The sequence below is a fragment of the Equus quagga genome, chromosome 12 (assembly GCF_021613505.1).
Source record: "Equus quagga isolate Etosha38 chromosome 12, UCLA_HA_Equagga_1.0, whole genome shotgun sequence".
Taxonomy (NCBI): domain Eukaryota; kingdom Metazoa; phylum Chordata; class Mammalia; order Perissodactyla; family Equidae; genus Equus; species Equus quagga.
Window position 1 is genome coordinate 52,935,089 of NC_060278.1, and position 72,089 is coordinate 53,007,177.

At 36.1% G+C, this 72,089-nt stretch overlaps 1 protein-coding gene across 1 annotated transcript; it reads left to right on the forward strand.

Annotated features, from left to right (window-relative positions):
* The first annotated feature begins 17,376 nt into the window (after positions 1-17,376).
* RGS18 (regulator of G protein signaling 18) lies at positions 17,377-39,264 on the forward strand. Its single transcript, XM_046678175.1, has 5 exons — positions 17,377-17,671; positions 18,160-18,261; positions 19,310-19,371; positions 37,198-37,364; positions 38,882-39,264. The coding sequence occupies exons 1-5, from the start codon at positions 17,553-17,555 to the stop codon at positions 39,137-39,139; spliced, it is 708 nt and encodes a 235-aa protein (XP_046534131.1). The 5' UTR covers positions 17,377-17,552; the 3' UTR covers positions 39,140-39,264.
* The last annotated feature ends 32,825 nt before the right edge of the window (positions 39,265-72,089 follow it).

Sequence of the window (72,089 nt, forward strand, 5' to 3'; positions counted from 1 at the left end):
CCAAAGCCCCCCAGTACATAGTTGTATATTCTTTGTTGTGGGTCCTTCTAGTTGTGGCATGTGGGATGCTGCCTCAGCGTGGTTTGATGAGCAGTGTCATGTCCGCGCCCAGGATTCGAACCAACGAAACACTGGGCCGCCTGCAGCAGAGCGCGCGAACTTAACCACTCGGCCACGGGGCCAGCCCCTGTTCTAAGTCATTCTTAACAAGCAAACAGGGAATTTTTTTTTTTTTTTTTTTAGGACGATTAGCCCTGAGCTAACATCTGCTGCCAATCCTCCTCCTTTTGCTGAGGAAGACTGGCCCTGAGCTAACATCCATGCCCATCTTCCTCTACTTTATATGTGGGATGCCTGCCACAGCATGGCTTGACAAGCGGTGCCATGTCGGCACTCGGGATCCAAACTGGCAAACCCCGGGCCGCCAAAGTGGAACATGCACACTTAACCGCTATGCCACCAGGCCTGCCCTGGGAATTTTTTTTTTTAACGTGATGATTGTTTAAAATTTTAACTTCTCTTATTTTTTCTAGTATTCTAGTAAGTAGTAGCTGGACTGAAAAATGCAAAGCAGAAGAAAAAGGAAAATTAAAGGAAAGGCTGTGACAATACTTGAAGTACAATTGTCGCCCATTATAATTTTTATATATCTCATTAATGTATTTATTTATCTCATTAAGCATTCTAGAAGTTATTTTTTTATTATGTTTCTATAAAATGCATCCATTTCCCCAGCAGAGAGAATCGCTAAATGAAACAATGCACTTCAGATTTCGGTTAGAGAATTTAATATTATTATAAATGCCTACGAAATATTCTTCACTTGCATGGAACTGGGGTTTATCATAAGTGAGCATCCTAGTTCTTGAAGGCTTAAATCAGGAGTAAACTTTGAATATACATTTGGCCCCGACAATTTTTCAGAAACTTCTGAAAGACTGTGGGTCAAATTAACAAGTAATATTTAATGAGCATATCTTAATTCTGTAAGTTAAACAAATTTTAAATTACATCTTTATACTAGACACTACTAGAGATGGGGATAAAAAATTTATTGATTCGCACATTTCTGTTTCAGAATTTTTAACACTTTTCTTGCAGATTCCTAGGTTCTTGATTCTTTCTCAGTGTCAAAAATGATGCAATCATAATTTGCAGTGCTCTGAAATATTTGAACGGAAACTCCTGTTGTTGATGGAGATTGTGAAGATAGATTTGAGAGGTGTTTGACTTTCAGGAAGCAGTTTACAATCTGGGTTTACATGGATTTCTGGAATGCACTTACTACAAGGGGCCTGTTAACCTGAATACTTACGTGTACAAAGCCGTGTATATAAAATGAAGACAGAGAATAACATCATCCATGTATATGTTCCATTGTCTGAAATATATGCATGTGCCACGAAGAATAATGCACATGTTTATTTATAACCATTAGTAAAATCAAGGTAGTTTTTCCTATGGTATATTTCTCAATCAAGAGAAGTTGAAAGTATCAACTAATTTGGTGTAAAATTATATCAATATCATAAAAATATCTTTGTGTTCAAAATACCTGGGAAATACTGTTTGGGACTGGAGAGAAAAAAATCCTCTTCTTTCCACATGTACATTTTTATTAGAGATCTGAACTCTAAAATCTAGGCATCAGTCAGAGAGACCATTGAAGAAAACTATTTGCACAATGAAATATATGTGGACTCGAAGTCACTCATCTTCAAAATCAGACATTGTCATTGAACCAAACTCTCAACTGTCAGGATGATTTTATTCTACCCCCACCCTCTTTTCTGGAATTTTTAAAGATCGTATGTGTGGTAGGCAGAATAATGGCCTTCCAAAGATGTTCAGGCGCCATTCTCCAGAACTTGTGGATATGTTATGTTACATGGCAAAGGAGAATTAAGATAACAGATGAAATTAAGATCACTAGTCAACTGAGCTTAAAGTAGGGAGATTAGCATGGATAATCCAAGAGGGACCTATGTAATTAGAAAGGTCCTTAAACGTGGAAGAGAGAAGCAGAAAATCAGGGTCAAAGTGATTGCCATGGGGGAGAGACTGGACCAGACATTGCAGGCTTTGGAAGGGGGCCATGAGCAGCCTCTAGAAGCTGAAAAAAGTCAAGAAAATAGCCCCTAGAGCCCTCCAGAAAGGAACACAATCCTGCTGACACTTTGATTTTAATCCAGTGAATCACATCTTGGACTTCTGACCTTCAGAACTGTGAGAGAATAAATTTGTTTTGTTTAAAGCTACTAAGTTTGTGGTAATTTGCTAGAGCATCCGTAGGAAACTGATAGAGGATGCTAAGGCATAGGCGTAGAATAAACATAAACGTTCATGAACACGGAAAGAATTCAAGTGAAATAACAACAAATGAGGTTTGCCTTCTCTCAACATAATGGCTGAAGCATAATGACCTTTGTTGCGGAGCTCAACATGACATAATGAGAAAAGATGTCCTGTTTCTCCTCAGAAAAGAACATTGGGGCCAGGGGGAGTGAGGCGGAAACCTGCATGCGTGCCTCAGGTTGACGGTGGTAAGCAACGCACTGGACCCGGAGGTTCAATTCAGGCCATTTCAGGACCACCTGTCTTTTGATTTCATCATCACAGCACCAACTCTGCGCAGAGGTGGGAAGAATAACTAAGATGCATGGGCAAACGTGAGTAATTCATGGGAGATTTTAGGACTCCCTAGGGGAGAAGAAATCCCTAGGTGGGTGGAGGAGTAAGTTAGAAAGGAAATTATGGATTTATTCTGTGAAAGGCTGCAGGACCTCTAAGCAACAATAAGTTTATTATGAAAAATACTCGAGGGTGGAGCTAGTCATTCCATTTACATTTGAATTTGTCTTTCTTAATGGATTAATCAAGGGAGGAAAAACACAAAAGGAACCTTTGTTTTGAATAAAGAACAAGCTGAGAGGGAAGTTAGTTAGGAACTATGACAGAGCCTCTCCAGGGGGCAGGATCACTTAGTCCCAGGTCTGAGACCCATTTTGTCAGAAGCCCAGCTTTTGTTTTTTTGTGGTTTTTTTTTTGAGGAAAATTAGTCATAATCTAGCATCTGCCGCCAATCCTCCTCTTTTTGCTGAGGAAGACTGGCCCTGCGCTAACACTGGTGCCCATCTTCCTCTACTTTATATGTGAGATGCCTGCTACAGCATGGCTTGACAAGTGGTTCGTAGGTGCACATCGGGATCCGGACCAGTGAAAACCGGGCCGCCAAAGCAGAATGTGTGAACTTAACCGCTGTGCCACAAGGCCGGTCCCATCAGGATCCCAGTTTTGACAGTACAGTCCAAGTTGGTTAAGCCCTAGAAGACAGATTTCTACAGTTAAAAGAGACTGATACTAACCAGAAATCTAATTCATGTGTTCAAAACCGGGCGCAATTCTTCTGTGCCTTCTGTCAAGGGCACATCCTTCTCAGTGTCGAGATAACTGTGGTGCTTGAAAGCCTGAGTTTGCTTGATGGGCAGAGAATAAGAACTAAAGTGTTGAAGAGCCTGAAAGGATATTTTATCCAGGTCATGAAAAAGCTTGATGAACCATCCTTGCTCAAAAATCTAACTTTCCAGTGAGCTGAACACTAATGTCACTTGAAATACTATTTCTCTCAGTTTCTTAGACTTAGACTAAGCTGGAAGGAAAATGTCAAATTTTAGTATTTAAATCATTTTTATGAACTTCATGTGAACCATGTTTAAATATGAAGTTATGAAAAATGGTTTAAAATCCAAAAAATGCAATGCATTTTTTATGTATATTATTTTTTGTTTTATTTCTGTCCTAAGGATTAAATTTGGTCATCTTGAATTTGAAGATCTCCTGCCTTCATTAGGAATCCAATTATAAGCAATATTTTAAATTGAGGCATTTCTGAAAATAGTTACGGAAGGAAGAACTATTCCTCTATCCTCTGAGTTCTTCTGGCTGATCTAAGAATTAAATTGACATGAGACAGAATCACAGCAGAAAATCAAACAAAGCTTAATAACATGTATACATGGGAGATACCCAGGAAAACTGAGCAACTCACCTAAATGGCAGAAGCCACTGCCTTAAATACCATCCTCAGCTAAGGACAAAGGAAGGTGTTGAGGGTAGTGGTTTGGGACTTCAAAGGGAAGGAAGACAATTTGAATGGAGATAGAAAAGGAAATGTTTGCTAAACAAATGTTGACCTTGACCATACCTTGCAAAGACAAGGGGAGAGGGCAAGGACTTAGATTCAAAGGCCCTTGTTAGGTTCATCTCTGATTACCACACTTAGTTTATATTATACTATGGTTATTGTATTGTATTAGCTCCTTCATGAAACAGGCCTTCCCTCTTAAATTCTTTCAGGCAGTTAAGGGGAAGGTCAAAGTTTTTTTTCTGAGTCTTTTGTTTTTAAAAATTATCAAGCCAAAGAGACACACTTTAGAGTAGCAAATTCTGATCTCATACAATAGTCTCTCTCTCTCTGTCTCTCTAGGTATACAGGTATTTTGGTTATCATTAGTTTCCTTCTCAGTTTTGAAATCAGCACTACATCCTAAACATACCTCACTCTGTATTGTAGTTATCTGTATTGTAATACTAAAAAATAAAGCAGACAAAACCTTTTTTGACTAACGCTTAGGGAATATGGGTATGAAAGTAGCCAGGTTCAAAGGGCAGAGTAAAACTATAACCAAAGAAGGTTTTCATTAAGACTGCTTCTCAAAGGACCTTTCTTTCACACGCTTCCTAAGAACCATCAGATACTCGTCACAGAAGGAAGCTTGGAATCATAGGTAATCACTGACAAAGGTCAGCCTGTTCAATCAAGACCACAAAGGAAATGTAAAAACATCACCAAACAGCAGCTATTTTTACCTTCAAAAGAAGAGTGTTGTGAGCGAATATGTGCATGTGGAGTTGGGAGGGGATTTCATTATAAAAACATTCCAGGACTCTGTGTGAAATGTTCATGAAATTAAAAATAACAAAATGATGCAGAAATTTCCAACGGAGATGCCTGCAACTACAATATATACTTAGCCATGACTGGCCTCCTCTGATTTGGCTGTTTGTCTACAGTAAATGTGAACCATGTGTACCGGAAGAAACATCAACATTTATAAATGGATATTTTTAATGAAATAATAGATATGTTAGAATCAGAACATTAAGCCTCTGAATTGTCTGTCATTCCTTTAAAAATTCTCATACTACAAAATTATGCTTGTTTTTATTTACCCATGTCTTCCCTCAAAACGGCTTTGCTGACAAGCTCTTCATTCTTAGAGGAGAACATGCCAAGATGATACAATGTGGTTTCTATCCATGAAGAGCTTTTATTATGCAGAGGAGGAAGTTATACCCAACTTGTCCATACAAAGAGACAATGTGAGATTCTAAGTTTATGCTCTTTTAGTGTCTTTGCTTTGGTCTCCTCACTTGATTTTGGGCTTCCCTAAGTATCCCTGGTCATAAAGCCTGCATTTTACAGCTCTTTCAGCTATAAGCCACTTTATTATACTAGAGACTTGCTGGTATGGTGGTAAGTGTGCAGGAAGAACATTCTATGATCTTGTAATTCAGTCTCAGTCATTTGGTGGGTTTGCATCTGGGGGCTGTGACCTTCACAAGCATTTCTCCAGTGGTACAGCTTTTTGCCTTCAGCCCCCTACTCCTTTCTCTGGCTGGGACCTTCCCAACTGATTTCCTTGAAGACCTGATCCCTGATGCCTATGTTTTTATGCCCCTTAAGTGAGATAGGATGGGTGGAGGTGGTTCCCTTCCCTCAACTGGGATAAAGTTTCAGAATTGGGCTCTGGCAAAGTCCTTTCTCCCAGAAAGTAGGTCTTTGTTGTGGAGAAGGCTCTGAGCATTCTTCATAACGGTTATTCTTCCCTTCCATCTGCCAGAGACCAGAGGGGATCTTTCTTAGACTTTCACTATAAAAACCCGGTGGAGTTCCTAGAAGGAAAGCCCACAAAACTGTGGGATCTCCCCAAGGCTGTGGTTCCCAGGAGTTTCTCGTGGGTCCAAAATGTCATCGTCTAGTTTTTTCTTGTGGTAAAGATAGGAGTTATAACTTTCAAATTCTTTATGTGTTTGGGCTGAAACTAGAAGCCACAATTCATTTTTGATGTATAATATTTATACATGCATTACCACTGTGATACAATTTCTAAACATTCCCACTTAGAGATGATTTGCAAGAAAAATACCCTAGATTCTTATTTTCCCCTCTTTGAAAATGTAACATAAAATAACAAAATTATGTAAAATGCATCTGGGGCAAAACTTTAAAATATTCCTGAAATACAAATAGAAAGTTTACTTTTAATTTAAAAATTAGACCCAATATAAATAAAATCTCAGTAAAGATATAAACAGTGCCCCTGCGCCCACCCCAGTGATAGACTAATTTAAATAAAGACACAGAAAAAAATAGCTACGAATAGCCAGGAAAACCATGTAATAAAGGGGAAAAGACTAATTCTACAAAATATGTAACATACTATATAGTGTCCATCATTTAAGAAATGTGACTACTGCATTTTTTGATAGATCATAGGACAAAATCCATGTTTAAAAATAAACTTAACATTAGAGAAATTTAATATCTAAGAAAAGTAGCATCTCAAATCAGTAGAGAAAAGATGGTATTTTAAAAAGAATTGTGTTTGGACAAATGTCTAACCATTAAAAATAAATATAAGTGTCGATTCTTACCTTGCCATTTACAAGATGATAAATTCCAAATGTCTCAAAGATTTAAACATTAAAAATGAAACTATAGGGGGCTGGCCCCGTAGCCTAGGGGTTAAGTTCACACACTCCACTTTGCCTGGCAGTCCAGGGTTTAGCTGCTTCATATCCTGGGTGCGGACCTAGCACCACTCATCAAGCCATGCTGAGGCAACATCCCACATGCACAACCAGAAGGACCTGCAACTAAAATATACAACTATGTACTGGGGGGCTTTGGGAAGAAGAAGAACAAAAAAAGAAGATTGGCAACAAATGTTAGCTCAGGCACCAATCTTAAAAAAAAAAAAAGGAAACTATACAAGTGTTAACAGGAATCATGGGTAAATTTCATTAAACCTGGGAGAGGATAGAATTCTTCTTAAATGTGACTCAAAATCCAAAAGTAAAAACTAAAATATTTGATAAATTTGACTATATTAAAATAAAAACAGAATTTTATTAAAACATAAACTGGAAAACCATAAGCAAAATTCAAAAGACAAACCGTGGAACAAACAAAATATAAAATACAGAGAAAAGGCTAACATCCCTAACATGCAAAGAGCTTCTAAAAAAATCAAAAAGAGAAAGACTAAAACCTGAGGGAAAAATGTTCAGGAGCCATAAAAAAAAGTTCACAGAATAATAAATGTAATTGGGATTTAAATATATGAAACTATACTCTGCCTCGGTCATAAGACAAAGGATAATCAAACAAACATTTAGGGACATTTATGGAAATATTGGTGAAATCTGAAAGAAGTCTATAATTTAATTATATTGTACCATGAAAGGGTCCAAAGTTTCAGGCGTGCAAAATGAATGAGTTCTGGAGATCGAATGTATAGCATAGTGACAATAGTTAAAGATACTGCACTGTATACTCTGAATTTGCTAAGAGGATAGATTTTAAATCTTCTACACACACACACACACACACACTATGGTAACTATGTCAAGGGATGGATAAGTTTTTTAGCTTGATTGTAGTGATCTTTTCACAATATATACATGTATGAAAACCTCAAATTTTATACCTTAAATATATATACAATTTTATATGTCAAAGATATCTCAATAAAGCTGTTACAAAATATGATGTTGTACCCATGTTAATTTCCTTGCACAGTAGTCCCCCTTTATCCAAGGGGGATACATTGCAAGACCCTAGTGGCTGCCTAAAATCGCAGACGATACCAAACCCTTTATATACTTTGTTTTTTCCTATACATTCATACCCCTGATAAAGCTTAATTTATAAATTAGGCACAGGAAGAGATTAACAACAATAACTAGTAATCAAATAGAACAATTATAACAATATATTGTAATAAAAGTTGTGATGATATGTCAGAACGAAGATCATGGGCTTTCGGTCTAGGGTTGACCACAGGTAACTGAAACCTCAGAAAACCAGACCTCGAATAAAAGGACATTACTGTACTAGTTACTGTATCATGGTTATGTGAGACATTAACCTTACTTGTAGCTAGGTAAAGGATATACGTAAACTCACTGTATTATGTTGCAACTTTTCTGTATGTCTATAATTATTTCAAAATAAAAAATTAATTAAAAAAATTAAGCTACACACACTAAGCAAAACAAAATAGTAAGGAGGGACCACTTCACAGTTATCACTTGGTAAAGACCCCAAAATCCAAAAGCTTGACAATGTAATTTGTCGGTGAAGCTGTGAGGTACCATGCACTCACCCTCACTGTTGGCAGAAATACAGCATGGTATGCCCTTTAGAGACAGAAATTTTCAACACAGTATTTAGGATTAAATTCAGCAAACCCATGGGCAATATTTTGACTTATAAGAAATAGTTATCTGAATGACATGGTTCCTGGTTCCTCATTCATCCATGGTTCCAGGTTCTCAGCTCCCAAAACCCTTGGAATTTCCTAAGCGATGAGACCCATAAAGGTATCTTTTGTTATGTTAATAAAGTAACCTTTGAACCTCACTTGAGGATGGAAGCTGGTTTCCTGGGGGCCAACCCCGTGATTAGAGGGTCAGAACTTTAATTCCCACCCCCGGACAGTGCTCTGCTGATATTCTCAGGGTTTTCAAGGCCAATTTTTTCAGAAGTGGGTGGCTAAGTCCTTCTTCCTAGTCCGTCTTAGTCTGGAAGCTCCCCTGAAACCTGTCCATCATGGGTGACCCTGCTGGTATTTGAAATCCTGGTGGCGTAGCTTCCAGCATCTCAGCAACAGGCAGCCACCACAGGATGACAACCGACAGACAGGTGGTATGGTTCTCTGGCCAGGAAACAAACTGAGACCACGGCAGTAAGAGTGAGCATCTTAACCACTAGACCATAAGGGCTGGCTATCAATCTATAAGTTTTTAAAAATTTTATGAAAACTAAAATCAAATTTTAAAACTTACCATAAGACTCCTGGCAAAATTAGCAATGAAGGATCAGAACAAAGCCCTGCAGGTGGGCAGGACTGCAGGTGGGGAAGAACACCATCCAACTGTGTAATGGCGGAGCAGAGAGAGTGGGAGATTTGTCAGGGGACTAGAGATTGGAAGAGAGGTAGGCCAGCAGTAGCTTTTATCCAGTTGCAGGTTAAACCACAGTGAGAGAGAAAAAGGAACCTGTAAGAATCTAGTAAAGTCACAAACAAAGAGAGAGACACTGGACATGGGCCATGAGTAGAGCCTTTTCTGAGCCTAAAGATTTTAGCCACTTTCAGATGAGCTTAGGAGAGCCCTAGGAGCTATAAAAATCATATTCCAGTTTCAGCTCTGCCAGTAAGATGCTGACAGTGAGTAAGTCATTCAATTTTTCTCATTCTTGATTCTCTCAACTGTGGGTTGAAATCCATCCATAGCTTTGATTCTATAAACTTTCAAAGGCAAGTTTTTCAATCCCTTTGGATATGCTGAATGAAGTTTCATATCTGACAATTACATAAAAAATTATAATATATTGCAATATAAAAAGAAAAGAAAAATAGTTCGGGTCAGTATACAAAGCTTTAAATTCTCATTTTGGCAAATCTTTGGATGAAGCAAGAGATAATTTATCTCACAATTACAATGTATGCAGGTTTGACCATTGATAGCTATACCTCTGATTTCTGAGGTATTCATCACACTTGATATAATATTACCTGCAAGTATCATTTAGAAGCAGAGAAACATGTTGAGCTGCACCATGAATGTGCAATCAGCAAGGTCCAGACAGTGGGGAAAACCACAGCTCAGTTTTTCAACAAACGAATTGTAAGGGAAAGAAGGGGATTGATGAGGGTCCTATTAAAATAGACTTAAAAGTCATATTAAGTTTAAAAGGGGAAGAGATAAATATAATATCAAAGGCTGCCTATCTGGGTTATAAAACCATAAAAAGGAAGTGATCCTTGTGAATTTCAGGATAATAATTACCCAGGGGGAGGTGGAGGGTTTATAATTTTGGTGGGACACATGTGTGGGGCTTCTGGGTGGCTGGCAAAGTACTATTTTTTGACCCGAGTAGTGGTTACAAGGGGGTTAGCATTTTAATAATTCTTTATGGTATACATTTGTTTTGTGTGCTTTTCAATCTTTTTGTTGTTTTGTTTTGTATTACAACGTGTAATAAACCTTCATTGTGTTGCTGGCAGAGTGGTCTGTGCTACATTTATAAAAATGAGCATGAAACTTTTCCTATAGTCAGAGGCTAGAATCAAGTAGGAAAAAAAAAACCAATAAGCAATAAAATCTTGCAATTCTTATTATGAAATTATATATTAGACACGTTGGAGCCCAATAGATGGAGTGCTCAGTTTTGCCTTGCTAAGTTATGAATGGCTTTGAAGAAGAGAGAATGCAATGCTTAAGCTCAATATTTGAAGATTAATCATTGCTTCCAAATGGACAAGAGGATGGAGCAATCTAGAAAGAAAGGGCCAATTATTTTGTTAAAGGATATTTTTAAAAAGGTAAAATCATGACTCTCATACAAGTATAAAATAAATATATATCTAAAAGATTTTTTTTTAACTCACCAGTTAATGAGGGAGTCAGTAAGATGTCATAGGTGGTTCAAAAGAGAATTGAAAACAGGCACACATACATTGGCCATCAGGAATGCTAAAACGAATTTACACATAGATAGAAAATTCATCAATATCCATAGGGCAATAATCAAATGTACCTCCACTGGGCTAATTTGCATTTATATGAACAAGAAGCATGTGCATTACCATCAGTGTTCAGCAATTTATAGAACTGTAAAATACCTCAAAGACAACGGAAAGGAAAGATAACTCCAAAGGGTGAATGAGACAGGACACTCAATCTTTTCCCCATTTCAAAGTCTTTGAATATTTTTCCTGACAATATAAAGACTAAGTGTTGCAAAACAGCATGATCCATTGTAAGAAGGGCAAAAATGCTGTTTAGCTGGGGTTAACGGGACAGAAGAGATGAGGGGAGAAGTGAGGTTGAACTGATGGGTAGGGACCACACCATGAAGCCAAGTGAAGCCTTTTATTTTTTGGCATTAAGGAATAAGCAGAGACAAATCTGGATAGACCTGGTGGTCATTTCCTCTTCTTTTTCTGTAGCCTAGGAATAATTTAGCACAGCAGTTGTAAGTTAGCTCAGCAGAAGGCTGTAACAAATTTCTCCCTTTTTAATAAGGGCATGTCCTCAACCAAGACACTCCCATTGTTAGACAGATGTTATCTGTCCTCCTTGGCTTATATTTTGAGTGATTGGGGTGAAGTCTCTCTTGGAGGCCTTCCATGAAGTGTCAAATGCAGCTCTGCCCATGGCCAGCCTGCGTCTATGTGGAATAATGCAGGTGTGGAAGACCCAATGTGGTTCACTACGTCTCTCCCTGTGAGTTTCCTCAATAAGCCACATGCAACATTTTCACTGTGGATGTTAGGAACGTTTGTGTCTTCTTCCCCTTTGCATTAGAAGTAGTCAGTGAATTTGGTTTTTGTTTAATTTTATTTTTTATTACTATTAATACTATTAGTAGTAGTAGTAATACTTTGATTTTCAAACTGGCATAATCAGAAGTTTGGAAGACTAGTGTGATCAAGTATTTGCTTGTGTTGCCGTGTTGAAAAATAACCAAATTACTATGACTGGAAGTAGTTTGGGAATAATTGTGGGAAGGGAGACGATTAGTTTGATACTATGTAAGTTCTTGTCAAGTTCTCTTATCTCATGGGTTTAGACAGTTTTCTCTCAAAGTGGCTAATAAAATATTATGTTGATTGTGACTGCTTGATTGGGAGCAGTACGTGAGTGTTCCTAAATAAAATCCAACATCAGACTTTCAGGAAGAACAAATTAGGCAATTAGTCCCTTATTTCAGAAGACCTATTTGGCTTATAGATTTATATTTTTTTGTTCAATCCACAGAGACAGTTCTATTTTCCTGCTTAATTCAGCTTCTTTCTTTTTCTTACAATTTAGCTGTTGAAGAATCGGGCTTTATTTTTTCCCCACTCTCTGCATCTCACTGATAGCACATTTGTGGTGCCATTCAACATGTTCCTCTGTCCTCTCTCTTTCCTGCTAATTGACAGCTCTGTCCAGAGACTGGATCAAACTCAGGTTTGATTTCTTTGGAAAACTATACGTAGAGTATGGCAAGGCTCTAGGAAGCACACAACGTCTCCTTGTTTCTCTTTCTGTGATTTTAGCAACCACTGGAGCTTAACGCCTATATGTAATCATTTGTTGGTGGTTAAAAAAGTTGAGACTTTAATGCTGTCATTTCATTTCTATTTGCTTGTTAGAATACTTTAATAAAGAAATCCTTCCTCTCAGCTACTGTTTGATTACCCATAGTAGAATTAGTGGGAAAGGTAGGATAACAGATTAATTCTTCTCTCCATTAACTAATTTTCATGATGAGTTAATTTTTATCAACCTCTAGGGGTAGACAATTCTTTTTAGCTATCACTATGTGCTTATACATACAAATAAGTTTGGCGTGTTCAATACATTCTAATTAAAATTATTGAAATTCACTAATTTTGCTTAATGGAACACCAGCAAAGTTGGCCCTTAAACCATTTTGAATTGACTCCATTAGTTTTTGATAGCTTACTCTCTAACTCATACGATAAAATTTGCCACACTCAGCTTGCACATTTCCTGTCTCAAATCTGGAATCAGTGTTGTCTTCAATAATCCTAGAATGCTCTTAGTCAGAAGTGACATTTCAAAACCTCAGTCTGGGTCTCATTGCTATTGCATTAGTCACTGTATCTAGGTCTTTATAGTGGAAAGAGGCAGAAAATATTTACAGGTAGGAAAAATATATATATTAGCTCTGTCCACATAAAAGACTAAAAACAAAGACCAACCCAGTAGCAGCTTCCTAAGTTTATACTGATATTTGCAATCAAATTTCAAGACTGAGGAGATTTTAATTAAACTCTTCTCTATTGTATCTATATGTCACTATTCCACACCAAGAATTATGATTCTCAGGGGTACAGGGAATGATAAATTAGAACATCCACTAATTATTCATTTTTTTTAATTCTCAGAAATAATAATACTAACACCATTGAGATTACTGAAATTAAGTAAACTAATGCTAGAAAAGCTTTCTTGAATCCTGGCTTATTCTAAAAGTACAAGAAAACTAATTTCACATGAAAGTAAACAACAAATATATCGAGTTTACATTCCATACAAAGTTATAAGAAGAAGAGAATAAGGAACATAATTATATAAATGTACACATTCACAAAAGATAAGTCTAAAACCTAGCCTCATTTTAGTAGGCCTTAATTTCTCCTAATGCCAAGGGAGAAGACAAGGATTTCAACTATCAACTTCCTATACTGAAGTTATAAACCAGTATTATTAGGCTAGGAAATTAATTAGAGTATAACAATTAGAAAAGAGTTGTTGAAACTAATAATATTTATAAAGAATCTGTTTATTGAGAAATTTAAGAAAACTAGTTGAAAACTATGAGTACTTCTATGAGCAGTAATAGCAGTAATAGGATTCAATAAGGTAACAGGATACATGAGTCTCAGGTAAAAGATGGCCATGTTCAGGATGGATTGACTGCCATAGCACATTATTTCCTGCCATAAACAACTTGAAAACTGGAAAAATATATAATACAACTCTTTTAAAGTGCTAAAAATTGGTAGCATAGACCTAGCAGAAGAATGACAGGTAAGGTGATCCATACAACTTCAACTGCTTTCTTCGAAGACTTCAAATGAGGGAAGAAATGTAAGTGTCATTAGAAACTGAGAAGTTTACAGGGGTACTCCTCAAATATAGCAAAAAATACTGTTTGAAGTTGAGGAAATTGTGATCTGAGCTCAGTAAGAGCAAGAGGGCTCAAATTTGCAAGAAGAAGTACTAGAAAGAGCTCCAGATATTTGTACAATGGTGCCTTTGAGTCTGGCTGAATATCAAGTAGCTCACATGCAGAATAAAACTCCATGAGTATTGGCAAAGGATACCTACCACTAGATAGAAGTGAACAATTTCCAGAGCTCACACAGGGCTCAGAGACATCCAAGTTCTTAGCATCCAGAATAAGAAAGCCTTAATGAATACTGAGAATTCATTAGAAACTTAAGAATCATCATACCTTAGAAATTAAGGCTACTCTTGATTCACAGTAACAAAGTTTAAATGAAAGTCTTTAAAAACAAAGCTGATCCTTAAATAACTGCTGACCAGGACTAACTCCATCATCATTAAGTGAAGACTAACAAAATCCTGATATGTAACATCAGCAAATTCAAAATGTTCAGCAGGCAATAGTTAGTAGACATCTGAAGGAGCAGGAAAATGTGCCATCATCTGAAGGAAACTTGCCATAAAAGCAGGATCACAGAGAGAATTTTCAGAAAAGAACTTCAATACAGGTATTTTAAATTGTTCAAGTACTTAAAAAAAAGAAGAGAAAAATGAGAGCTATAAAAAAATTGAATTTCTGGAGCTGAAATTAAAAATTTACTGGATACACTTGGCAACAGATTAGGCACTGCAGAAGAAAAGATCAGTGAACATTGCTACGAAGACTAGCAATGAAAATGTCTGAGGAACAGAGAGAAAAGAGGTTGAAAAAATTGAATAGTTCTTAAGTAGTCAGTGGAACAATGTCAAGGGGTCAACATACCTGTATTTGGAGTCTCTGAAGACGAGAGAAAGAGAAACAAAAAATGGAGAACCAGTGCCTGAAAGTTTCCAACTTTAATGAAAACTATAAACTCACAAGTTCAAGCAGCTCAACAAACCCCAAGTAGAATGGACATCTTTTGTATCTTAATCAAATCTTTAAAAAATCAGAGATAAAGAAAAAATCTGAAAAGTAGCCACGAAAAAAAGACATGTTAAAGCATAAGAAGTGTTCTATAAATTACCACTGACTTCTCATCAGGAATAATAGAGTCCAGAAGAGAAAAAGGCAACGTATTTAAAAATGCTGAAAAATAAACAACTGTCAGCCTAGAATTCTATCCTGTGAAAATATCTTTCAAATTGAAGATGGAAAAAAAAGGAAGATATTTTCGTAAAAATGAGCAAATTTGTTTTCAGCCTGCCTTCCCTATGGAAAATGTTAAAGGTCTTTAGGCTAGAGAAAAATGAGTCCAGATGGAAACTCAAGTCTGCACAAAAGAGTGAAGGGAGCTGGAAATGACAAACATGTGGATAAATATGAAAGCCTACTCTTTTGCATTAAAAAAAAAAAAATTAAGGGACCAGCCTGGTGGTGTAGTGGTTAAGTTCATGCACTTTGCTTCGGCGGCCCAGGGTTCACAGGTTCAGATCCCAGGCATGGACCTAGCACCACTCATCAAGCTATGCCGTGGTGGCATCCCACATAAAATAGATTAGCATAGACACTAGCTCAGCAACAATCTTCCTCAAGCAAAAAGAGGAAGATTGGCAACAGATGTTAGCTTGGGGCCAATCTACCTCACACACACCAATATATATATATATATATATTTAAAAGATAATTGTGCCGCAAAGAATGATTATTAGCTGAAGTCACCATGAAACATTCATACTTTTCTTCCTCTCCTGCTTCCGCCTGTCCGCATAGGCAAAGAGCAAATCCAGATGTCTCCCAATTGTCTCTCAGGCCTTTGTACGGGCTATTAATGTAGTTTACTTGTTTCCATATTTTCACACTCTCTCTCTCCATATTTCTATCAGCTTGTGGATAGCATATCTTGCACATAATGTTAACAGATCTTATGACAAATAGTTCAGTAAGTTTATATCTTTCACTCCTCTGGATATAGTAATTCAAATATTGTCTTAGGGACTGGATGAAATCCATCCTCCTAGGGTATTCCCTTGGTCTCATTCACTTTTACAAAATTAAACCTCATAATTATAGGGAATGCTCATAAGCACCAGAGGACATCATGGTGGAAATGTGGTCTGCATTATCAGCATCCATTTCCACCCGAACTTGCCATAAAATGCCCTCATGGATAATGTTTTTAGCAGCCAATTTTCAGCCAAGGGTAATTTAAAAGTATGTTCAAAGGAAAAGTGGCAGAATCAGGAGAGAGTATGTATAAATATACACTAAATATTCTTTAATTTCAATTCTGCAAATATTTTGAGATAGTGCCCCTGATAACTACTTTCTTGAAATCAATAATTTGAAAGGACTGAAAATAAAATATTCTTTTAGATTTGTTAACTTATTTTTTTAATACACTCAATTTTAGAAGAATTAAAGCATTCACCACGGGAGATCTAAGGCTCTTGGAAAGACTCAAGCACGCTCTGCTAGTGATCAAAGGTTCTAATAATTCTAGATCTTCTTTTCTGCTGACCTCTAGGACTTTGCAAGAATGACTCACTTGATATCTATTATCTTTACTTTCTTTTTCTATAAAATGTGAGTTATGGACTAGATCAGTATTTCTTAGATATTTAGGTTTCACGAAACAGTAAAAGAAGCAGAGTCTGAATCAACTTGGAGATACCATTTGTTTATTAATAAGGACATAAAATAAATGAACATAAAAAGTGCCATGGTTAGTTAAAATATGTCACTAAAAAGAACATTTTAACAATAAAAAGGCAGAAGGATAAATTCAAAGTAAGGAAGTCCTTCATATTAAAAAAATAAATATATAGCTTAAGAAAAAAATGCATATTGTCCTTTTTATCCTCGTTTTCATCATGGACTGGTAAAAATTTCATAAATGTCTAAAATCATTCCATGAATCTGTGCTTAAAAATTATTGAATTGAATGCTTTCTACTCTCCCTTTCAACTATAAAACTCTGTGATCTACAGTCTTAGTTTGATCCAATATGTAAAACAAATGTAATTAATATAACATAGCATTATGTCAACTAAATATAATTTGCTAATTCAAATAGTTTAAAGAAGTAAAAATGCTTTTTTAAGAATGAGGGAAAGTGTTTCCTAATGTTTGATGTAGTACTTTGCCACGATACATTTTCAAACACACTGCACACATTAAAGAACTTTCGAAAAGTTCCTGCGGGAAATGACAGTGTCATTTGGGTCTATTAAAGCATCATTCTGGTTGCACAAACTAGAAAGAGAAGTTCCACTGTGGTAATGCTAGTCTTTATCTTAAAGACCAAGAGTCATTTTGCAAATTTGTGGTATCATTTCCCTAAACAACTCAGGACCGAACGGTACTTCTGTTCCTCACTTCTACGTTTCTGCAGAGGCTGAAACGCAGCTCTTGACTTTTTTTAAGCATTGCTAACAGACTTGAGATAACTTTTTCATCTACCATGTATAACTACGGAGTAGCTTTAACATGTGAAGGATGTAATAAATTAGACGTCTCTTCATTTTAGAGAAAGAAGATGGAAACATCATTGGTTTTCTTTTCTCAATTAAATATGTGCGAATCAAAAGAAAAAACTTTTTTCAAGTTAATACATGGTTCAGGAAAAGAAGAAACAAGCAAAGAAGCCAAACTCAGGTAAAGTCATACTTTTTAAAATCAGCCTTATACTTTTAAAAACAGGATGGATGTTGAAGATTTGTTAGCATTTATTTTTAAAATATCTGGTCCAGAATATACTGATTGTACTGTTATGACTGAAAAAAAGTCTTTATTTACTAGGAGTAAACAACTGTTAAATCTAAAATATTTTCATTTAAAAAAAAGAGCAACAATTTTAACTACAGAGAAGAACTGGTAACAATCTTTGTTGAAATATAATCTCAAATACTTTACAGTTACAGAAGGAAAAAACGAATATATTTTACATACGCCTACCCAAATTCCTCCACAAACATGCTATTTAAATGAAATTCTTTAGGAATATCATTGTGAGTGTGCGGTGAGTGGGGTGTGGGTGAGAAGGGGTGTTTAGGTAATTACCAACTCCAAACTTGTCTGATATCAGAAGGAGAGGTTTAAATTGTCATTTAAATTGTCCTGAAACTCACGCCTTCTCTTTTCAGAGCTAAGGAAAAAAGAAACAGGTTAAGTCTGCTCTTGCAGAAACCTGAATTTCATGAAGAGACCCACTCCGGTAGATCCGGGCACTTAGCCAAAGAAACGAGGTGAATAACTTTTAATTATTTGGGGGATATTTTGCTGATTCTACCGTGAAAGATTTAAGAAAGAGGAAATTAGGGATTTCCATTTTATTGGAAATTATACAGTAATATAAAGAAGGTTAGAGATCTCATTTCGACAAACTAGAAATATTCCATAAAATTAAACCACTTTAATAGCTGGAATTAAATAATCTTATAAAAATGTAAAGGTGCTCTTTTAAAATTATATAGCTGTCAATTTTAATGATATATTTTACTCCTTATAAACTGATGAAATAGTCATTAATTTAAGTGTTTTCACAATGTGATATTGTCATAGAGAAGATATTCATCTCTTTCCTTAGTAGTTTTAAAAAATGCCCTACGTATATAAGCAAATAAAGCACAAAAAGGGATATTTTGCAATTTTTAGCCTTTTCTTGAATTCAACCAGAAAATGGAATAGCCTTATATACTAGTATAATAGAAACCCTTCCAAATATGAAATATGACCAATAAAATATCCAAGATAAATATATTCAACTCTCTAAATTATCAACAACTCTGAAATATTTTTTGTATTAAAAATGCTTTGTATTTCTTGCCCTTTATAACTTCATTAGTCAAACTTCCTGTATCAGTTAAAAAAAAGTTGCCACATATTGTGGTAAGAGCTTCAAGGAAATTACAGTTAAAAAAAACTTTGACTGAAAGATATTGCCAGTTTAGTTTCTTCTATTTGCTGAATTAAGAAAGATAATTGACCCGATTTCTTTTTCTTTGTTTTTAACCTAATACATGATTAATTTTTCCTTAAAAAAATCATAATTCATATACTCATGAGAAAATATTTAATGCTATTTTAACACATTGTTTGATAGGCAAAATCCCAAAGAAAGTTGACCAATGGTTTTGAAATTTTTGGCGTAAATACAACTTTCATTATGTAATGAGCAAAGGAGAAACTCTGTGAAATATGACAGAAAAGAGCAGTATCCTAGCAGATGTCAGAGCAGATTCATAAACAGACTTTCTGCACACTCCATCATAAAACATTTTGTTTCTTGAACAGAATCTCCCCTGCAGAAGCCGTGATATGGGGTGAATCATTTGACAAACTGCTCTCCCATAAAGGTTAGTGGTATTTTTCCCAAATACTTTCTGCAGTAATGGAAATTGTACAAAGTATGCATGTAACTATACAAAACAGGCTGTCATAAATATTTAGTCAGATCGGTAATTTACAGCAATCTGAGTTTCTGATCAATAGTAATAACTAAATAATAGAATAGGCAACCAGTGGAAACTGTTTTTAGAAATATTCTCATTTCATTAAGAATTGCTTATTGTGGTCAAAATATTATTTCTTTGTGCTGTGGCTAATAATTTCAAATCTTTAAATTTTTTGATTTTTGAAGGAAACTTGGTTTTACTAAATCCCAGATTATCCATGTGATTTTTATTTTTTTTATTTATTTTATTTTTTTGAGGAAGATTAGCCCTGAGCTAACATCTGCAGCCAAGCTTCCTGTTTTTGCTGAGGAAGGCTGGCCCTGAGCTAACATCCGTGCCCATCTTCCTCTGCTTTATATGTGGGACGCCTGCCACAGCATGGCTTGACAAGCAGTGCATAGATCCGCACCCGGGATCTGAACTGGCGAACCCCGGGCTATCGAAGCAGAACGTGCAAACTTAACCACTGCGCCGCCAGGCTGGCCCCAGATTTTTATTAAGCCATATAACATTTAAAGTAGTTCTTTTAATGGACATATAGGAAACTCTCATGAAAGTAGTTGGCTTTTTAAAATTTTATAAATACCTCACTTGTCACTCATCTGTTTTTAAAGCAGAATTTTATAGAAGAGTTGAGAATCAGGAGGGGAATTTGAGAGGAAGCTTTGTAGATGAGATGGAAGTGAGGACAAATATTGAGTCCCCAGTTGACTGTCCAACACTATGATCACTCTGGGTTAGAGGACAGGCTGCCTGGCTTGCTATTCTTTAGGGTCACCTTACATAAGGCAGCAGGTGAGCAAGCTTTTTTGTCTTTATTCAGTCCACGATTTCTTTCCGGTAGCGACACTGATGAGTTTAACTGGGTAGGCTGTGGGCCAAGGCAACCACAAGTCCATGATTTTCCACAGTGAACCAAGTAGAGTAAGCATAAGAAGTTCCACTTTCTCATTACCGAATATCCACACGCTTCCTCAAGCCTTCAGCTTTGATTTGTGTCTCAAATTTTCTTGTTCCTTACTTCATTCTTTGAAACAGAAACCCTCCCCCGATCCTCCCCAGACCATTCCAAGATGAGGCTGGCCAGACTACTCTAACTACTGTTATTCTAACTACTGTTTACAGCTTTGCAGGCGGGTTTCACATTCTAAGGTGCCTCCTGGAAGGAGCTCCTGTTGCTAAGACAGCTGGGAGTGTAGTACTCATAATTCAGCTTCAAACGCTCCGTTTGATGAATCACCAACTTCTCTTCTCTGTCCTCATTTTCCGTATTTTTCTCTTCAGTTGTCCTTCTCTCTATAAGGTCTTGCTGAACTGTTAATGGTCCCGTTAATTTACTGACATAAGAATTCTATTTCTGCAGACTATCTCTCAATACTTTCTTTGTTTCAATGAAAACAGATTCTACCTCTGAATTGTAGTATTGACTCTGAGAAGGGAAAATATAGGCAGAGAAATCAAGGCTTAAATTTAGGCAAGGATGTAATCACTGAAAATGGAGGGTAGTGGTAAGAAAGGAAGTTTATGCTGAAAAATGTAACTTGACTCCTTCCTCCTTATTTCACCTTAATACTGTCACTCCCTATTTTGGAGAAGAGTAATTTAAAGAGCTTTTCTCAACTATTCACTTTCTTCATTCTCAACATCCAATCATTTCTTAACTATTGTTAAAATTCTTGCCAATCATATTGTCCCATCCTCACTAACTCCACCGCCACTGTCTTGGTTGAGACAGTTATCACTTCTTGGGACTAATTACAACCGCCTGTGTAAACCTTTCCTCCATAATTCATGCCCCCTCAAAGTTGCTTCTATTTTTTAATCTCCTATTGTTTCCAAGATTTGGGCACATCCCGGCCCTTCAGTCTCTTCACCAGACAGAGCAAGGAGAAAAAGAGAAGTGGAATTCCTTTTTTTTGCTATTGACTGTTTACTATAAGGAAGCAGATGTCTTTTCATCTGCGAATCCCCAAATCCCACAAACCACCTGGTAAATATTAAGTGCTCAAATAGCATAACCACATTTGTTGCTAGAGAGAAGTTAGTGCAGGGTTCCTTTGAGATTTGAGTTCCGGTTCTCTTCTACAACATAATGGTTGTATAATCTTAGTTAAACTAATCCCTATAATTTCAGTTAATCCTCACCACTCTGGACATTTAACTTCCTCCAGTGTAATTGTAGATAATAGTGTCATGTCCTTAGCTCCGATAGAAATATATTTCTGTCAGGATTAAATGAGACGAATAAGAAACCAGTAACTGTTTGACATTACACAAATGCAAATGGTGTCTGGTACTATGAAAAATAATAATGATCAACAATAAATTTAATAATGTTTTTCTGTTTCCCAGTCTACTCCCAATAGGGTAAACATCGCTCCCAGGGTTAAATTTCAATTGAAAGAAATATATGAGCTGGATTTATTTCTTTAACTTAATAAATTGATGTGTAATAATTTCGTGGCACTCTCCCAACACATTCAGAGAGAAGCAAGATTCAGCAAGGGCAGTTAGTCCCACAGAAAATCCTGCCCTGTAATCATTCTGCTTTACAAGTAGTCAAAACCAAATGGAAAGAATTGAATTTGTTGCTCTCTCTCTTTTCCCTACTGGGGAAATATTAAAGAACTGTAAGATAGCAGCGATTTGAATCAAGAAGGGATAACACAAGTAACAAAAGTCAGCACTGATCCACTTGGAGACTGTTATCATCGCTCATGATCAAAATGCTAATTAAATTATGCTGAATTCACGAAAAATTACGTTACTAGTATTTTTTTAAATCAATCCCCCCAAATTCAATTATTTTTCATTGCAAAGCTTATTGCAACATTAAGTTACTAAGCTTAAAATAATCAGCTAAAAAAGGTTATTGGTTGCAATGGTTAAATTCAGCTCATTTCTATTGACTTGACTCTAGGCAAACAAAAAAGGAAGATCTTATATTCATACTTACACACACACACACACACACACACATGCACTTCAAGAAAGACCTTGCTCAATCAAATTTTATAGAATTTCCCTTTGGTTAAGTGTGTAAGTTTCTCAAATTCTGTATGTCATGTCTGTATAAAGGAAGTAGAAATATTATTAAATGTAGTCAAATGGAAAATGAGGTAAGTCAAACAAAGTGCCATGGAAATTTGCGTATTCAGTTTGACAAAAATGACGGATATTAAAATCACTGTAGACCGATTATCAGCATTTTTGGGAATGGAGCCACACAGAGGAGATGGTTCTTACTCTAGATTTTAGGGAATTAATCAAAATTCACTAGCTGGGCGAGGAGAGAAAGACATTGTCCAAGCAGAGAACCAACAGAGGTATGGGGCATCAACCAGTGCCATTTATTTAGGGAACCAAAAGGAAAGTAATTCTTTGTTGAGAAACATAATTTGAAAAAGGAAGGGTGGCTTACAGTCACAGACAATAGATAGATGAGACTAAAACAGAAAGCGCATGGGTTTTGCCATATTCCACAGAAATCAAGTCTCCGTGGAGCGTTTTGATAATCCCACTATTTTATTGAAATTTCATTCTTAGAATGTAGTTGAATCCTTAAAATTAAAAAAAAGAAGGTAAAAATCCAATAAAATCTAAACAAAGTATGGACTTCAATTAATAATAACGTATCAAATATTTGTTCATTAATTGTAACATATATACCTTACCAATGCAAGATGTTAATAATAGGAGGGAACTGGATGTGGGGGATATGGAAATTTGTATTTTCTTTATAACTTTTCTGTAAATCTAAATCGATTCTAAAATAAAATGTTTATTTAAGGAAAATGAACTCAAACACATTATATAGTAAATTTTAACACAATGAAGTCCCTCAACAGTTTAACTTCTGTTCCTCATTTGTTTCCAAGCAGATATTAGGATAAATAAATTTTTCTGCCATCCCTGTTTATTGACAAATTTGCCTGAAATTGCAAAATGAATTATAAAAATCTATAATTTAACAGTATATATGCAAATCAATAATTTCTAATGATGTTTAATAAAAACAAAAAGCACAAATAAGTCAAAAAATAATATCAGACTATATTGGTCAGTCATAATTATCAATTTCAAATTTAGTCATCAGTCTTTTTCACTGATTGACTTTTTAAAAGTAAACGTTTTCAGTGTGAATCTAGTGAATCAAGTAATTCCAACAAAATTTTATTTACATATATTATACTCACACATGTATGTGCGTGTTTGTATACATATATATGGTTCTGTGTAAGACATCTTTGGAAGTAAAATAATGCTGCCGAGTCATACATAATTTTGAAAACAATTGGCTAAATAGTTTAAAAAATGCTATCGAACTTTCAAAGGATCACACAGACTTTAGAAAATCATCAAAAGAGATTAGATAGATGTGTGCAAGATTTCAACAGGCAGAAGAAAAGGTGATTCTTGAGTGGAGAAAAAGACATGAAAACAGCTAGAGAAATTAGAGATTTTGCTGCCACCTGGAAAAGCAAGCAGTTCACTTTCACTGAGGCAAAGAGTAGTGAACAAACACACTGGAAAATCGAGTTGGGGAAAAACTTTGGAAGTGTGTTTGTTGGAAAGCTAACCCCGATGCATAGAAAGGTAGAGTTCTATGCATGCAGCATGGACTCCCTCCAGGACCGTCACAAATAGAAAAACTAACCTCAAGGTAAGGGCTATTTTGGAAAGAAAATGGGTGAACTTGGTGACTGAATGTGTACATATGCTGCAAAGTGAGAGGATGAAGAAATAGGAGATGGAGAAAAAAGATGAGCCAAAGATCCCTAGATTTTATTCCATATTAATAGAAGATAATTGTGCCTTTTACAAACGAGAAATAGAAGTGGAAAAACAAGGTTTGTGAGAAGATGACAGGTTAGAGTTTGAACTTATTTAGTTGCTGCTAAACTTTATCAAAAGTTTTGTAGGGTTTTAAGGCACGTATCTAGAATATGGAAGAAAGATTGACTACAGATAGAGATTTTTAAAACATTTAATATAGTTAATAATTGAAGCTCAAAAGAGAATGTTATTTCCTGTGAAAGGAGGGTCTAACAATAAGAAAAATCTTCCAACTACTACTTAATTGTTTATTTTCCTGTGCAGCCTTTGTTCAGTCATTGCAAATAATTCCAGTATTTTTAACCTTTGTATTAATTACTGTTTCCTTGGACACTTTGCATCCTGGATTCTGGCTCTACTGAGCTTAATTCTGAGAATAATTCATAATAAGATAGAAGTAAAATATGTACGTCATTGCACTCCTTTGATTTAAAAATACGAACTGATTATACTGTGGAAAATACTTATTACTGACTTTGGGTAAATGCTACTGGGAAATGCATCCTTCTCTTTGGGGAAGGAAATGAGTACTTCTCCTTATAATTTTCACCTTGTGGCTTTTCAAGTTGCCCTCCCCAATTTTCGGTTACCAATTTTCTGCAAGATAAGGGATCCCAGTGCTCTGCAAAGTTACATTTCTGAATCAAGCTGACTCATAACAAACACTCAATTTCTTAATCTAGCTAAAGAACAAAAATAAGTAAAAGCCAGTCTAAATTATAAATGGATCACATAAATAAATCATTATTGCAACAGTAACCACAACATTGTGTAGCAAGTCAAGTGCTGTAAAGCCAAATATGAAAGAAGGAAACCACTCAAGCCAGTACAAATATAAACCAGTAGAATATTATACCATACTTGGGTTTCCAACTTGAGAGTTTCTTGACTTTTTGTTTCATTTGGTTTCTTGGCATGAGAAAGATACTCCAACAGATGCCAGAGTTTCAATTTAGAAACATGCCATTACAAGCATTTCCTATGTGTATGACACATTGAGCCAGCTTCTTCCAGTGTGACTTCTAATCCCAAATTCTCTCGAGTAATTCTGACAGCTGCATTCACCACCGCAGCCTTCCGAAGGACTGTTGAGTGAGTTACTGCCTGTGTGAGAAATGGTTCCATGGTGACTTCACCTAAGGCAGCTGCCCCTGGTGAGTCAGAGAAACAGGAAGTAGCTAATGTGCTGGGATAACCGAGCAGGATATTGCATATTACTTTTTAAAAAGTAGTTTACTTGAACTTTTAAGTAAATGAACTACTTTCACATTCATTCCTAATTCATTTGTTGAATCAGTCTTATTCTTCCCTGTTATATCCATATTATGCCAACCAAATCCACTCACTTTGATTAACCCATAATGAGTCCCTTTAGTATACAGCACTCTTCCTAATATCCGTGCTGTGACTTCATTTTGAAAGGCTGTATCAAGTTCAAGACTAACCACGGTAACCAATGGGTTTTGCATGATATCCTAGGGGACAATGGCTGACACATAGTTGACACTCATGCTTTACAGATTAATGAAGAACTATATTTTAAGTAATGTTTATGTTATTGTCTGGAAGACTGCTATTTGAATTCCATGAAAGCTGATTTTCCTCTGCTGTTGCAAAGAGAATAAGTTACTTCTGCAATTGTCCTTCTTTATCCTTGGTATATACATGCCTGTCTTGCCCATTAACCTCCATGTTCCCCAACAATAGGGACTATGTTTTATGGCAGTTTATTGGTAAACGTTCTATAATTTTAAGCAAAACAAACCTTGGTTCAAACCCCTGTGCTTTTACCAGCTGTAAGATTTAGAGCAACTTAACCTTCTGAACCTCACCTTCTTCATCTGTAAACATGCGTAGAGCAGGACTTACTCCACAGGGCTGACATGAAAATTAAATGGAACTGCACCAATAGAAGGCATAGAGCAATGTGCCAAGACCTCAGCAAACACTCAAACCTTCCAACTATTGGAATTAATATTGCATTTTCAGTATGTAATACAGTCCTCAGGTTCATACTAGGCATTTCATAAACAATTAAAAGATACATGAAGGGAGTTATTTTTAATAAGTAATAACAATTTCAGTTGCCTGGCATATGGATGATTCCTTTTAGGTGTCAGTACAAAACATTTTGCTATATTTGAGACTTATTAATAGGAAAAGTCATGGCCATATCGTCCTAAAATTGTGACAATTACTTTTTAACTCACTTGAGGAATAATTTGGTATTTAAAAACTGGTTAATCCACGTTTATACGTGACATAGGAAAGAATTAATTGAAGTCAAAAAAATATTCCTTTCACTCCAGTCAAAGTAACTTCATTCATAAACCCAATAGAATATATCCTTAGTTTCCTCTTTCCAAACCAGATCTGACCTGTAACAGATCGTTCTCCCATGTAAAATAGCAGGCATTTTATTTTGCCAACTTTAGTAACAGAGAAACAAGTAAAAAGCAAGTTAAAGTGTCTCTTATTGTGGATGGAGAAGAGGCAGAACCTAGATCATAAACAGAGCAATAAGACTCAACAATATGCTTCTCAATATCAGCAGAGTGTATATATCCATGACGACTTCTTGCTTTTTTAATTAGGCTGTCCTGAAAATGTTCTCACAATCATTTTGTTGTCTTGCTTTCAATGGCTCCTACTATCTAGAAATTCTCTTCAGAAATGTACTTTATGCAGCTGCCAAGCAAATTTCAGAATTCTCTTCAAAAAATACAAAGAACCTGTCAGTTTTGAAGATAGAGTTAAATGGAGAGAGCATCATTTATTTTTCAGAATTTGATCCAGTAAAAAGTGGATGTTAATCTGGGGGGAGAAAGACAAACATTTTAGACATTTGAAAGAGGAAGGAAGCATGGGTGCTGAGCAGCAGTTTTCCATTACGCTAAAAATTCATCAAAGGGAAAGTTCTCATTTTCTTTTAGAGTTCTGGCCAGCAGCTGGGGCACGTTTACAAAACTGCCTAAAGTTTGCTTCAAGCCAATTGGTCTACAGACTGGTTTTTTTGGTTGTGGTTTTGTTCTTACAGATCTAAACGTTGCCCACATTTCGAATTCTACTTCAGTTTCAATCTGAGGGTTGAAAGGCATATTTTGCCTTAGTCTCCTTGTTTCCTTCCAGGATCATTATAGAAGAAGAAAGAGGATAAAAAAGACAAAAAGTGAAATGAGGAATGATGCAACGAAACCATCTTTCTCATCACACAAATGCAGAAGGAAGAAATTTTTAAGCTTGGTCAATCAGTAGTCAAATGATGCTTATTCAGCCTCTTTCCTAAAGTCATCAGCCTAGGGCTCCAGTTTCCCCTGAAGTCTTAATAGGAGGCTACAATAAAGTTTCCAAAAGTTAAAGGAATGTAATCTTGGACAACAGTAATGGCTCAAATTGCTTTTCCACAAGTTCAGGTTCTGAGATACACAAGGTGAAAGGAATTATGGGAAGGAAAATCAAATAGAAACATATTAAAGACCAATAATTCCCGTGAGTACTGGAGTGCTAATAGACATTGTAAAACCAGCATGTTGGACTCTCTGTTCTTCCCTTTGGCAGCTATTTTGGTTCAAAAATATTAAAAACAGAGACAGATCACTCATTTTACTCTGAAACATATACATTTTTAGGTGTTTAGGGAAAATCTTCTATCAAAATGCTTCAAAGAATCATTATCCATTTATATTTCCTATCCACATTCTGAGAAAAGTGCAGTACTCAGCATGAGAAGTACATCTTGAAAATCAACCACCAAACAAGCTAGAGAAATAAGAAGAGTGGTTAAATATCACCCACATTGATCATTCTGCTTCTTCTCAGCGATTAGAATTTGTTGACTCATTCATGACCTGCTGAGCACTAAGGCCTCCACAAGACCCTTGTGTTTGACTAGGAATCATTTTACTAGCATCTAATGACTGTAGACAACTTCTGAGTTACTTGGCAGTCTTACCACGCCTTCTCAAATTCCTGTTGAGCCTGACCTTTGCTTGTCTTCCTAGTTTCTTCACTTACTTAATTTACTAAAGAAAAGAAAAGACAGAATCTCCCCTCACCCCAGGGAAAACATCAATGGAAGGAGCAGTGGGGTGGAACAGACCCAACGTGATTCTTTCCTCATGGTACAGGTTGAAGTCATCCCATACTCTAATACTTAGAAAACGTTGGTAGGTTGTCATGTCGTTTTCTGATGACTGATTTCTTAAACATTAAGTTCCTGGATCTCTAGTATACTCAAAAGATTGCTTACAACATAAAAAACATGATGCTTCATGAGAAAAGCAACAGGTGTTCTCCGTAGGAGAAATAAATGGTGATATGTAAAGCATAATTCAAGAATTGCATTAGTTTCTTGTTACTGCTGTAACAAGTTACCACAAATACAGTGACTTAAAACCACACAAATTTATTATCCTACTGTTCTGTAGGCCAGAGGTACAGGATAGGTCTCATCAGAAAAACATCCAGATGTCAGAAGGCTATTGTCCTTTCTCAAGGACCTAGAGCAGAATCCCTTTCTTGCTCGTTCAGGTTTTTGGCAGAATTCAGTTCTTTGCAGTTTTGGTCCAAGGTCTCCATTCTCTCGCTAGCTTTAAACTGAGGGCCATTCCCACCTTCCAGAAGCCACCACATTCTTTGGCTCGTGACCATCTTCTTCCATCTTCAAGGTCAGCAACAGTGTTTCTCATATTGCATCTCTCTGACCCACTCTTCTGCTTTCCTTTTCCACTTTTAAGGATTCCTGTCATTAGACTGTCTACCTGGATAATTCAAGATAGACTCCCTGCCTCAAGGTCCTTAACCATAATCATATCTGCAAAGCTTCTTTTTTCTATATAAGGTAACATATTCTCAGGTTCTGGGGAGAGGGCATGGACGTTTTTGGACGGCTGTTTCTCTCCCACAGGAAGTATTGCCTCCCTGAGAAAGATACACTTCTACAATTTTTTTTTGTTTGAAAAGTGAGATCTTGGGTAACTGAACTTATCTGAAATTCAGTTTCCTCATCTCTGAAAACGAATATAAGACATATACCAGGCAGCTGTTGTAAAGATTAAATGGGGGTAATAATGCTTATAAACAGTATTTAGCCCTCAAAACCTCTAGACAGGTTATAAATGCAAAACCTCTGAATTATCATTATAATTCTACCCATAGAGATTTTTTCTTCTTGCTTCGTTCTATATGAAACTTTCTATATTAGAAATACTGACTGACCACAAGGAATAGTTTTAGAGAGCAGTGGATACAAAAAATTAATGTAAGTGAAAATGAGTTGAGCAGATAAAGAAAGCTATCACTTTATTTCACAAATTTTTCCAGCCATAATACTAGAATGTTTATCTTTTTTATAAAATTGCTGAATTTGTCTTTAATATTTTGTTCAGAATCTTTGCATCTGTGATCATGAGGGGTATTGGTCCTTAACCTTATTTCCCTTTTTCTTTTTTTCTTAGTCTTTATTTTATTTATTTTGGAGAGGTGGGAGGTGTTATATATTTGTCAGGTTTTGGTATTCGTTATCTGAGCCTATTAAAATGAGATGGAAAGTATTCACCCCTCCACTGTTTTCTAGAAGAAGTTGGGTAAGATTAGGATAATTTTTTTCATAAAAGTTTTATGGAGTTCACCAAATCTGGACCCAAGATTTTTTGGAGGGGCGCTACTTTAATTATAAAATCTATTTATTAATTGAATTATAGTTATCAGATTTTCCACTTCTTCAGGGTCAGTTTGAAGAGATTTATTTTTTAAAAACAATTTCTTGTTTTATTGAAATTACATTTATTGACACAAAATTGTTCATAGTATTCACTTACTATCCTAATGATATCTGTTAAGATCTGTTGAAATATCCTTAATTTTCTTCCTACTGTGAAACAGTCTTGCTGGGGGTTCTATTTTATTAATGTTTTCAAAGAACAAACTGTTAGCTTAATTTCCTGTATGGTTCATTTTCTACAGACTTCTGCTCTGTTTTACTTTTATTTTTTCCTTCTATTTACCGTGGCTTTAATTTACTCTTGCTTTCCAAGCCTCTTAGTGTGGAAACTTAGACCTTGATTTTGACTCCCTTCTTTTTTTTTTTTTTACTAGTAGAGTGTTTCATGCAGTAAATTTCCTTCTAGCTACTGTTTAAACTACATCCCACAAATTTTGATGGGCTTGTACTCTCATCATTCAATAGTAAATATTTTCTAATTTCTCTTGTAATTGGTTCTTTGACTTATGAATTATTTATAAATGTGCTGTTTTATTTCCAAATATTTGGGGCTTTTACAGCTATGTTACAAGTATTGATTTTTGATTAAAATGCTTGTGGGCCAAGGATATACTCTATAAGATAGCAATCTTTCAAAGATTCATTTTATATCCTAACATGTGGTCTATCTTGTATAATCTTCCTTGTGCACTTGAAAAGATGTGTTGGGTAGAATGTTTTATAATTGTCAATTTGGTCAATTTGGTTAATAATGATATTTAAGTTTTATATATTCTTATTGATTTTCTATCTATAAATTTATAAGTGAGCAGAATTAAAATCTACTATTATAATTGTGAATTTTTCTACTTCTTCCAGTTTTATCAGCTTGCTTCATGTATTTTAAAGCTCTGCAATTAAGTCCATATATAATTAGGACTGTTATTTACCAGTAATGATTGACCATTTTATAATTATGAAAAGGAAATATTCTTTATTTTGAAGTCACTTTGTCAGACTGCATCAGATTTTTTATACAGATTTCTTATGCTTAACTTCTGTGTTGTGTATCATTTTCATCCTTTTATTTCACTTTCCAGATACTTTATCTTTAATGTGTCTCTTGTAGCCGATATATAGTCTAGTTTTAATTTTTAATGCAATCTGATAATCTCTGACATTTAATTGAGTGTGTAGTCCTTTTAAATGTAACGTCATCATTAATATAGATGGGATTGTATCTAATTTCTTACAATTTATTTTTTTGTTTGTCTCACAATTTTGTGTTGTTTCTTTACTCTTTTCAACCTTTCCCGCCTTCCTTGGATTAAATAATTTCTATCCAACTGTCTTCTAGAATACTTAGCCCTCCCTCTGCAGTCTTTAATCCAGTTTCATGCCCATCCAATGAATTTTTTACTTCTGATATTTTGCATTTCAGTTTTAGAATTTCCATTTGATTGTTTTTTACAGTTTCACTTTCTCTGCTGGGTTTTTGCATCTATTCATTTATATGTCTTTTTTAACCTTTACATTCATCACCATATCAATAATAGTTTTTGCAAAGTCCTTGTGTGCTATTTCCAACATTTTGGATACCTCATGGTCAGTTTCTATTGATTGCCTTTGTTATTGACAGCAGTCACCTTAGACATTTCTTTGTATGCCTAATAAATTTTTATTGTACATGAGTATGGAAGAAGAAATAAAGTCTAGATTATGTTATCTTCCTTTAAAGAGTCTTAGATTCTTTTTCTGTCCATCAGTTAAATCATTAGTGCATCCTCTTGACTTTTTCTGGCCAGTTGGATCCTTTAGAACCAATCTCTTTCTGATTTGCCTTAGCACTAAGACAAAGTCTTTGCCCTTAGGCATAGTATTTATATCAAAAATACGGCCTTTGTTGGGATCTCCACTATGGCTGAGCCAGAACTCCAAAGTCTCCCAGACCAATGCAGATTCTTATATTTCCATTTACCTCTCAGCCCCACAGCAGCTATACCTTTCTAGGCTTCATAGAGTTTGCCCACCCATGTACAGGCTCGTCCTCCATCAAGGGTCTGCAGGGAACCTGCATGCAGACCTCCGGGTCCCCTCTGCTTGTTTCTCTTTTTTTCAGTACTCTGACCCACAAATTCCAAACATATCATGATCCCAGTCTCTTACCTCTGCCTCCTCAGCTTAAAGGGATTTTTAACTTTGTTTAGGCTCCATCTCCATGCATTTCAGTCTTACAGGTGCCCCCAGGTAAGAAGCCAGACCAAACCTAGGCTCGCTTCATATGCTTCTTTTCTCACACTGCTTCTAGGCCCTGTTGTCAATTGTACTCTGCTTGGAAATTACTACCTTGATATTTTGTCCAGTTTTATAGTTATTGATAGTCAAAGGGCAAGTTTGGTTCCTGTTACTCTGTCATGGCCCTCCATTTCATCATAGTTTAATAGTAATATTTCTTTGTATTTAAGGTAGGACTCTGTAGATTAAACATCAAGTCAAGGACTTTGCCTCCCTTTTACGGCTAAATCCTTAGTACCTAAAACAGTATCTGGATCAAAGTTATCACTCAGTAAATATTTTTTATAATAAATTAATGAGTTGTTCAGTGGGGAATTCAGGATGAAAACAAACTTTATTTAATAAGATAGTTGACCAAAGTTAGGAATACACTATAGAATTAGGAATATGCTTGAATAACCTACAGTGATATCCCCAAGAGAAGAGTGTGCCTCCAAGAAAGTTTGTCAGCTTGTCTGAAGCCACATAGGCTGGCATTCACCACAAACTGAAACCTTGCCAGTTCTGAATATTGATGCTGTCATCTTGTTAACGTGCCAAGAAAGACCCAACTCTCGGGAGCAGGCTCACACTGGCAAAACTCATGAGGCCGAGTTCCAACTCAATAATATACATTCAGGAATAAAACTCTCATTGGTAGGCATTTCTGTATGCTCAAAAAGAGGCCAAACATAATAAAAATTTTGCTTGATAAGCTTGAGATTAGAACGTTAATTAAATGTTTAATGGAATCAGGCTAAGATAAGGATTGACTTCTTAAATGGACTAATATATTATGAATTTCATATATTTGTGCATCCCTATTCATAATAGGACAAGATTTTTTTATTTTTTTCTTTATTGGTTTTTTGCTTTTTTATTCTTACTGACTCTGATTGACAATTTCTCTTATATTATAGAACTGATATCTCATTAAAAAGACAAAACATTTCCTAGAACTCTTGTATTTTTAATGAAATTTTGTATTTTTCTCATATGTTCGAATATTTATTTCAGTAAGTAATTATTGAGTGATTTCTTCATCCTGGGGATTTAGTGGCAAATTAGACAAGAGTTTCCATCTTATGGATCTCACAGTGTAGCATGAGAAACAAAAGTGAGCAAGCAACTACAGCACAATATTTTAAGTGGGACCCAGTATACTAGGAAGTCATGGCATGAAGACACCCAACTTACTCTTGAGAGATTGGCGAAGACTTTCCAGATGAGATGATCTCTAATTTAAACCTGAATGGATGGTACAGATTAGATTGATGAATTAGATTGATAAAATTAGAGTAGGAAGAGAAAAGTGTTTCCAAGAGAAGCTCAAGGTAAGAGATGTGGGAACACGGCACACACATGGAACTCAAGTATTTCTCTGGGCTTGGAGCTTATCGTGTGAAAAAGATAGTGGAAAGAGATGAAGGGTATTATTGGAAAATTTTAAACAGTGAAGAAACATAATGAATTTTGTACTATAGAAAGATATTACTGACTAGAATGTGGATAATAAACTAAGAGTGTTGGGCTGGGGTTGTGGTGGCGGGTGCCAGGCAGGGGGGAGCAATGGAAGCCTGGAGTCAGAGTCACCAATTAGAAAGTTGTTATAATAATCTAAGTGAAAGATAATTCTGGTCTGATTAAAAGTAATTCCAGATCGCATAAAAATAAAAAGATAGATGTATGATACATGAAACAGACAAAGTTGACAAGATTTCATTATCAGTTGGATGTGGGGTGAGAGGAAAATTGGGAATCCCTGAGGATGCCAGGGTTGTGGTTTAAGTTGTTGAGTGCATGGTGTCATTGAGTGGAAAACATTCTGGGAATGTCTTGGGTGATGATGATGAATTCAGCTCTAACATGATTATTTCGGTGTAAAATTCAATAGAGATGTTTACCAGATGTTGGTTGATAGGAGCTTGGAGCTCAGGAAAGAGATCTGGACTGGAGATGAGTTCTGAGAATCATCAGTGTATTCATTTTATCTGAGTGTTGGAGTGTTGAAGTTATTACCCAGGAAATGTAATTAACAGGAAGGATGAAGAAGGGTAAACTACAAATTATTCAGAGAAGCAGTGGTCAGAGGCCTAAGAGGAAACTCAGGAGGGTAGGTGCCATAGGAGAAAATTACAGATATTTCTCAACTGTGCCTGCTGTCGTAGAGAGATGAAGAAACATATGGACTGGAAAAAAAAAAAGCCCACTGAATATAACAGTAAGTCATTTTGGTAAAAATTATATAAGTATTGAGTAGAAAGCACATTTTAGTGTGGGAAGTAAATGAAGTGGAGGGGATTAAAAGACCAAGTGTAGAAAACTTACTCAAAAGACTATATTTGTAAAGAGAAATATGTAGATGAGTAGCTGGAGGAATATTCAAAGTCAAGAGAAAAATGTTTCTACAATGATTTCTCTTAATATGATTAAAATTATTAATGCTATCAAACGATTATTAAACATTAATGACATCAAAATTTAACTCACAGAAACTTTATTGTTTTCCAGGATTGTTTGTAATGCCTCATTTTGCCCACAGGTGCCAGCAATATGGGTTAGGTACAGCGGGACCTAAGGGAAAAAAGGAGTTTCTGGAAAAATGTGGGAAGAGAAGGTAGGAGGGTAGAGAAGAGAAAAGGGAGCTAGAAGAGGAGAGAAAAGGAGAAGAATGTAAAGAACAGAATCCCAGCAAACATCACATTCAACCAGGGAACAGAAGAAGTTAAGCCATCACAGGCGACTGCATAAAGTGGTCAGATAGTGTGAAGTAGGAGATACAGTGCCCTGGAATCCTAGGAAGAAGAGTACTTCCAAAAGGAGGGGGTCAGTATTATCAAATATTACCAAGTAAGAAGTCCAGACAAGATTCATGAAATTTCCCTGTGTAATAAGGTACCTGTGATAGCAGAAAGAGAAATAGGTCATAACTAGAGGGTGAGACCAAATCTGAAGAAAGATGGCTAGTCATTTATATCCAACTCAAATGTGAACTTCTCTGAGAAAATTTATCTGAAAAATCCAGAAGGAACAATGTTCTTTTTTCTCAGTGCTTCTACAATGCACTCTTTCCTATTACGACTACCTATGACCAAGCAATTTCACTTCTGGGGACTTATTCGAGAGGAATGAAGACTATGTTTACATTAAAAAAAGAAATCTATACATACATGTTTATAGCATCTGTATTAATAATAGCCAAAAAAACCCTATGTGTCCTTCAATTAGTAAATAGTTAAACAAATGTTGGCATGTCCATACCATGGAATACAACACAACGATGAAAAGGAACATCAATTGATACATGCATCAATCTGGATGAATCTCCAGAGAATCATGCTGAGTGAAAAAAGCCATCCCAAAGAATATTTACTGTAGATTCCATTTACATAGCATTCTTGAGTTGACAAAATTATAGCAATGGAGAACAGATTAGTGGTTCCCAGAGTTTACGGAGGGATTGGGTGTAGGAGGGAAGTAAGTGTAGCTATAAAAGAGCAAAATGAGATATCCTTGTAATCATGGGAATGTTCTGGATCTCGACTATAGCGATATTATTACCCTAGTTGTGATATTTTATTACAGTTTTGCAAGATGTTACATTAGTGGAAACGATAAAAAGTACATAGGATCTCTCTATTATTTCGTACATGTAAATCTATAGTTTTTTCAAAACAAAGAAGTTTAATTTGTAAAAATGTCTGTAAGCCAAAAAATGGTAGGATATCATAAATAGTTGAAAGAGCGCTAGTTTTAAAGTCAAAGTGTCTTAGGGTTGAATCTGAGTCTGCCGCATTTTTAGCTATGTTAACTTTACCTGACTAAGCCTTAAATGATAGTCGTCAAGATCATCATCATCATCACCCTCATCATCACTACTATCAAAACCCATATAGAGTACTTACTATGTGTCAGTCACTGTTTTAAGCCCTTGGCACATTTTAACACATTTACTTCTCCAAACAGCCCTATCAGGTAGGTATCATCATGATCTGAGGCACAGAAATGAAGCATAATTCACTCAGGGCAACACAGTAACCAGCTGAACATGCATTTGAACCCTGGTGGTTTTTTACCAGACTTGAGACCTGCCCCTAGCATTGATGGGGCTCAAATAGAACAACGTCAAAACGGAGGCTCCATACCATATGTCTAAATGCTTAAAAGTTACAGACCAAGCTGACAGACTGTTAAAATTATTCATTCTATCCTTCTATTTTGAAAAATATACGGTGTAACAACTTGGAAGATTAGGTTTGAATTAAAAATTCTCAGACTCTTCACAGTTCTACTCTGTAAATATGGCCTCCCTCACTTCACTTTCCACCCATGGTTTGGTTCCACACTGTGAGAGGCCTCTTTGCACATTTGGGTGGACACCCTCAGGCTGCAAATTCAAGGCCTGTCCACACTCAGGCCTAACGGTATGCATACCACTGAGTCAGCGTGCCCTTGTTGGATGGACTTGGAGAAGACGGCTGTGCAAACTCTGGAAACACAGAGCCTTTAGACAGGGAATTCCAGGGTCCTGAGCCCAAGAAGCATGGACTAGAAGATGAGGGATGGGCTCCAGGTGAAATGGCTTCTTGGCTCTGTAGAATAACCTCGCACACACACCCCGGGGAGAGGCACAGCAGAAGGAGACCCAAAGTGAGGTCCAGAGTCCCTCTTACTAGGTCTAAGTATGATACAGCCTCATTTCAACAAGAAGGATACTTACCTTTCATAGTTGTGAAGATTTCAGCCAATTTATATGAGGTCCTTCTGCCATATCACGCAAGACGTATGCTACCGCGCTGCATTTGAGGGAAGATGAGCTGTTCTGCTAATATTTGCAGTTATACTGTAATATCAAGGAGTACATTTTCTCAGCATTCATATTTTATTGTAAAATATATCACTTCTTTTCTTGGTAGGTGGACTGGAGACTTTTACCAGATTTCTTAAAACCGAATTCAGTGAGGAAAACATTGAATTTTGGGTAGCCTGTGAAGATTTCAAGAAAAGCAAAGACCCTCAACAAATTATCCTTAAAGCAAAAGCAATATATGAGAAATTTATACAGAACGATGCTCCGCAAGAGGTAAAGATGACTGTAAAAATTTACACCTGTTTGAAAAATATTTGAGAGAATCTGCCTTCATCAAATGGGTACACCTGTACGTTGTACCAGAAAGGCCAGGATTTTGTTGAAGCAAAAATGGTGGTTATTTATATAGATTTCTACATACAAACAGGATGCAATGTAACATATTACCATGGAAGGAAAGATATAATTGAAGTCACTCCTCAGTGTTATTTTTATTCTAAATGAAGAGTGAATACAATTAATTGCAACATTTAGATTCATTTATCATGTTAATCACCTTAGCTCAAGCCTTCTCTCACAGAAACTAAAGATTTCTATAAGTGATAAAGGCAAGAGAACCTAAGATCTTTCTATCATGCACCATTTTAATCTTTGCTCATCTACATACACAAGGTTTTGTTTGCCCTGAAATGATTCTCTCTCCATCTTAAAGTAGACTAAAAGAAAATTTCATTATAGAGAGACGAGGTAAACCTAATTTGGCAATGGTTCAAGTGAAACACAATTGTGATTTTCTTTGACTGCAAGCTCAGTATGAGGTAATTGTTTGAAACAATTGCTAAAATGGCTATAAAACTAGAAAATATTACTTGGCTTTCCTCAAACGTGAATTAAAGAGAGTTTCTATATTTTTATGTGTTCAATAAAGTGTCTCTTCAGTGTGGTGGTAGAGCTGGTCATCTATCACTGTTAAGAGACCTGTTTGACTGTAAATTAGATTGTCCATGGGGTAGCATTGTTCCTGTAGATATTGTTCCACATGAAATGATAGTTGTTTTCCTTGTTTCATTATGTTTCAATCTGTTTTCTGTTGTAATTAATTATTCTGTCTTCCCCATGGCCAACCTTACACACAGGTAAACAAAGGCAGCTAGTTGTATGGTGCTACTCACCAGGGAAGAGGAAGAACCTCTTCCTAAAAACTCACCACATCAGAACCAGATATGTCATCAGTGCATTGATAAACAGCATTAAAATATTTTATATCTTTCTGGCATAGTGGCATGGTAGTTAAGTTTGCATGCTCCACTACAGCAGCCCGGTGTTTGCAAGTTTGGATCTTGGGCACAGACCTACATACTGCTCATCAAGCCGTGCTGTGGTGGCGTCCCACATGCAAAATAGAAGAGGATTGGCACAGATGTTAGCTCAGGGACAATCTTCCTCACACACACACACACAAATAATAATAATAATTTAATTTCTATGAAGTTGAGTTTCCACTTGAAAATGAGTTGAAGCTAATGATCTCTATGACATGTACCATTAATACTCCGTTATTCTAAATTGGCAGAGAAAGTGAGAGACCAGGAGTATAGGGAGAGAAGAGCCAGATGAGATGCCATCCCAGAGTAAATCATTGGATCCCTAGACCCATAACAGGAAAAGCACCCAAGTGGCCAAGTGCCCTATCCCTACTTGAGCATTGGGTCCGCCCTGTGCTGTTCGTTTCTCAAGCATGTTTACTGAAGTAGATTGGCTATAATTGCACTTTTTTCATTATTATCCAGGTTAACCTTGATTTCCACACCAAAGAAATCATTGCCAAGAGCATCACCAAACCCACTCTCCACAGTTTTGATGCTGCACAAAGCAGAGTATATCAGCTTATGGAACAAGACAGTTACACACGTTTTCTGAAATCTGACATCTATTTAGACTTGATAGAAGGAAGACCTCAGAGACCAGCAAATCTTAGAAGACGGTCACGTTCATTTACCTACAATGAATTCCAGGATGTAAAGTCAGATGTTGCCATTTGGTTATAAAGAAAATTAATTTTGCTCGTTTTGATGGCAAACTTGTACATTTGCTTCTAAGATATAGCATGTTTATGTTAACAAATGGGTACATCTTTTAAAATAAAACACATCATGCGAAAGGATTTTAAAAATGTAAATCAAAACTTTTATTCTAACAATGCATACTGTCTCTGCCAACATATTCTGTAAAACCTTCCATTTGACTTCACACCATTCATAATCATAAAAACTTATTACTTAATTAAAAGGCAGTAATGAAGTAATAACAATGTTTTACAAGATTGTAAAGCTAAGTAAAGTTTAAGCTTTTGTAAAATTGTCAACAGTGTGACCAAACATCTAGTTTGGATTTTCTTCTAGATATAAAAAACATAATGCTCAGATATCATATATTCAGACACCATTTTTCATAATGGTGAAGACTCTATCTCAGTTTTAGAGAGTATGGAAGTGGTCTAGCTCTCACAATGGGAGAGAACAAACATTTATTCTTGGGTTACTAACCCTGGCTCAAAAACACCAATTTTTCTAACTTCTAGCTATAAGTCATCAACAGGAACGTTTGGGAGGGCACGTTCATCTCTATAGAACTTCCGGGTTAAGCGTAACCTAGGTTGCTGATTGAGAATGTGGTCCACATTTGGGTTCATTCCTAAGGGAGCATGGACTTACCCAGTTATACGGAGCACACTCCTGCTGGTCACGGAAACATGCCCAGATGAGGCATAGCTCCATGTTAGGACTGAGTGGAGCAAAGAGAAGTTGCTACTGAGACAGCGGCAGTCAGTCATTTGAATGGCCACCAGAGGAGGTTTATTTCAGGAGTAATTAGCCCTCATCTTTGGACTTTTAGGATTAGGGCAAAAATTAGAAATGGGAGGAGGTAAAGAAGCAAGGAGTTTGAGGTCCTAGAGATCAGGCATCTGCCGCATTGGCTCATATTCAGGAAGTATTCCTCCAGCGATCACAGTCTTCTTCCAAATCTGATTGAATCACTTAGTACTATATTATTCAAATAAGATTATGCTAATTAGTATGTATGTCTCTACTTTAGGGAAATATTTAATTTTAGATATGTGTTGCATGGTCTGTAAGTGTCTGTATTTAAAGATGCCATACATTTGCCTTTGGCAAATGTTATTTTAGTTGAAATGTAAAATGTAAAAATCGTAGATCACCTATAAGAATAAATATTTTAATTTCTCCATTCATTCAACAGTTTATTTGACCACTAAATGCTCTCACTGATTATTGATTATCCTTCCTGTCATCAAATGAGACATAGACATATCTTCCTATTTTAGAATGATATTGGGGCTGGCCCCATGGCCAAATGCTTAAGTTCGAATGCTCCGCTTCAGTGGCCCAGGGTTTCGCCAGTTTGAATCCTGAGTGCAGACCTGGCACCGCTCATCAAGCCATGCTGAGGTGGCGTCCCACATAGCACAACCAGAAGGACCACAACTAGATATACAACTACATACTTGGGGGCTTTAGGGAGAAGAAGAAGAAGAAGAAGATTGGCAACAGATGTTAGCTCAGGTGTCAATCTTTTAAAAAAAAAGAATGATATTGGGATAGAAGGTATTAATTGAGGTATTTTGTCACTGACCTTAATGCTAAATCAATTCCTTATACTGTTTCAAACATGAAAAAACGGTACCATGCCTTTCAAAGAAGAGCTAGGAATGTTATTTTTAATTTTTCTTTGGCTGATTTGTATTTTCTTTTTTGGTGGCTGTCTGTTTTCAAAGAGTTTGATTGTTTTATACACAGAATTAAGACTTGATACAAACTCTCTGATCTCATCGGAAAAAATCATGGGCTGATTTTAACAGCATTGTTCTAAGACCACAGATAAGTATTATGTATCTTTTTTATCTGTCATAATTTCAGAAGCATCTACTGTCTTGTTTAAATTATGAAATATTCAATGAGACCCTTCAAAAACCTACCAGGACTTTTTGATGAAGTTAATCGCTGACTAAGGAGCTTGTATCTGCAGAGGAGTGACATAGCCAAATAAAGAAAACAGACTAAATAATTGGAGAAATGAAAGCAGCCAAGTAAAAATGTGCAGATGGTACTGAACACTGGCTGAAGGAATCACAGAAACATATAACGAAAGCCTGAGACACTGAGATGCTCAGCACCTGGGCTCCCGAACCAGATGTCCGATCCTCAGAAACTTGTTTAACTTCTAAGCATCCTTACCCTACACATTTTTTCAAGATAACGACTCAGGATTTCTAATTTCTAATCTTTTTATGGTCCCAACACATACTGGTTCTAAGCAGATGATCTGATATTCTCGAGAGTTCCTCTTGATGCCCAAGCAAGGAAAAGAGGCAAATAATTAAGGTTAATGAAGGACTATTTCAGATTAAAAATTACTATGGGATATTGGTCTCAGAATAAGGAGCAATTTTTTAGAAGAAAACTTAGAAATACATGGGAGGAAAGAAATCACAGGAAATATAGCTTTCATTTTTTTCGGCCAGTCACAACTAAAAACATCTTTAAAGATGAAGTTGGGTTGAATTAGATAATTTGATGTATCTTGAAGCCCATAGACAAAGTCAATACCTAGACTGTCAGATTTTCTCCATAACAGAAGCTCAGTAAAGGACTGTGGAATCAAGTGGAAACCATAGGAAGTATTATGAAGCAGGAAGTATAGGATTTCAGCAAAGACGAAAGGCTTTCAAATATGACATGTTTTTACTGGAATCCTGGCTCTGCCACTTATCAAATGCAGTGTTTGGAAAGTTATTTAAGTATTCTGAATTTCAACTTTTGGTTTGTAATATTGGAATAAAACTTTTACAGTGTTCTTAAGATGGTTAAACTTGAAAATACTGGTAAAGTGCCAAGTATAGATTAATTGACTTTAGTGAGAGGACATGATTATGGAAATTATTCCCTGTATTTAAGTATCACATTTAATTAGGATATATGTTTCCTAATAGCACCTAGCTTAAAAATCAAACAAATATCTTTTGAGAGTAATGAGATTTCTTGAATAAAATCTGGGGACAGCTGTGGCCCTCACCAAATCTTTTATAATTTTGCACTGTATACAAAAGTAAATAATGACATTTTAGCTAAACGAAAAATATTGGAACATTAAAAGCTTAAAAATTCTTCTAAAGACAAAGCTGAAAAAATTTAACTTTTTAGTTATGTGCAGTATAGCCCTCCTTTAAGAGAAAAAAAGAGAACAAAGCATATTGAAAATATATACCCCTCGAAATGCTCGCAGACTTAACAAGAAAATTGATAAATTTAAACGCATTGAATTTATTATCATTGTGTCATATTAAATGGCTTTATATATAATTTTGCTGCTCTTTAATTATCATCTGTCTAAAAAAGAAAACAAAACAAAAACCCTTGCCAATTTTTCCACAAGTTTGTTCATCTATGTCACCTGAACTCTTTTCAACAATGAAAATAAAGGGTAATGTAACATGTTCAAATTCCTCTCCTGTGACATGTTGAATGAATGAACAAACGTTTACTGAAAGCTGTGTACTTGATAAGTACTGTTAGCTGCTGGTCATTCAGAAGTGAATCAAACAGAAGGAGTGAAAGGGAGAGAGAAAGAAACTTTCTTCATGGTACTTTCTCTGATAAAGTTTGCGTTCTAAAATACACAGCTGAAAGTCATGCTTTAAACAAGACATTCCTTCATATTTATCCCAAATAGCAAATCCATCTATGACTGAAGGTGCTGAGATCACTCATCTTTTGAAGCTAGGAGTTGAGTAGTTAATTTCTTCATTCGTTTCAGAGAAACACAGTAGACTCACCAACTTGCACAAATTTTGCATAAAATAAAAACTGAACTAACTAAAAGTATAACCACATATATAAACACACAAGTAGTAAAATATTGCTTTTGAAAAATAAAGAGCCAGGATGAACTGTGATTTTAAAGGATATAATCATTTTATAGAAAATCCACACATTTCCGTGGAAACTTGCCTTCTAATTGAATTTTCTGTAGTAGAAATGCAACTTTTCGAAGTAAGAACCAAGGGAAATACTTTAAATATCATACATTTAGTAAAAACAACAGTATTAATTTTTGGATAGCCTGTTCACCTGTTTTCAGATATCTTTACCTACAGGCAGGAAATAAACATTAGTTGTAGAAAAAATGAAGACTGAAACATTGTTAAATTTGGAGCTACTAAAAAAATATCAAAATTGTGCTTAATAGACTATTTAGTAGAGCAGGGAAGTGAAAGGAAAACGTTTAGAAAGACTATCTTCGACTTGTGAAACCCAACAACTATTTTCTGAACACTGAGCTATTGTTACATGCAGAGAAATTGGAATACTTAAACATGAACTCAAAAGAGGTCAAATCAGTATTAATGATAGCAGTAATATATTTCTTTAATAACCCATAGCTCAGCCCGTACATAATTTATCCTTATTTAATCATGCAGAGCCCCTGTAGTTCAATAAACATTTACTGGGGCCAGCCCGGTGGTGCAGTGCTTATGTTCGCACGTTCCGCTTTGCCTGCCCAGGGCTTGCCAGTTCGGATCCTGGGCGCAGACCTACACACCACTTGTCAAGCCGTGCTGTGGTAGGTGTTCAGCATATAAAGTAGAGGAAGATGGGCACAGATGTTAGCTCAGGGCCAGGCTTCCTCAGCAAAAAGAGGAGGATTGGCAGCACATGTTAGCTCAAGGCTAATCTTCCTCAATAAATAAATAAATAAATAAATAAATAAATAAATAAACCTTTGCTATAGCTTCACTTCCATTCTAGTCAGTGTACCAGAAGGTAGGAATGAAAGGTGAATACTGTTGTGCAGAGTCCCTCCTTGAGGATACTACACCCAGTGATATTCCTATGTAGGCAAATGCATAAACCAGTCATTTCAATATAACATGCAAAACATTCCTGTATATCTTGCCTTTCCTACCTGTAAAAGATGGCAGCACGGTATCACACAATGCAGTAAAACACCAGAGTCACACTTTTGTGTCTTCACTTCACTTGTGACTTCACATCCGTCTGAGTATGTTTTGTAGTGGGGGATTAGGTGTTGAATTGCTATCTCTCTGTTGAAATCTGCTTGAAAATGCCAATCTCTGGAAACCCGAATCGATCTCATGGTATAGATAAATGAACTTCATTCACGTTGCAACGTGATTCATTACTCTCTCCCTTTAGGTAGAGCTCCTAGAAATCTATTTCGGTTTTATCCACAGAAAATTTCTTAACATAAAGTCTTTGGAAATACATTTTAGGTAGAAAAATGAAAAGCAGAGTATAAAGAGACACTGATAAATGAACATCAACCAAAAAAATCAGATATATGATACCTGACACTACAAAGTAAATTCACTGAAAAATCATAAATCAACCCATAGAATTTTATTTATTGATATTATTCATGAGCGTATCTACTGTGACTAATAAACACATTATCTAAAAAAAGTCACATGATCACAAACAAAACCATAATGGCAATTTGTTCCATTAATTTATTCTTTGCTAGCCAATTTAGGGTAGCAAATTCTATTCTGTTTTTCATTTAGTTTTTTCTCCAGGTGGCTATTTTGCCAGGAATTTGTAAGTAAAACAAATTTCATGGTGTTATTTATAGACAAATGTAAAAATATATCAATAGTTAGATTTTCAAAGGATAATAATAATGATTATAATTATGCTCTAGTCTACTAGGTAAAGCTTATTTTCTCTGCCACACAATACCACTATTTCTTCCTCATTGAAGAAGCCCTTAGGCAAATGTTTGAAGTGACATAACAAGACAATATTTACACTTTATAGAAGACTTTGATTAAAAAATTAGGATTATAAATAACAGATAAAAGTAACTGGAAAGAAATCAACAAAATAGTAATTGTGCTTTAAAAAACCATGTTTCTGGGGGCCAGCCCCATGGCCCAGTGGTTAAGTTTGGTGTGCTCCACTTCAGCAGCTGGGTTTGGTTCCTGGGTGCAGACCTACACCACTTGTTGGTGGCCAACAAGATAGAGGAAGATGGGCATGGATGTTAGCTCAGGGCAAATCTTCTTCAGCAAAAAAGAAAAAAAGTTTCTGAAAAGAAGCATTTTTTTAATCCTTGAATATTGCAAATATTAATGATTGTGTTTATTCTGGCAACTGTCAGTATCTGCCTAAGACTGGAAATGATATCATTTCATTGTCATTTTCTCATTTTTCATACAGAAACTCTTAAGCCTTTAGAGATTTAGGAGTAACTTACTGGCCTTCATTTCCTCGAATGTCTGAGTCAGAAAATGCATCTTTAAAGGTGGAGTTGAGGGGCTGGCCCCATGGCCAAGTGGTTAAGTCTGTGCGCTCCGCTGCAGATGGCCCACTGTTTCCTTGGTTTGAATCCTGGGCACGGACATGGCACTGCTCATCAAACCACACTGAGGCAGCGTCCCACATGCTACAACTAGAAGGACCCACAACGAAGAATATACAACTATGTACTGGGGGGCTTTGGGGAGAAAAAGGAAAAAATAAAATCTTTAAAAAAAAAAAAGGTGTAGTTGAGTAATTATCACAGCACATATAATATTTCAGAGCTAATTTTCCAGCAAATGTTTGAGATGTGTGATCTTGAAGTCAACCATAAAGGTTACATGGAAATAAAAAATCCCTGCATTTCAAGGATATATACATTGGCAACAAAAGCAATGTAGAGATTCTGGACCAAAAACATACATTATAGAAAAATGAAAATTATGATAATCTGAACCACAATGTCTAACATGTTTTTCAAAAAGTACTATAGAGTAGACATATCAAGGAGATAACATTTTTAACTCTACATATGACATAAAGACAAATAAATACAATACATGAAGAGTGTGAAGAGAAAAAGAAACCCTTTAATCCTTCAACCCAGAAATAAGCCTTTTAGCAAATGTGTTTCTTTCCTTCTTATCTTTTTAAAATCTACTTAAAATTTTCGTCATTCAAACATCAGATTTTGGATATGAACACTAATTACCAGAGAATTCTGCCTAGTGATTACAAAAAAGAGTTTTTTAAGTAGCGTTAATGTTTAAAAAAATAAATTCTCTTAATTTTAAAAATGTAACGTGATATCAATGTGAACTCAATGAACGAGCAGTGGAGCCATGAATAGAATACAGCCGAATCTCGAAAATGACAGGTGATGATATATTTGAGGTAAATTCTAGACAGAGTATGTGAAAAAAGAATTATGGGGTTACAAAAGGTATGAAGATAAGGGATGAAGAAGAGGAAAGCAGAAAGACAAACACGAAGGATGCAACAATGGCTTCTAAAAGGCAGTATTTTATTACAAATAAAGCATTGTGGGATGCTTCTGAATAAGAAAAGATCAGCAAGATTTGATATTTTCTATCCAAAGCATGACCTTGTTGTGATGTGGGAAACCCGCGTCATCACTGGGAACCTGCAATGGGCAATTTGCAGATTTCTGACATTTTATTCCATCACTGAACCCTAGTGTGGAAGGAGATTTAGCGCTCATGCTCCATCAACCTTTCACACTTTATGTCAAAATAATAAAGTCATCTCTAGAATAATTTAGAATAAAAATAAAGAATTTGAGTGAAATCATGACTCAGATATCAACCAATATGTTTACTTCTTCATCTCATCAATAATTTATTTGTGCCTACTGAGTCTGAGTGTCTCACAAAACACACAAAACACAGTATCAGAAGAGTATACCAAATGCACCATCTTGTCAAGAAAGTCATCTTGTCTGTTTTACTGAAAATTAAACATAATCAGAACTCAACGTGAACCTAGATTCGTTCCTTCAAATTTACTTTTGCTGATATTATGTTAGTAATATACACATACACATACATAATTGTTGAGAGAAATGCAAACTATATTAAAGTCAATTACTCTTAATTTAATTTTATTTATAAAATGCTAAAGATACTACAACATAATTGAATGGTAACCTTTGGAGCAATGAAAATTCAGAGAAATTCATTTTATGGAAGAAATGAAGCAAATTAATTACATTTATCTGCATAGTATCTGAATATGTTAGTCATAATTCATAATAGTATTAAAGTTTTAGTCATCTGTGTACATATATATATATGAACACAATTCCAAGCTTCCAGATTTTTGGAAGTACTGAGATATTTAATAATATGTTTCACATTCAAATTGCATATTTAATTTAATAACTAGTCAACTGTAAAATACTAACTTTAGGTAGTTCTACCTTTGACTTTTATACTGAGGATATGTGTCATATTAAATGAGTTAATTTCTAAATTCATTTTTAAATAAAGTTTATCTTAATTTTTAGATTTTTGGTCGAATAATTTTTATAAGACTTAATTGGAGCTGTTTATTTATTCTTTTGTTTTATAAAGAAGTCTCATTGCTTCTCTTTAATACTTTATATAGGCCACATATACTTGCTTCCAAGATTCTGATACAGCTATAAAATAAATACTGGAATGATTAATACTGGTTAAAATTAATAGTATAAAAAGTGAAAATGTAAATTATAAGTTTTGACCCCAGAGGTTGATTTTTCTCTTCCATGCTGTAAGCCTGAGTCTTGAGCAAAGATATAAAATGGGTTGTTTGCTTAAGTCTCTTCAAAGGGTAAGTGATGATTCAGACCAGACTTCACCTCAATGAGATAAAAAGGGTTCAGATGTCAAATGTAAAATCATATTCGGCATTTGAAAGTTTTTGATGATTATATCCTTTTAAAAACCTCTAATTACACTACGTAAAATAAAGGAACATTTAAAACCATAGTAAAGCAATGAATCACACAGAAGGAAATGTAGGTTTTAACAGAAATGGGGGGGGGTGGGTAGAGCAGAGTTTTCTGGGAGAATCAGAGAATTAATCTCTGAAAACTTCCTCAAATAGGAAAGAATTTTGTACGTGTAGTGATACATTATATGTAACTGGACATAGACTTTATTAAACAGTTATTGAGTCTATTTATATTTTTTGTTTTACAATCCTTGAAGTCAACAAGTCTGGCAATTTTACTAATTCGTATGCTATTCTTTCTTCTACATCTTTTTTTTGGGGGTGAGGAAGATTGGCCCTGAGCTAACATCCATTGCCAATCCTCCTCTTTTTGCTTGAGGAAGATTGGCCCTGAGCTAACAGCTATGCCAATCCTCCTCTTTTTGCTTGAGCTAACATCTGTGCCCATCTTCCTCTATTTTGTTTGTGGGATGCCATTACAGCATGGCTTGATGAGCAGTGAGTAGGTCCATGCTTGGGATCTGAACCTGCAAACCCCAGGCCCACAAAACAGAGCGTGCAAATTTAACCAACATACCACCAGGCCAGCCCCCTTCTTTTAAAATTAAAATTCCTGAAAAACCTACTGAGCCTCATGTGATTTTCTAAATTGTTTATTTCATCTCTCAGATTTCATCTTCCTAAAATAAGTAATAATTTATTGAGATTATCCCAAAGTCTATGAACTCTTTCTATATAGGTGTGTTCCCTTTAAACCTGGCTTACAAACTAAACTACTCCTGGGTGTGAAAATAAACACCGATACTTCTATTTTTGATTCCTTGCAAGATGTTACATTAAAAAGCACTTTAATATGAAAATTGAGTCAGGATGTGGAGATAAAAGACGTAAACACCACGTAATATTATAACCATGGGCCCTCTAGGACCAGTTCAACTGACCCCATCTTATCAACAGCGCAACTAAGAGTGGTTTTTCAGGAACGACCCCTGTTCAATTCAGGTCAGCCAAGACCACCAATCCTCAGGGTTATACAAATGCCCATAAAAGAACTTTTATGACATCCAATGGCTAAAAACTCCAAACACCACCGTTTTGTGAACACGCATCCTATGAAGAGCCATGAAGGCGGACTACGCTTGCCCAGATCATCAATTACCTCACTTCTCCTTGCCTACAATCATCTATCCCCACACTTCAGACCACCTGGCCCTTCATCCCATCCCACATCCCAGGCTTCTGCCCCAAGCCCTGCATCAGGGAGAGCCCGTCCTTCTGCCTCCTTCCCAATCAATTGCAGAATAAACTGCTTCTTCTTTCAAAGACAGGTGTACCATGGTATTGGATTTGTGCGCATTGGGCGGTGAGCTCTTGCTCAGTAACAATATGACTTCAGAGTTTTGAAAATAAGACGCAATGTGAATTTAAAATAAATGGTGCATGGGAAGTCCAACGTTCTCCTCCTTCTTTACTATTGGTGCCACCAGGCAACACAAGGTTACATTTGTGAATTTTAGGAAGCAGTTGAGATTTCATGAACAGAAAATACACAACCCGCAGTTTTATTTTCCTCAGAAATCATCAGAGATTGAAAAGCGATTCTAAAACACTTTCAGATAAAACAGAGAATAGTTTTTTATTTGTAACTACATGCAAAAAAACATATCTTTTCTGTTTCTAGGTATTTGAGGTGTTTTTGTTTCTTAACGGTGAATATATTATCGGAAGTACAAATCAAGGATTTTCAGATATTTACAGAATTGAAATGTCTTTGTCTCAAAATGAATCTCACCAATTTTGAGCAGCCTAAGGAAAATGTCAAATATACCAGTATATGGCATGAAAAGCACCCTGAAATCCTGAAAATATTAAGAGCTAACTGTTACAAGTACTTTTTTCTTTTCTGTTATATTCCAATATTTGAATGTTGTTATTTCATTTTCATCCTGAGAAAAGCAAAATATTTTAATTTTTTACCAATTGTCTATATTTTTATTTCATTATATAAGAGGATCAAAGACTTGGAATGCTAAAGGCTTCTCTTAAACCTCAACGATGTAGAGGAAGAGACATTTTCTGAAACAGATTTTCCCAAGCAGATTCATTTTACAATTTAATTTCCTTCAATGAGGTAAAGGTCAATGCGAGGCTATAAGAAAGTTAATTTGCATGAGGTACGCACATGGAACATGAAAATATTATAATATGAAGTATTCATAATTCAAGCTTTAGAACCAACCTCAGGGCTAGAAAAGCAATTATTATGGGAAATGACTCAACAATTACAACAAACTTTTTTGATGATGTCAACTAACATACTCTCATTCTGAGACACGAAGAGAGAATCCTGTCGGATAATAAGTTCTAAGAATTAGCAATCTTCATATTGCCTCCTTCATATGTTCGTTGGCTTTACAAAATGTTTATCAATACTATTTGTTAACTATTAACACAATTCTCTGCGCAGTTCTACTAATCAAGTAATTCTAAGTCAGTTTTATATTTACGCTGATTATCTCTTTGCATCTCACCAAACTTGAGTATTTTTTAAACCATGGAAACTCACACACATTTCTTTATTGGCTATGTCCCACGTTGAGCTATTTGAACAGGATTAAACTTGCATTCTTATTCACAATAGTGTGGCAGACATCTGTTGATCTGTTACTTCTTTATCTTAACATCAAATTACTTTAATAAAAGTGGCATACAATGACAGTCTCTCGCTGAGTCACTCAACCGATTCCTACTCTGTTCCCTTCAAATCAGAATAACTAATAATTCTCTACATTTCTTGACAGAGAAGTCTGACTTTCTGGAACCCTATTGAGTGTGTGAAAGAGTTTCTTGAAATTTTATGAAGGATTCTCCAAAATATTAATTCAGAGACATGATCCTGTTTCTCTGCCGGTCTGAGTTCTTCAACGCCTAAGAAAGGCACATTGCCTGGCATGGCCTGCTCCCAGGCTTCCCCCTGTAGCATTCGGGTTTTGGGTATCAAATGTCCTACAACATCTCTTTATCTCCTGTGGCTTCCTCTCTTCTTCCACAGCCACCTCCACCCCCTAGAGCAATGCCAACAAAGAGTCCAGATTTCTAGTAGTTTCTTGGGCTTTGTAGTCTCTGCCTAGATGAAAACAGTGTGTTGAGGGAACAATCATTACTTGGGGGCAGAGGACATGGTGATAAGAGATTGGGGAAAAGACACAATAACGTGACTACCTCACAATCAACCCTTGGGAACCAGAGAGGACATTGTCCAGATTTCCATTGGAAGAGCCAAAATCAAGCTTTGAGAGAAACCAAGCATCTTTTGCATGATTTCAGTTAGCTTCTTTTCCATGAGGTCAAAGTCAGGTCATGCCACTAAGTGAAACCTGGGTTAAATGCTTTTCATCCACTATCTTCTTTCTCAAATAGAATGGAGACCTTACCCAGTGGTGGTTTGCTTCTGTTTTAGTTTTTCTGGTCATTTTAAAATTTGGTCTTTTTTTGTTCCTGGGTTTTCTTAGTCAATATACTGAGACGCTGGGCTGCACTACAAGCACTGCTAACAGAAGTTGCTTTGAATTAGAAATTCTTTCCCAGTTTGACCCTATACTCCTCTGGGATGGTACTATCCTAGAGCAGTCCTAACATAAAACAGCAACAGTGCTAGTTAATGTATGTATTCGTGTCCTTTAGGTTTTTCCATACCATTTTCTTTTCAAGTAATCCTACATAATAATAAAATTAATAACTACATTTATTGAGTGCATAACATGTTTTTATCATAATATCTTATCATTGGCACTTACCATTGTGTTGACTATGACAACCAACTTCATCTCTTTGTGCCTGTTTTTCTTCTATAAAAAAGGTGATGATGTTACCTTCCTTACACAGTTTCTGGAGGATTCAAGGAACTAATGTGTCTAAAGAATTTTGATAAATTCCTGGCACATAATAAGCTCTCAATAAATGTGAGCTTACTCCACGAAATAGGTCAATTTCCGAATAGCCGGAGTACAGGTGGAAAAGAACTGTCAATCCTCTTCCCCTATCTCTATTTCTAAAAGGAGATAATGGTAAAGAAGCAGTGACAATATTTAAATGACGGTTTTCCTTGATTTTGCCTCCGTGTGTGTATGTGTTTGTGTGTCCACGCACATGCTTGTTTATTGTGCTAAGCAGAACTCTAAGATGGCCCCCAAGAGTCTCCAGATTCTTGCTCCCTGGAGTACAGGCCTTGTATAACCATCTACCCTTGAATGTGGGTGTAACCTGTGCATATGACGGGTATTCACACCCGTGGGTAGATTATATTATATAGCAAACTACGATGAGACAATCACTCCAATGGTTATACAACCCCAGCCAATACATTGATTTCAGCCCAGGGGAATGTGAGCAGAGAACTCAGTTGAGCCCCTACCCAGAATCCTGACCCACTGCTCACTTTGTGGTAGTTTGTTATGCAACAATAAAAACCCTAATAAATTTCTTTAAATCTCCAGACCATTTATGTGTACACATTTTATGGCATTTCTATAGTCATCATCTGATATTATTTCAGGTATTAAATATGTGTTAAACAACTATTATATATCATGAACATAGAAAAGAGTGCTGGGAATACATGAGCTGATCAATTAGATGATCGACTAAAACATTGGCAAATCTTGTAAAAACGTCACACCCAAAATTGATCAAATACATCAGATGACTTCAGACCAGTGCAAAGTTCAACGGGACCATTGATCTGACTGTACACTTTGAGGCAGACAAAAGTAGCAATAGATTTTTGGGGGCTATTTTTTCAAGGTTAGGTCATTTATTCCCACAGAGAAAATTCTTTTGGCAATGACATTTTTGGAGAAGAGATCTGTTTCATTTTTCACAGAGTTACTGTAAAGCAGTACAAAGATACTTAAAAAGCACTTTAAGCCTCTTGAAGGAAGCGCATTTGCAAATGCAAAAGAAGATTACTATTAACAAAAGGCATTTTAATGATTTTATTTATAGACTCATGCTTATCCAAATATATTGCCATAGTGTCCTATTTAAGAACAGACAATTTTTAGTTATTTCCTCAGGTCAAATGTCTTCCTCCATCTTTTAAAATGTTAGGAGTGGTCCGTGCTAGAAATGGATAGTAAATGACATTTTTATAAGCATCGTTTTACCCTTAATTTCAACAAGCATCAGACTCATTGTTGATTATGGTTTCATAATTTCAAGTAGTATAGTAAATTAAAATGCAACCTTATATTTAATCCTAGCTTTATTATTCACATTTAGAATTCCTGAGACAGATGTCAGACTGAAGTCTTGTCTAACTTAATCATTTTATTATTGTTTTACCACCAGTTTCTATAGGCCTCCAAAAGAGACAATTGTTAGATTGAAATTCTAATTTCCAATTGCCTGCTGCCCTGCTTAACGACTGTAGGAAGCAAAACCCTTGAATCAGGTTGCAATTAGAGAAGGAAAAAATACTCTACACCTGAAGAATAGACACACACCTTTTCAAAAAATCCAATGAATCCCGACTAGGATTTGATTTGAAAAAGAACATAGGTAACACACGTGCTTTTCGTATCCCACATACACACCTCCAGCTGCCTTTAGCTTGAAGTAGAATAGTAAACTGTCAATTAGAAGCTACCATTGGGGTTCTGCATGGAATCTAAACCAGGAAGCAGCTGACACATCTAGAAACATCTACTGTAACTGTGATTTGGAGATTGATACACAGTAAAAACTGTTTTAGAAACAGCTTGCATGACACCATGTATTTGAACTTCTGAACAACTCTTTCATGTACATTAAAATTATTAGCAATTTAAATAATTCTATGACTTCTGAAAACAAACACATAAAAAAAACCCAGACATAAATTTAGGAAGCAAATATCTTTCACTTAAAGACCTATATTTTTCTAACCTCTCTGAACATTTTCCTTCTTTATCTTGTCACCCAAATTCCATCTCGCCCACTAGGAGACACATTCTAGGAGGATAAGTAGAGAGGGATTAAAAGGTGGTAAAAGGGCAACTGAATTCTTCCAAGATTAGTTCTCCAAAATTTAGAAGCCCATGAAAAAGAATCGTAGGTGGGAAAGAAGTGTTTCTGAAACTCTGCTTACAATAATTATAGCAGTAATATCCCAGCCACCATTACTGTAGCTGTTTAGTCGCCTGTCTTTCCATGAAGTCTGTGAGTTCCTGAAGGATGTGAACACGGTTTGGCAAAGTAGAAAAACCTACAGCATTGGAGTCACCATACCCATGTTTCATCCCAGCCTTTCATTTTCTATCTTCGGAATCGTTTCATTAGCCAAAACTAACTGTGGCTTAAAAAGATAACAGCTTTATTTTTCTCACATCATATGCAGGTGACGGCTGGTCTGGTGGCTCCATCTGACATCTGTGGGCTAGGTTCCTTTTATCTTTTTCCTTTATTTTCCTTCTTGTATGCCCTTTGTCCTCATGATTGCAATATGCGGCAGTAATTATAGGCTGACGTCTGCTTGGGCAACAGAGAAGAGAGAAGGTCGAGGAAATAATGCAAAGAGCTTCCTCCTAGCGAAGCACCACCCTCCTTTCTGAAAGGATACCCTGCCAAAGGACTTCTGCCTAAGGACATTGGCCAGACCAGTGTTCCATGGCCACTACTAGCTTAGGGATATTGCAATTTCAATTTTATAATTTTAACATGGGTGACGATTAAATGATATAATATATATGAAAAACTATCATAGCGACTAACTTATACTAACACTGACACAAGACGAATATCAGTTGCATGAATGAAACACAGAATATTTTTATTTAGAAATTAAAAAAAACTTTGATGAAGTAGTTTTTTTTTCATGGCGTGAAGGGGGGTGGGCAGGTCAGGATAGGGTATATTGGTTTGTATTTCAGTATTTCATTAGTAAGCTGAGTGTTTAGAACTAAAAAGAGATTTTCCCAATCATAGAGTTTGTTGAGCAGCCTATTTAATACAAAATATACATACTTCTTTTAAACTATAACATACATAAACTATGTCAGTAGGATTATGTACATGTTGTTCTGAGTTATTGGTAACTGAGTTAAAATGAACCACATTCAAACGGAGTTGGAGGGGCATCTTGGGATATATGTTGAGATATTTGTACATTTGTTTATGGGAATATCTCATTTGTACAATTTTTTTTGGAGGAAGATTAGCCCTGAGCCAAGATCTGCTGCCAATTCTCCTCTTTTTGCTGAGGAAGACTGGCCCTGAGCTAACATCCCATGCCCATCTTCCTCTACTTTATAGGTGGGACGCCTACCACAGCATGGCTTGCCAAGTGGCACCATGTCCACACCCAGGAGCCGAACCGGAGAACCCCAGGCCACCAAAGTGAAACGTGTGAATTTAACTGCTGTGCCATGGGGCCAACCCCTCATTTGTATAATATTTTTACATATGGTATCTATTTATGTATTTATATGTATTTAACTGTTTAAATTGCAGTATCCAGTTTTCTCTTTTAAATTTAAAATGTGGATTCCATTCATCTCAATTTATCCTTATACTGTCTTTTGAAAGTCATGAGTTAGAATGAATTAGCAGATTTATACCTAGACCAGATGGATTCTAACAGATCAGTTAAGGGTAGACTAAACAGACCAGATAACGAGGACTCTCTATAGAATAATGACTTCAACTTTTATTTCTATAGGAATTAATTCGTAGCGAAGATAGGGTGAAATTTTTTGGCAACAATTACGGCAGTTCTAATCACCTACCTAGCTTACTGTCCCTACCCCAGAGTTTAGCTGTCACTATCAGGCGGACGGTAACTTCAGATCAGTGAAGCATCAACTCTGCATCAAGTCCTTCTCGGGGAAGATCCAAAGATGGGTTGGTTCATCATTTCCCTCAGCTGGTTTCTCTGCTTTGCACTCTAGTTCTTTTTTTTTCTTTTGAGGAAGATTAGCCCTGAGCTAACTACTGCCAGTCCTCCTCTTTTTGCTGAGGAAGCCTGGCCCTGAGCTAACATCGTGCCCATCTTCCTCTACTTTATATGTGGGATGCCTGCCACAGCATGGCGTGCCAAGCGGTGCCATGTGCGCACCCGGGATCCGAACCGGCGAACCCTGGGCTGCCGAGAAGCAGAACGTGCGAACTTAACCACTGCACCACCGGGCCGGCCCCCTCCACTCTAGTTCTTTAGTGACTAGTACAGCTTTGAGCCTGTAAGTATTACAGTATTTGAATGCCCTTCCCGGGGTACGCAGGAATATATAGTGGTTATAACCATGGAAACTAGAATATAATGAAACTGATTTTAAATCTGTTGTATGGATTTGCCCAAGTTGCTAATTGCTTTTTCCTCAGAAGTTTTCTCATCTGTAAAATGAAAACAATTATTCCTCCTTCATTTAATTGTTTGAGGGAACTAAATGAGATAAGACATTTATCCAATTACCATTTGTTTAACATTCACTGCATTCAAGGCTTATGGTACTTACCTAATAAAGGGAAACTCTTTTATTTTATCATCAAGAAAATTTTTTTTATTGTCTGGCCTACCCCACATCGCCTGACTCTGCCTTTGCTATGTACTGGGGAACACATATTCTCTTTTGGCCTTGTCTCAATACTACTCTCTGCTAAATACTTCCTGACTCTAAATTGAAACTTGTGCAGTCCTCTGCACATACCACTCTCCATACTTTCTATTCTCCAAATTTGTGCTGATAGCATTCTTTAAGACTTCCCATCTCTTCTCTCTTGTAGAAACAGTAGACATTCCTCAAGATAAGTACAGAGATCTCTCCCTTTTTGCATTTCAACTCCTGACTGTCGTAAATGCTCTAAATTCTAAAAACGCATTGACCACAGTCTGATGCAATTATCCTCTATACATATTTATGATCACTTACATTACATCTCGTTATTCTCCCTCTACGAAAGGCTCATTGAAGATTCTAACTACGGTTTATTCATCTTTGTATACAACATGGGGTCTCATACATAGTAGAAACTGAAAAAAGTTTCAGAAAAATAATCAATGGATGTCTGAGCTGAAAAGCAGAAATTGACTTTCTCAAGAGTTCACACTAGCGGCCGGCTCCGTGGTGGAGTGGTTAAGTTCGTGCATTCCACTTTGGTGGCCAGGATTTCATTGGTTAGGACCCTGGGCACAGACCTAGCACCACTCAGCAAGTCACGCTGAGGCGGCGTCCCACATAGCAGAGCTGGAAGGACCTGCAACTAGAATATACAACTACATACTGGGGGGCTTTGAGGAGAAGAAAAAAAAAAAGAGGAAGATTGGCAACAGATGTCAGCTCAGGGCCGATCTTAACGAAAAGATTTCACACTAAAAATTGTTTTAAATATCCACTCCTGTTTTAACTACAGTAGATGACAGTGGGTGAAATGGGATTAGAAGTCAGTTCCAAGCTCAAATTCAGAGTTGTTCCAATTACAATGTCCCCTCCCCATTACTTTCCTAATTAAAATGACAAATGAGAAGTACAAATTCTGAACCGTTTAAATCTACAATTATGCCATTGATGAAAGGGTTTATTCAGAATATTAAATTAAAACTGTCCATTTTATCTAAAATATTTTTAGTCTTAAATTAAAACTAGAGAAGAAATATATCCAGAACTTAAAAAAGAAGAAAAACAGAAGGTTAAAAAAAGTAATAGATAATTTCATATGCACTGTCATATATCAGACCCAACATATTTTGTTTTTGAAACTTTTCTAATGTGGAGGCGCCTCATATTCTCACTCCTATTCTACCAGAAAAGCTGCCATTCACCACCTGCTGCGCAAAGCCCACTCATACTTTTAAACGCCTCTAGAATTATGTAAAAAACAGCTTCTTGCAAATCAGTTAACCGTACTTCAAATGTCACCCGCACCTTCGCTTGGCAGTCAAAGAAAGTATCAAAGTGAGAAGGTAAATAACACTGAGATTTACTTCTTACTCCCATCCAACCCCACAAAATCTTTCACACGCTAGCATAATATATTTTGAATTATGCTGAAGAGTTAGAGAGTGAAATGGGCGCAGGCGGAAAACGTGTACAAGAAGCAATGTGTATTTTTATAGCCGTGTCTACCTGGAAGCCAAGTTGCTAATTCACAGAAGATGTTAAGAAGAACATAATTTTAGGACTGATGCCGGCTCTGAGGAGGCGACCCCGGTACCATCGGTTTTACGACACTTGCACGACTGAAGCCAAGTTTATATATAAGCAGCTGGACAATTCTGCAACATCAGCTCCTCAGGGACAACCTGGAGAGCTCCCGCCAACATCCCCCAGCTGGGGTAGGCATGGGTCGTGCAGGCTGTGGGTTCAGCTTGGGTACCCGATCCCAAAAGGAATAAGACTGTTTTTAGCAACATGAAGGCACTCCTTTCTCTTTCATAGTGATGACACTGGTGCCTCTTCAAGGGACTTCATACATCTGGGAGACAAAATGGGGCAAAAAGTGGGCAGGTAAAGAAGCTTTGGTGTGGAAGACACAGTGGCAATTTATTTTAACAAGCGTATACACACAAAGAAAAGTCTATATAAATTTAAGACTTTTCTAAAGATAAACTTTATACTCACCATTTCCTATGAGGGCAAGTGGCGGCAGTGGAAGAGCAAGATAGCCCAGCTCACAGTAGCTGCTGTTACTCAGCTTTACCACAGATACATGAATATTATTCTGTCACTGCCCCCATATGCATGGCATCTTCCTGCGGTGTAGAAAATGAAAAGAAATCCACTTCCTTCCATGACACTGGAGAATTGCAGCACTATACGAACAAGGAAGATAATTTAAGAGGAAGAGTTTTCCTGGAATTTCAATTTTCAGAAATTTATACCTCTGTCCCTGTAATTTTCAAAGTTCTACTTGTGTAAACATTGACTCATCCCACCCTGGAATTTTTATATGGTTGCCAAAGGTATTGGAAGCACATTAAATCACTTCAGTACCGCCAGAGGGAAAAATAATAACCACGAGGAGAGTTAATTCTGAAAACTAATTTCTTAGCAAATAATCTAATTACCTTTTATAATATCAAAGGAAGGAACACACAGTTTTCTTTCATTTCAAATATGCTAATAGGCACAAACTGCTGAAAAAGAGAAAGATTTAATACTCTTTCAATCAAAGAAGAAAGATTTATTTTTAATCTGAGAGGAAGTTATTTTAGCCATAAAGTATGATAAGAATGACTAAACAATGAATAAAACATACGCCCTGTGCATTTATGAGTTTGTTGTTACTAAAATTCACTAAGCAGGCTCAACGTAGTGGGTCACATATATAACAAAGGTTGGACCATACCTGCCTTCAGAATTTAGGGGGTAACAATTTATGCTTTGTTTCTGCCTTCTTTTATCTATGGACTATTTTGTACCGTTCTCTGTTCTTCCCCCTTACTAGGCGCATTCAGAGCACTTACATTCTATTTCTGCCATAAAAATTTCAATATTTCAAAACCAAGGTGAAAGTAGAAAACTATTATAAATTAAACCTACCATGAGGATAATAGGATGCATAACAGAGGAGAGTCAAGGAAAATTGATGAAAACGGGCTACCACCTTGAGTTTTTAGATAGTCATCATGGATACAAGGCTTTGTAACAAAAACAAAAAATAAAGGTGCAAGTTATTATTGGGCAGATATAGATCATTGGTAAATTGTCTGCTTTCTTTATTCTAGTTCCACAGTATCTGGCCTTGGAATCTCTCTTTACTATGGTAATCTCAACTAATCCGTGACACAGCAACATGCAAATCCGCTATAAGATGCTTTTACAAAGTGAGATTCTTGAATCTGTCTTGAACAGCCTCTGGATATCACAGTACAGACATCGACATCATCATTGCTTGAATACTAGAGGTATAAGAAACTTCCTTTCAAGTCTGTTTCAAAAGCAAGGTGGCATTGAGACGCATCTTGTATGCTGAGCAGAATTATATAGATAAGCGAGATGAAAAAGGGGCATTTCAGCCATGGAAGAAAAAGACAGCCAAAGCCTAGACATTTCAAAGTGCGCATCATATTCTGAGAATGCTGAGTACCATGGAACATCATGGTATGTGAAGCGGGAAACAGGGGTGGGAATTTGTGAGAGAGTTTTGTGGATGATGCAACTGGGGAAAGAGCCTTAGAGATAAACTGTAAAGGGATTCAATGGTTACTGAGTTTTGGAAAGATAAAAGATTTTGGAGTCTGATTTTCATTCTATCCAGCATTTGGCAAATATTTTGGGCATCTATCAGGTTTTAGGTATTGTTCCTGATGCTCAGATTTAGCAGTAAAAAAAAAAATCATAGTGCTTCACAGAGGCTAGAGTATGACTGGAATGACAAACAATTAGACCATTAATTACAACAGATTTTGAGAAATACATGGTGCCATGCCAATTGGTAATTTAAAGACACCTAACATCTGAGGATGTCAGGGACAAGTTTTTGAGGAAGTAACATTTAAAGTAAGAATTGAAGGATGAATCAGAGAAGCCCAGAAAAGGAAGAAAGACACTAGCATAAAAGGGGACTGAATTCCAGAAAAAAAAAAAAGATGCCATTGCAAAGACAAAAAATAGTAAGTATTGGCGAGGATGTGGAGAATGTAGAACCCTTCTACATGACTGGTGGAAGTGTAAAATGGTGCAACAGCTTTGGAAAACTGCCCAGCCAGTTTCCTAAAGGTGAAATATAGAGTTACCATATGACCCAGCGGTTCCACTGAAAATTATACACCCAAAAGAACTGAAAACATATGTCCACACAACAATGTATGCCCAAACGTTCATAGCAGAGCTATTCATAACAGCCAAAAAGTGGAAATAACCCAAAAGCCTATCAACTGATAAACAGATAAATAAAATGCTGTAATATCCATACAATGGAATGTTGTTTGGCGACATAAAGGAAGGAAGTATTGCACCATAGATGAGCCTTGAAAGCATGATGTTAATTGAATGAATGCAGACATGAAAGTCGATGTGATTGCATGATTCCATATACGACATGTCCATAACAGGCAAATCCATATAGCCAGAAGGTAGAATAGTGGTGGCTCAGAGTTGAGTGGGGCTGGGGGGTGGTGACTTGAGACAGAGGGCACTAGTAAGAGATGGGGAATGATTGCTAATGGCTATGGGCTTTCTTTTGGGAGTGACAAAAGTGTGCTTAAATTGATTGTGTTGATGATTGCACAACTCTGTGAATACACTAACAGTCACTGAATTCTTCACTTTAAATGAGTGAATTGTATGATTCATGATTTCTATCTCAATAAAGCTATTGAAACTATTGCAAAGCCCAGGATGCAGGAAAAAGCATCCTTCAAGGAAAAAGTCCTTTGAGAAACAGAAAGATCCAGTATAGTTAAAACTACAGTGTATGCTAAGTGGTGATACTAGAGATGGTATTTCTGGACTTACAAGCCATGTTAAGAAGTTTGGATTTTATTCTGACACCCAAAGAACACAATTAAGTTTTATGAACTAGGAAAATGACATGATGGATTTTTTTTTCAAGAGAGGTCTTTAGGGTCAGCATTAAGGAAAATAGAGAAAAATAGGACAAGGGGCAAAAAGATCATTAAAATTTTGTAGCAGTAATCCAGGAAAAATGGTGGTGAATTGGCAGTGGAGACAGAAAAAAATGGATGGAATACTACTCAACCATAAAAAAGACAAAATAGTGCCATTTGCGACAACATGGATGAACCCTGACAGTATTATGGTAAGCAAAGTCAGACAGAAAAAGACAAATACTGTATGATTTCTTGCATATGTGGAAGATAAACACATAGATAAGGAGAACAGATTGGTGGTTTCCAGAGCAGAAGGGGGTGGGAGGAGGGTGAAAGTGGTAAAGCGGCACATATGTATGGTGACAGATAGAAATTAGAGTTTTGGTGGTGAACACAATGCAGTATACAGAAACTGAAACATTATAATGTACACCTGAATTTTACACAGTTATAAGACAATAATATCTTAATAAAATAATTTTTTTTTTAAGATTTTATTTTTTTCCTTTTTCTCCCCAAATCCCCCTGGTACATAGTTGTATATTCTTCGTTGTGGGTCCTTCTAGTTGTGGCACGTGGGACGCTGCCTCAGCGTGGTTTGATGAGCAGTGCCATGTCCGCGCCCAGGATTCAAACCAACGAAACACTGGGCTGCCTGCAGTGGAGCGCGCGAACTTAACCACTCGGCCACGGGGCCGGCCCCAAAATAATTTTTAAAAAAAGGAAAAGAAAAGAAAAAAATCCTTCCTACAGGAATTTAAAAAACTGGATGGGTTGAAGAACAATTTAGAATCAGACACAAGGAGACTTTGGCATTCCTTAGAAGGCCCAGAGGGGAACATAAAAGGGTTACAGATTGGTTGCTGGTTTGGCTGTTTGGGTGGATCTTTACACAATGCATGGAAATTGAAAATTGAGATGAAGGTTTTCTGAGGCTGGGGTAAAAGGAGGCCACACAATCACACATATCAACCTTCAAACACCCATTGAATAACCAACCACATACGTGAAGTGGGAAAATAGCTGTAAGGCTCCAGAGCATATTGATAGAAGTGCATTAAACCTATAAAATACTTATAAGGAATCATGTCTGTACAATTTTACTCTTCACAAGAACACGTGTAGTAAGGTTTTCTTTTGTATTTCTCAATAGCATTTTGTATTTTTCTTTACAAATATATCACAGAGTCAGGAAAACTTTTTCTCCCAGATTGAAAGTGTATTGTAAATGCAATTTTTTATTATTTTTGTTGGGTATACAAGAGTCTGTAAATCGCATCACAAGTTAACATCAACATGTACAAACAAGGCAATAAAGTAAATACTCAATATTTGATATCTGTATGCATTTTTAATACCTTTTGTTTCTCTGTAAATCTAACATGCATCTATCAAGCTTTTTAGTAATCTGAAACAATATAAAAGCCTCGTTTATTTCCACTTATTCAAGCAAAATATTGAGCGTAGTATTCCACCGAGGCATAACAATAAAATTCTGCCACATTAAGATCTTGGCCAATTTCATAAATAGCAAAATAGTACTCGAAAGCGCTTTCCAAATGTAGATTTAAGTCAATAGTTGTGCTTGATCTCTAAGCCAAGACATTTGATATTAAAAGTACAGATTCCTCTTTCCTGACAAGTATGGATAATCAGTATGTCATATGGTATCTTAGAAAAGAACAGATCTTTGAATAAAAATAAAGTTTTAAGAATGAGACTCCTCTAGTAGATGATTGACACTCAAGTAAAACTGTAAAAAGAATTATATATTAAAAACAAGATTCATTGTAAGTATTAGATGATAGTGATTTGCTAAAATTAAGGCCACATAAAATTAAGTGCCAAATAAGTATTACAAATTACAGTAATAATGATTGTAGGAATCACGTTGTTTGAGCATCTATTACACACCAGGACTTAAAGTAGATAATTTATATATGTGTATGTCTTCCTGTTCCTCACATTCCTTGAAAGAAATGTACGCTCTATGGCTGAGAAAAGTGAGTGGGGGAAGAGGAGCAGATAATTCAGGAATCAAAGAAAAGCAATCGGGGGGCCGGCCCCACGGCCGAGTGGTTAAAGTCTCGCTCTCCACATCAGCAGCCCAGGGCTTTGCTGGTTCAAATCCTGGGCGTGGACGTGGCACTGCTGGTTAGGCCACGTTGAGGCGGCGTCCCACATGCCACAACTAGAAGGAACCACAGCTAAAATACTGGAGGGTTTTGGGGAGAAGAGAGAAAAGTAAAATCTTTAAAAAAAAAAAAAAAGAAAAGTAATTGGGTCACAATAGCAAAATTTACTTGTTCTTCTCGTCTTCCTGAATTCAGGAAGCCCAAACATTGGATGAAAACATCTCTGGGAAACTGCAGAGCGGATTCTTTTTAATTTAGTGCAACATGGGGAATATTGTTATACAGCCATTGGTGCACATATTTACTATGAACTTAAAATCTTGCGCTTTCTTCCATTCAAAGTCTTGATTCATATAAATCATCATAATTTTGATATCCTCAGCGATGCTTAGTATTCACATCTGAACTGCAAACTTTTACCAAACCTAATGTACATTTTGCTATCTTTTAATGGTCAAAATTTCTTTCTATTCTGTTTTGGGTACGTGTGTGTAAACACAAATGCAAAGATGGTTTTCTATTCAAAATAATCTCGAGGCTCTTTGTTTTATACTAGTAAAGTATAAATAAAATAATTTATTTTTATCCGGATTACTGTTTGGATTAGTCACATTCTCAATTCTTTCTGTTCTTTGGTTTCACTTGTAACACAGGTTTTCTAAAACATGGAAGATAATCTATTTTCTATGCAAAAATAATCTGAGAAGTAGCTATCACCTAATTTCATATTTTCTCTCTTTTTCGTTTTTTTTTTTTTTTTTGGAAGATTAGCCCAAGCTAACATCCGCTGCCAATACTCCTCTTTTTGCTGAGGAAGATTGGCCCTGAGCTAACATCCATGCCCATCTTCCTCTACTTTATATGTAGGATGCCTACCACAGCATGGCTTGATATGTGGTGCGTAGGTCCAGAGCTGGGATCTGAACCAGTGAAACCTGGGCCACCAAAGCGGAGTGTGCAAACGTAACTGCTACACCACCAGGCCAGCTGCTATATTTTCTCCTTTAGAATAATTATCTTTTAAGGCTTTTAAAGTTTTTTCTTTTGAAATTTTATAAGAGTATTTACATTTATTTAACCTTATATTTAATTCTGTGGAGATGCTGCTTGTTTATTTGCTGGATTTTAATCTTGTGAAAGAGAAATCTGAGGTCAATCTTATTTTGATTTATTGGAATCTTTTTTCCTTTTGCTTTGCTACTTCTAGGAATTTCTTTTTATCCTTAGAAAGCAAATATGTCCTTTATACAATAATGGTGGACTAAGTAATTCAGAAAACCTCTGAGGACATTTAGAAAAGATTGAAAAAGTATAAAAAGCATCTGCCTGATGTCATGGAAAGGCCTAACAAAGGTGTAAAAAGTGATGTGACCAAGATCCATGAAAAGAGGAAATTCTAGAGAGATGAATCTGACATTTTGGGGTCTCTTCCTGTACGTACTTCACGCTGGTGTAATGCTCAAACACTAAGCAGCGTTTTTCATACTTGATAGGAGCGATAGGGACAGGAGTGAAATTCCGGGCACTACAGGAGGAGATGCTTGCTAAAACCAATCTCACCGACTTTGTACCCTGTACTGCTTACACCCAGAAGTAAGGAGTAAAGATGAGCTAGAAATAAAGTGAACTCTAGCTTCTAGAAGCCTCCACCTCAGAAACTAAATTAAGAATATCTCAGATTACCATCCTTTAGCCTCAGCTCAGAAGCAAAAATATATCCTGTCTAGGGGCAGGTAATATCATCTTGACTCTCAAATTATCTTGATGAGTGCTGGTATAAACTTTCCCTAACTCAGTTAAACATACCAGACACTTAAGAAATTAAAACAATAATAAGATCAATAAGCAGCAGAATAATGACAATAGAAATAGAACAACAAATGTCACAGAAAATTGACATACTGGACACAAACTTTAATGATTATTTATTAGTATCATATTATAAATTGAGATTAAGTTTTCATATTTTTAATAAAAGATATATACTTTTTTATATCATATTATAAAATGATATTTGAACATGCTCCAAAAGATAAAAAACTATATGGGCAGCAAATTGAAAATTACAAAAGTACCAAATGGAAATTCTAGGACTGAAAAAAATGAATGGAATTAAAAGTAAATACTCAGGGGTAGAGTTAACAGCAGCTTAAACACAGATGACAAAATTCTTAACCTGAAAGATGAGTCAGAAGAAAATATCCAGACTGAAAGCTGAAGAGACAAAAATAATGGAAATTTCAGAAGAGTTAAGAGAGTAAAGAGTATAGTAAAATGTTCTAATGTTGATTTTAATTGAAGTACAAGAAGAGAACAGAGGAAACAGGAGAGACATGTTTGAAGAGACAGCAACTGAGAAATTTCTGAAGCTAATTAATGAAAAGTTAATAGTTTCATATACATCAAGTCAGGATCATCCAAAAGTTAACTTAATCAAGTTATAGTAAAACTGTTGAAAATCAATGACAAAGAAAAAAAGAAAAAAAGATCAAAGTAAAAAAAACAAATTCCTTTAGTAAAATAACAGACTGACAGCTTCCTTCTGAACAGGAATGAAGGAAGCCAGAAGTTAAAGAGGAACAACATTCTCCAAGTCTTAAGGTAAAATAATTGTACATAGAAAGCTATGTTCAGCAAAAACATCCATCAAGAAGAAAGGTGAGAAACAGACATATGTGGGCAAACAAAACTGAGATAAACAAACAATAGCAAATCCACAGTATTACAGAAACTAATAAATATTCTTCAGAGAGAGGAAAAATAGTCTCAAATGCACTTGGAACAAACAATAGCTCAAAATGGATCACAAAACCAAATGCAAAATGCAGAAATATAATACAGCAAAAAAGAACATGGGAAAAAATCTAGACGACCTTAGGTTGGCTATGACTTTTCAGATAGAGACCCAAAGGCATAATCAACACAAGAAATAATTAAGTTGGACTTCATTAAAATTTAAAACTTCTGCTCTGCAATTCACTGCCAAAAGAAGGAGAAGACAAGGCACCGACTGAGAGGAAATATTTGCAAAAGACACATCTGATAAAGGATTGTTACCCAAAACATGCAAAGAACTCATAACACTCAACAATAGAAATATTAACAGAGGACAGCCTGGTGGTGCAGCGGTTAAGTTCTCATGTTCCACTTTGGAGGACCCAAGTTTGCGGGTTCAGATCCCTGGTGTGGACCTACGCAACACTCATCAAGCTATGCGGTTGCAGCACCCCACATATAAAATACAGGAAGATTGGCAATGGATGTTAGTTCAGGGCAAATCTTCCTCATCAAAAAAAAAAAAAAGCTCAATTAAAAAATGAGCAAAAGATCTCAACAAACAACTCAACAAATATATACAGATATATATACGATGGCAGATAAGCATATGTAAAGATGCTCAACACCATATATCATTAGGGAATTGCAAAACAAAACAGTGAGATACTACTACACATCTATTAGAGTGGTTAAAATCCAAAACAGTAAACATCAAATGCTGATGAGGATGTGAAGCAAGAGAAATTTTCATTCTCTGCTAGTGAGAATGAAAAATGGGACGGCCACTTTGGAAGACAGCGTTTGGCATTTTCCTACAAAACGAAACATATTCTCACCCACTATCCAGCAATTACACTCCGTGGTATTTACCCAAAGGAATGAAAACGTACATCCACACACAAACCTGTTTTTAGGACAGATGTTTACAGGACAACAAGTAAGTTAATAAACTGTAGTACATCTAGACAGCGGAATTTTATTCAGTACTAAAAAGAAACGAGCTGTCTAATCACAAAAAGACAGGAAGGAACTGTAAATACATATTGTTAGGTGAAAGAAGTCACTCTGAACAGGCTACATACTGGATGATTCCAACCATATGACATTCTGGAAAAGGCAAAATCATGGAGACAGTAAAAAGATCAGTGGTTACCAGGGATACGGGGGGAAGGAAGAATGAGTAGGTGGAGGACAGGGAATTTTTCAAGGCAGGTGAACTGTGCCGTGTGATATAAAGGTGGATACACATCATTGTATATTTGTCAGAAGCCATGGAATGCAAACATCAGGAGTGACATCTAATGTGATCTATTAACTTCAGGTGATAATGATGTGTCAGCCTTGGTTCATCCATCTTAAATGTACTGGTGTGGGATGTTGATAATGGGGGAGGCTGTGCTCGTGCAGCAGTGGCTGGTATATGGGAACTCTCTCCTTTTTGCTCGATTTTTCTGTGACTCTAAAACTGCTCTAAAACAAAATACTCTATATTTTTTTAAAAATCATGCCAGATAGAAAGTCAGTGCATCCATCAGTTCTAAGACACAAAAACTATGTAATAATCTGAATAAAGGACATTTCTTATAAACAATAATTAACGGTAAGAGGGGATTGGAGTAATGAGGAATTGGCTAAGGAGTAAAGAGAATTCTGAAAAAGATAGGAAAAGCAGATATAAGGAGCAACATGTACTCAAGTAAGGGGCCCCACTCCCCATACTGAGATCAAGGCCTCACCAGAGAGGGTGCAGCTTTGGCTCACTGGATAGTAAAGTTGTTGCGGTTCAGTCCTGGTGGAACTGGCTAGAAACCTACCATCAGGAATGCTGGGGGAAGCTGTCCAGAAAGAAGGAGATGTCACACCTCAGGGCTTGCTGCAAAGCCACCAGAGTGAGGGACGTCATTAATAGAGAGATGGCTCACCAGCAGCTCTCCATTCTGAGGTCACCCAATGGGGTGCTGGGGGAAGCCGCTGGGTGCTGCTGAAGCTGGGTGCTGGAGAAGCTGTGCATGCTGCGGGAGCCAAGCAGTGCAGCCCTGTGCAATGCAAATACTGATGATAAGGGCGCCCTGGAACCGGGAAGAGAACACCTTCGTCCCCGCGGACTCTTCTGCGCCCTCTGCTGACCACGCTTAACATCGCGTCAGCCTACAAAGACAGTTACCAAGCCCATCTGCATGATCACAGAACAGGCGATGATGAATGGATTTGGCGCTGACAGGCAATAAATTGATAATTGGCACCCTCACAGATGTTCGTTGGAATGAAAAGCAAAGCAGATGGTAAATAAATCGGTAAATATAAATCGATACTGACTGTACGAACTATAATAATCTTTATTTTGAGCTCTAAATTACAGAAAAAATGAAAATAACATGACTTACAGTAGTATATATGCTACTGGATATGAAATATGATTCAGGTCTGCTCACTGTTAAAATGGTAAAGGAATATGTAATAACTATGGCAATAGAAGGGGAAAACAAAATTGTTAAAAATATATATTTCAAACAAAAAGCTGGAAAGACAATAGAAAAATAATCAGTACAAATAGAAAGCAAATGGTAACACAATTTAAACCCAAGTATATCAATAATTATATAAAATGTAAATAAATGTGAACAAATTAAATATTGCAATTAAGAATGCTAGATTGGAATTTTTTAATAAAAATAAACATATGTGGCTTTTGAGAGACACACCTTAAATATAAAGCAAAGAAAGGTAAAATGTAAAAGGAGAAGAAAAAACAATTGACAAAAACTAACCGAAAAAAGATGCAGTAACTATGTTTCTATTTCATAAAATAGACTTTAAAGAAAAAACATGTTAGAATAGAGAGAGATTTTATGATGGTGGGAGTTTTAACTCACTAGTATGAAATAAAAATTCTAACTTTTTATTTTTCTAATAACACAGCTGCAAAAAATATAACACAATATCGAGTGAATAAGAGAGCTAGAGACGAAACAACCACCACAGTAAAATATTGTAATCCACCTCCCAAATAAAGATTAAAGGTAATTTATAAGTGGATTTAGGAAAGTTTTTGATACAATTTTAATATACAAAAATACGTTTTTCTATTTACTATAAACAATCATTAGGAACATAAAAATTTCAAGGGTGCAATTTAATAAAACATCAATATGCACCAAATATTTAGATATAAACCAATTGAAGGAAGTTCAAGTCCTATACACTGAAAAATACAAAACGTTGCTGAGAGAAATTTTAAAAACCTATAAAGAGATACATCATCTTTACGGATTATAAAATTCTCTATTCTGAAAATATAATTTCTCCGAAAAGTAATCCAAAATTAAAAAAAAAAAAGCCACTCACAAAGCCCCAGAAGGATATTTTTATGAAAATTGACAAGCAGATTCTAAATTTTATATGGAAATGTAAGAGCTAAGAGCCAAGACACTCTTGAAGCAAACAAGTTGGGTGGACAACCTCGACCACATATTAAGTTCTTACAAAGCTATGATAAGTGAAATATGATATTAATACAAGTAGAGACAAGTAATCTAATGTTACAGACTAAAAAGACCATAAAAGTCCTTTTCATTGAATATCCATTAAAAAATAAAGTTCAACATTCAACCATAAACAAAATTCAATTCCAGTTTGATTGTAGAGCTGTATGTGACAGGTAAGACAATCAAGATACTAGATGATAATATAGGAGAATATTCTCATGGCCTTGCAGTAGGGAAATATATTTTAAACATGACACAAGAAGGATTAATCATAATAAATATTGATATACTGGTGAACATTAAAATTGAAATTCTGTTCATCATAAGAATGCATAAGAGAGTCAAAAAGCAAGCCAAAGTCTAAGAAAAAGACTTTTGATACATAAAGGCTAAAGAACTAACATCCAGAATATATATATATATATATATATATATTTTTTTTTTTTTAAGATTTTACTTTTTTCCTTTTTCTCCCCAAAGCCCCCCAGTACATAGTTGTATATTCTTCATTGTGGGTCCTTCTAGTTGTGGGATGTGGGATGCCACCTCAGCGTGGCTTGATGAGCAGTGCCATGTCCGCACCCAGGATTCGAACCAACGAAACACTGGGCCACCTGCAGCGGAGCACATGAACTTAACCACTCGGCCATGGGGCCAGCCCCAGAATATATACTTTTTTAAAAAGAAAAGAGAAAGAATGTTATAGCTCAATGAGATGGAAAACCTAATACAAAAAAGAGTGAGCATCATGAATGTACAAACATAGTAGCTGGTATCCAGATAGCCAATAAATATATAACAAAGTATTCAACGTCATTTGTCACCAGTAAAATGCAAAACAAGAATACAATGGCATACAGATGCACACATGTGTGTGTGCCTGCTCATGTGTATATCCACCAGAAATAAGGCTAAAAGGAAAGGCAACAAAACATGCAGGCAAAAAGCAAGGGAAACCTTAACATAGTGTAACAAAGTATAAATTTATAAATGTAGTCTTTTAACAAATGCTGAAAGAGATGTGCTGATGGACAGAGAAGCACTATTTCAGGAAGAAATTTCCAAGGAGAAATTGATAAGGCTTATCAAATGCTGGTCAGTTTTGCATTCATGTCAGCCAGGCCCGATCAGGGGCATGGGGGTACACCTCCAATGGTGGACCTCTCATTAGAGTGCTTTATTTTAGATTGGCAGAGAACATAATGACTGCCATTTGTGTTTCTTACTACTATGCTAGAGGGCTTTGATACAAGAATTGTTGCTCCTGGTTTCTATTTCATACGTATTTCTTATTCTCTGTTTTCAGTATATTTGAAAATCTTTCCTTATCTTTCCTTCTTACTGTTTCTTCTTCTTTCATTTTAAATGTCCTTCTATGCATCTGTACTATTTAGAAAAAGTCATCAGCTTGTCTTAACTTGTTAGCAGCTTAAAACATATTGCCTAAATACATTTCAAAAAATTGCTTTTTATTCTGTTTTATAATCCCCTGAAATCCATGAAAACATTAAGTGGACAGATAAGATCTCTGCTTTCTAATTTCCTTTGGCAGTGAAGCCTATGAATGCTACAAATAGCACATGCACTGTCTTTTCTCAACTGTTGAGAAACTGCTTAGATTTTTTAAAAAGCTCTGACCCTATCAAAATAATGGCCATGGAGACTAATCACTCTATTAGTTAAATATAATTAGCTAGTTATATTTAATTCTAGATTATTTCTCTCTAGCTCAAGACATCGATAGAGTGATATCTTACAGCATATGTTCCTTTTCACAGGTTAAAATAATTATTCTTTTGTGAACAATGTGCTAAATTCATTTATAGACATCTAAATTCCATCCAAACAAACAAAAAAAGTGACAAATGAAAAAGTCCATTGGAAAAAATAAGCAGATAGATGTTTTTACATTGTAGAAATAGACTTTAAAATAAAATTGCAATTCTATGACTTAGCTGACCTTCCCTTTTGGTAAGATACGTGTGGAACAAAACTCAGTTGTCAGATGGAGGTGAAGAGAATCTGATATATAGAAATAGTGGAGTCTCTGCCTGGTCCTCAAGGGACTGACGCAAAGAGGAGAAAAGTGTTCACAGTGTCAAACACCGTAAATACAATGAGCAGCATTTAACACATAAGAATAGAGTCAAGGTGTGTTTTGAGAATGTGAACAGCAGTGCCGTGGCATGAAATACATGTTATAGAAACGGGTAAACTGCTTATAGGATCATTTCAGTAGGTTGAGAAAATTCCCCAAACAACCTGGGCTGAATAAATTTATT

Coding starts and splice junctions, on each gene's coding strand:
- RGS18 (XM_046678175.1), top strand. CDS start 17,553: ATGGAAACATCATTGGTTTTCTTTTCTCAATTAAATATGTGCGAATCA. Junction 17,672..18,159: donor AGCAAAGAAGCCAAACTCAG/GTAAAGTCATAC, acceptor TTCTCTTTTCAG/AGCTAAGGAAAAAAGAAACA. Junction 18,262..19,309: donor CACTTAGCCAAAGAAACGAG/GTGAATAACTTT, acceptor TTTCTTGAACAG/AATCTCCCCTGCAGAAGCCG.